Source organism: Parasteatoda tepidariorum, chromosome 7 (assembly GCF_982258835.1).
Source record: "Parasteatoda tepidariorum strain Cologne lab strain chromosome 7, Ptep-v5.0, whole genome shotgun sequence".
In the NCBI taxonomy this organism is placed as follows: domain Eukaryota; kingdom Metazoa; phylum Arthropoda; class Arachnida; order Araneae; family Theridiidae; genus Parasteatoda; species Parasteatoda tepidariorum.
In genome coordinates, this window is record NC_141761.1 from 23,915,900 (window position 1) to 23,987,988 (window position 72,089).

The 72,089-nt window shown below is 29.9% G+C and overlaps 2 protein-coding genes across 2 annotated transcripts; both read left to right on the forward strand.

The window, feature by feature from the left end:
• The first annotated feature begins 15,740 nt into the window (after positions 1-15,740).
• On the forward strand, positions 15,741-28,314 carry LOC147806955 (uncharacterized). Its single transcript, XM_087168714.1, has 5 exons — positions 15,741-16,093; positions 18,584-18,720; positions 22,401-22,564; positions 26,492-26,590; positions 28,183-28,314. Exons 1-5 carry the CDS (start codon positions 16,023-16,025, stop codon positions 28,312-28,314), a joined length of 603 nt encoding a protein of 200 aa, XP_087024840.1. The 5' UTR covers positions 15,741-16,022.
• A 1,191-nt stretch (positions 28,315-29,505) lies between these two features.
• Positions 29,506-58,611, forward strand: LOC107454508 (uncharacterized). Its single transcript, XM_043055570.3, has 17 exons — positions 29,506-29,584; positions 29,895-29,940; positions 32,167-32,222; positions 32,528-32,603; positions 34,576-34,704; positions 37,333-37,649; positions 38,949-39,066; positions 39,536-39,660; positions 41,912-42,090; positions 44,530-44,693; positions 45,837-45,923; positions 46,932-47,031; positions 52,516-52,579; positions 54,975-55,020; positions 56,262-56,317; positions 57,771-57,846; positions 58,157-58,611. Exons 3-17 carry the CDS (start codon positions 32,191-32,193, stop codon positions 58,313-58,315), a joined length of 1,728 nt encoding a protein of 575 aa, XP_042911504.3. The 5' UTR covers positions 29,506-29,584; positions 29,895-29,940; positions 32,167-32,190; the 3' UTR covers positions 58,316-58,611.
• The last annotated feature ends 13,478 nt before the right edge of the window (positions 58,612-72,089 follow it).

Here is a 72,089-nt window from a genome sequence, read left to right on the forward strand (position 1 = left end):
GGACTGATCGTTAAGACACGGTTCCCGGCAGATCACCGAAGTCAAGCATCACTGGCCACTGTCAGTGTGAGGGTGGGTGACCACTTGGATCAGCCTGCGTAGGGACCGAGGGTGTGCGGTATTGGTCCTCTTTAAACTGTTCTACCATAAAGTGCTCAACTTCGTGTGCAGGTCGCCGGGCTACCGAAGCGGGGGTGCCATCCCCTCTGCAGAGGATCAAAATTGTGATGGCATGTCTTCGGATCATCCTCAGGGATGTTTTCCAGACCGTCGCCAATTGCCCATTGTGCAGCTCTAGTGCGACGTAAATGAACAACAACAAGAACACAAAATATGTGGTTAGCGTTGAAAATTCTTTAAAGAGTTAATTGAAATTTTTTTATTCCCATTATAGATCCTCCTCCTGCAGTTATATGAATTCACTTTTGTAAACTTACTCTAATTTTATTTAAGAAAAGTATTTTTCACTTATTTATCTTGATATTTTTAATTACATTTAAGGAGCATCAAAATCTTGTAAGTGCTTAGGGCCTTTTAAAGCTCTTTATCCGGCCCTGTAGGTATTACTGGCATCGTGGTAATTGCTATAGTTTTAATAAGTACCACATATACTCTTATGTAGGTACAATGTATTTAAGGATATATTTGATGCTAATTAAAGCATAACCAATACTGTATATTTTTATGACGAATTTCTTACGGCTCCTCGGAGATATAAGTACAGGAGAAAATATCTAGACTGTGATAAATTCTTAATACAATGAGTTGCCTTGAACAACAGCCTTATGGATGGTGTTTTCTACACTAGGGAACGCTGCAAGCTCGGTACCGCCTAAATTTCCGGGTTACTGTTTCCGTTGTATTTTAAAGCCATTTGGCATCATCGTGTTTTGAGATTCTTGCAAACAATGTATTTAATTACTTATAACTTGTGTTTACAATGCTAAAAGTGTTAACACTAATGTAAGGTGGTGCACAGCTTGCAACAAGAACAAACAGTAATAAACTTATAGAAAGAGGCCATATCAAGACTGCCAAAAAAGCGATTTATTCAAAATTTAGCAACCATGTCACCTTTTTTAGCAATATATCTCTAAATAACTAAAACAAATTTTCACTTCAAACTCACCAGAATTACATAATAACATTAATATCTTATGAAATACGGCAGATTTGAGCTCAGAAATTATCTAATTTATTTCTTTTATTGAAAACAAAATTATCCGTTTGAAAATATCGCCTCGCAGAATAACCTGCAGTAAGTAGCTGCAAACTTTCTAACCGGAACTAGAGCAGGCATACAGCTCGAGATTCTTATTGTTTACATTTTTACTGAAAACACCATCCATATCACATAATACTAAAGGCAGTTAGCCTTAGATGGAAATCATTGCTAAAAATATGTTTTGCTTTATCTAATAACGTAAAGCCATGAAGAAAGGCTGCAAATAATAAATATCTATAATAAAATAAAGAATTTATGTGTGTCTGCTTACCGGATTGCGGGTATATCGCAAGTTGTAAGAATGGGAGATTAAAAATGAATCTAAATTAATTGTAAACATATTACGAAGTCGGAACTTTTTGTTCTTTTAAAAAACAACGCAGACTGTTGTATTTTTTTCATTGCGCATAAAAGCATTCATCACGCGAATAAATAAGAAACACTTAAAAAAAGCAGTAAATAATTTATCTTTATTTTTTGAAAAAATAATATGCTAAGTAAATAGCATCGAGTAATTTTAAAGCATGGGTTTCTTTCTTTTTTTTTCTTCTTTTTTTTTTTTAATTTCTAGCAAGTTTAATAATCTCGTAAGTTAACCTAAGCATCCGTTCATTCAGAACTTGATAATAATTTAAAAACGAAGGTTTAATTAAAAAGAAAACTTAAATTAAAATTCTAAAAAAATTGATTTAATATCTAATATATATAATTCTCTTACGTGGCTCCCAAATTTTGTCTGTATTTCTTTTCCTCCGGTGGCAACGTTTGCTTTGTGTTATTTACGTTACTATTTCTCTTACACGGCGACAAAAAAAGCCTCATTACAACTCCCCGAATGTCAACGCTAGAAAATCGACCAATGATTGCCGCTACAAATGTCACATGCCAAATATAGCTGAGATGGCTCAACATATAGCGCTTTTAAAAACGGAAACTGAAATAACCAGAGAGCATCAGCTGCGGCAATCTCATACTATTAAGCTAGGCAGAAGTGAGTAGTCTTTGTCGATAAATCTCTATTTTAGTATTTTGTCGACAGCGAATATATAAGGCAATTTATGTTTCTCTTTTCTATTTTATATTTTTTCTTAAATAAATGTTTATTTTCTAACATTAATTATGGTTAACTTTTTAAATTATCCAGTATAATATTACCTTGCGCACATCCATTTCGGGCCCATCCTTGGTAACTAACAAATCAATGCACAGCATAACAAATCACTTCAGCAATGCAGTAAGAACGGCACTTTAAATTCCTCTAGTTACACTCAATTTGCGCTTTTGTTTTTATATTTTGTTATGTGGCAATCTTGTTGCGAAAATATTTTTAAATGATTCTTGAAAAATTTCCCGTTCATGTAAGTACATCTGATTTCGCTACTCGCTTTATAGTTTTTGTTTTGTTTTACACTGTTTTTTCTTTTTCTTTTATTTTATTTTCTTGTTTTTGCGTGTTATTTTTACTTATTGTGTTCTATTTTATTTGTTGTAATTTTTGTAAAATTTTTTTTCGAGTGCTCCTTACACTATTGTATTAATATATTTTGCTTTGGCTATGTTGATACAGTATCAGAAAGCACTCTTTTTTGCGGATATAATCGTGTGGGTTGATGAAAAGATTATATCTTTTATTTTCCGTTTTTTTAAAAAAAATTTCATCCTTTTTTTTTTTTTTAAATCTGTTTGTTATTTTTTTCATTATTATTCCCCCCCTTTTGCATATGTCTATAAATTTCCTTTGTTTTATCTTCATTACACCACTCTCTTCTTATATATATATATATATATATATATATATATATATATATATATATATATATATATATATATATATATATATATATATATATATATATATATATATATATATATATTGTATATATATATATATATATATATATATATATATATATATATATATTCAGAGAAAGTACGTTTTTGTGTCTGATTTCGTAACCTAATTAATAATATTATATTATTAATATCATATTATAATATAATATAATTATTAATTGTATTATATAGCTAATCATAATTAGCTATAAATAATTAGCATATTTGAGGTCGACTTCAGTACCATTAAGATTGACACTTAGTACGCGAAAATTTGATCATTAGAACGAAAGTTATTCAGGGTGATATCTTTTGTTTTTTGCTCACTGTGCGTAAAAATGAATAAATAAAATAAATGAATGAAATGCCCTTAGTGACGAAACACCATATTTTCTCTGATTAAATAATGTATCTTTTTTCCCCCCGGCGGAATTGAATTCCTGATCCTCAAAATATAAGCTGTCATTTGAGAAATAGGGTCGCAACTTATTGCGACCCCATTTCTCAGCGCAACTTATTGCGACCCTATTTCGAGCGGTTGAATTCGAGCGGCTTGCACCTATTATTGTTGATTTTGCATTTTGCTATTTCTCTGGAAAAGTTTAAACCGAATTAATAAATTTTTGCACACAATTGTAAAAGTCATTCATAAAAGCATAATTTTATTCAAAAAAAATTTTTTTTTTATAATTATTTATTATTTTAAATGGAAATATTAAAAAAGAATTTAAATTGTTACGTAAGCAACTCATATCAGTTAGAGAATGTAATGTTTCAAGGCAAAAAAAAGAATTTGTCAAAAAAGTATCGGAGAAATCAAATTTGTTTCATATTTAAAATTTGACTTCTCAGGAACTATTTGACCGATTTCGTTCAAATTTTGTATTTTACCATATAAAATTGCATTCTTTACAATAGTGTAAAAAATGTATATCTTTACGAGTCAATTTCGTTTCAACTATTTTTAAATAAAATAATATAAAAAAATTTAAATAATTATTCAAAATTATTTGATGCGCAGAATAATTTTTAGATTAACGAATTGTATAATTGAGGGCAAAAAGTTTTCAATTCACTTAAAAAGTTTTCGAGATATAGGGAAATAAGCAAAAAGTAAAACTAACATTAAGGGGTGCAAAATTTGGATCACTCTCCTGACTGAGACCATTATTTCCAAATCCGTCGAAAAAGAGTTATGTTTATTAAAATAAAAAATGTTTTTGTGTTGGTTTGTCATTGAAAAAAAGAAGTTATTCAGGGTGTTTCTTTTATTTTTTGAGCGCTGTACTTGTCAAAATGATAAAATAAAAAAAAAAACTTTTAGCTTTTGTGAGAAAACAAAATTAAAAATCAGGTATGGAAATCATTTGTGATGACACATATCGTGAGTGCAGGGTATTATGATTATCATTGAAATAAAAGTTATTCAGGGTGTTTAGTTCATTTTTTAGTGTACTGTACTTATCGAAATGTTTTGAAAGAAACTTTTAGCTTTCGAGAGAGAAAAGAAGTACAATTATGTATAGAAATTGTTAATGTGAATGCAGTGTTTTATGATTGAAATTACAGTTTATAGATAGAAGAAAATTACTAATATTTGAGATTTAACGGGCATTCAATATCCATTACTATCTCCCCTACCACAAGTTTTATAGATCATTTCCATGTACTTTATTTCGAAATATCAAGTATTCAAGTTCCAGAATGGAGTTTAAAAGCTTTTTCAGGACAAAAGGAAATTATCCTGTTTTAAAATAAAAGCTGTTTTATTTCACAAATGATGATTGTATTATGAGTTTCGAGACTATTGCAGTGGATAACTGATATTGTCTTATACTGCGAAATTATGAAATAAACAAGTTTAATGCATTTTTCATTTCCAAATCAAATCATTGTTAAAATATGAAAATTTCAGTTTTATTTGGCTTTAGAAATCTATAGAATTTCCATCACTTTGAATGAAACTTGAATGATTCTTGCAAATTCATGGAACGGTTAAATTGAAGAGCAATTAACCTAATTGACTATGAATGATAAAAGAAAAACCTTTTAAAGGAAATGAAATTTATGAAACATTTCTACTAGATTCACCTTGCGATAGAAAGACACCGCTCATAAATGAGTGAAATGCCTACAGGTGGTAAATATTCGTTATATTAGTCTGTAATTAAAATATTATTAAGGGGTTTTAAATCCTGCTCGGTGTCGTTGACCATTCCCCACAATTTCTTGGCAACTACTTGTGTTTCTTATTGATAAACAGTTTTAAGTATTTATCGGTTATAGGGATCGTCTGTTGGCGACAGTTTTTCCGAGTTTTCTCCGACTTGAACATTGGTCTCAATTACCAGTAGCATCGAATTCTAATATCGTGATGCATAGTCCTAAATTTCGATGTTAAACGATATATTACGCTATTTTTCAAATTCACCTAATTTATATGATTTGTTACTAAGTCAATGTATTTGTCACCCCAAATAAAATATACCAAGACTCACAACAATATTGTATTCAATAATTCACGTTAGGTATAACATTTGTGATATTACTTTTTTGATATTTTACGTATTCAATAATGATTGCAATTTTTTGTATTATATAGTTATCAATATTGGTTGTGATATTATCCTATTCGGTACGCATTGCTGTCGTTAATGATCATTATATTGTATTTTATACACGTATGGGCATTATATGCATTATACATGTACAAACCAGAATCATTTCCTATGTGTTGGCGAACGCGGTTTCATGGTCCCAGTAACTTCAATTATTCAGATTAATGAATTAAAATTAAAAATTATTTAATTGAAACAACCCAAAATGTTTTATTCCATTATCACAGATTCGGTTCCACTGATTTAGCTTCCAATTCTATTGGAATAAAATTAAAAAATAATCATTTTGTTCGCTTTCCCTTGAAACTTCATTCACAAGTTTGTTTTTTAAATTTTTCTTTCTCTTTTGGCTCCTATAAAAACTCGTAAATAGTCAAGAAATAGAGCAAACAATAAAATTCCTTATATTTCGTTTAGATTTTACAAAAATGTTTTGTAATTATTATTTAGATTTCTGATGTTCATTGTTCTACAAAAAATTAAGTATATCATAATAGTTAATATAATTTATTTAACACTAATTCTAACTCTCTGCATTTTAATGGCAATTCAATATTTATCATAAAATAATATTTATTAAGATACACAGGATAACTTTTGTGATCCTTTGTCTGTAATACTTTATGTTGGATACAATCATCAAGTTTTTGTCTTTAATTTCGACTTTGAATAAAATAAATGATAAAATAGGTGATGAAATAATCCCTCTGATAAAATAAGTGAAATGTAAATAGTACAATAATTGAAAGTATTTAGAGATAATTTCAACTAATGCACTAGTAATAACTCTGCAATCAAAATTGGAAAAATAAAAATACTTTTAAAAAGTGATAGAATAATATACAGGTAAGTATTATTATTATTTTTATTATTTTTGTATATTTTTTGTATATATTTTGTATTTTATTTTTATTATATTTATTATTATTTTTGTATTGATGAACGAAAAAGCTTTCCGGATCTTTCCCGTTAAGAATCTCATTATATGATTTTTCTGCCCAAGAGAAATGCTCTCGACAATATTGAGATCGATTTTAAGCCATTAACTTTTCACATTTTAAAAATATAGAATGTGCACATGAAATAATGTGAGGTGTTTAGAGATTCATAAGATGTGATGTACGGATTAGATGATAAACAAACTAATACACATACTCAACAAAGTATAAGATTTTAATTCACGAAATTTTTTTTTCCAAAAATTTGCCTACAGGGGAAATTTAACACTTACTAATTAAGGAATTTGCATACTTTATTATAGAGAAGTTCGATTAAGCAATTATGTACTTACGATAAAAGGATAGGTTGTAAGAATTCGTATCATACTTATTCGAATTATCTATCATATTTATATTCCAGAATTGCACCAGAAAGAGTGTCTTAATTCAACCTCTTATACGCGACATGGTGCACCATGGCATATTAGGCGTCAATTGCACAGCACAATTTGAGACAGCGTTTTTCTTAGGAAATAATAATTAGTCTCGCTTTTCTCATGGCATGGCCACCGAAGTCATCTGATCTCAATCTGTGTGTTTTTCTGTGGGAATGTGTATGTGTTTTTCTGTGGGAATGTGTATCGCGAGAGGCATAACTTTTTAAGGACCCGTACTTGGCATTGCAACTTTAAAATATAGAATTACTCTGCTTGCCCGAGGAATAAACATATTGATATTCTGAGAGTTCCTGTTTAAAATGTCGTATACCATATGTAATTAGAACTTCAGAATAGTGGTCACATCAAACCTCATTTGTAAATTGTAAATAAATACTGTTTATTACTATTAAAAAGTTATTTACTGCTTCACTTGACAAATATGCATGAATTTATTACACATGTTATGCTCGAAGAGCCAAGTTTTTCTTATAAGGACTGATTTTTTTCTTTTAAAAATTAAAACTCACATTTTGTTGAGAATGTATGTAAATTTTTCTAATATTCAAATCAGAACATCACATGATATGACGCACAAAACTAGCAAATTCACGTTAATTTACATGTAACCTTCATTATATATCTATCTATATTTCTATATTATATTTATAACTAGCCGCCTAAGGCGGCCAGCTGTCCGCCACGCTGAAGGTTTTCACAAATAAAGTTTTTTAAAACATGGTAGGAAATCTGAAGATTAGTGGACAATTAAAGTGTTCCTGTCCAGCAATTTTGTCTTCATATCCAGTTCTGCTGCAGATGTGTTATAGCTCTTGAGGATGTTTGAAATTATATAGCTGCAACGCTTAAGGAAAAAAAGAACTAAAATGCTAAATACATGAAAAGAACACGAAAACGAATAAACTTTTTATGGTATCAATTTCTATTTCTATATAATTTTTTATGGTATCAAATTCTATTTCTATATCTGTTACGTCAAGCACTCAGGTATTATAATTTGATCTAGTTGTGCTTGTATGATTTTGATCTAGTTGCGCTTTCTACGTCATTTTGTTAACATCGTTTGGTTTGTTATTTCTAAGTTAACTTTCAAAAAATTGGCTGGCATCAACATTTTTATTCTTTAAGTTGTTTATTTTTTCTTTTGGAATTCGTTCCTTTTTAGCGAAATGTTTTTCAACCTAATCGAATTCTTTGCCGACTGTTCTCTGTATATATAAAGAAAATAAAGTAAATATTTTTAAAGTGTTGTGAAAAGAATTTTTAGTTGTACAAAATACTACAATATCGCTATAAAAATTATCGTCTTCGCTTAAGAAAAAAAAATAGAGCATGGAAAGAAGAAGAAAAACTTATTATAACAATTATGAACAGCGACAAATATATCAAAGCGAAGCGTTCTATTTACGTATCGAATATGTTGCCACATTTTTAATACAAAAGTTAAACTTTTCTCCACTTTAATAAATGTAAACTAATGCGAACTTTACAATTAAATTATTAATTCCTTCGTATATTATTGGTTTAAGTTGTCGAAAATTAATATTTCAATTGTGAGGTTCGCATTAGCATACATTTATAAGAGTGGGGAAAAGTATATGCATTTTTTAATAGTTTTTTGAATATGGCTCTTTGAAGACGAAAAGCATAGACTTACAAAATGACTGATAACTAAATAACTAATCAAAATTTTTGAAAAAGAAAAAAAATACTTCTTCATTATGTCAAAACACAATTATGGGCCGAGTTTCGTGCCCGGGCGAGGCTTCTGGGGCGATATATTGTGATTACAGACACACACACACACACACAGCCGCGTTTATTATTATGTATAGATGTATAGATATTGATAGCTTTTCTGTACAGTATTCCTGGATACACGTAAAAAATAAAATGTAATTTAGCCATGATTAAAGCCAATTAATTAATAATTAATCTGTATTAATCTTTTTATGTTATTTCTTTTCTGTAAAACGAGTCCTAATTAATTATTCCAAATCGAAACACCTTCTCATACTTTTAAAGTATGCATAATTAAAAGTAAAGACATTTTTCTCTTTGTGGGAATCGCGCGACCTTTTTCATAAACCAGTAGTAATTTCTGAGATATCTCTCTTTTCCGTAAATTGAGACATTTTCGGATTTTTTGCAAGGTTTTCCCAACCATCGTCGATGGAGTAAACTTCCTTTTTTCGCTCGTCATTCATTTGAAAATGATCAAATAAAATTATTTTGCCTTCATTAAAATCCCGTGCCTGTTTTTCTGCTCGGTCCAACTGCTACATTTCACACACACACACACACACACACACACACACACACACACACACACACACACACACACACACACACACACACACACACACACACACACACACACACACACACACACACACACACACACACACACACACACACACACACACACACACACACACACACACACACACACACACACACACACACACACACACACACACACACACACACACACACACACACACACACACACACACACACACACACACACACACACACACACACACACACACACACACACACACACACACACACACACACACACACACACACACACACACACACACACACACACACACACACACACACACACACACACACACACACACACACACACACACACACACACACACACACACACACACACACACACACACACACACACACACACACACACACACACACACACACACACACACACACACACACACACACACACACACACACACACACACACACACACACACACACACACACACACACACACACGCACGCACGCACGCACGCACGCACGCACGCACGCACGCACGCACGCACGCACGCACTGAAGAGCCAAAAAAAACTGGTATACCTGCCTAATATCGTGTAGGGCCACCGCGAGCACGCAGAAGTGCCGCAACACGACGTGGCATGGATTCGATCAATGTGTGAAGTAGTGCTGGAGATAATTGACACCACGAATCCTGCAGGACTGTCCATAAACCAGTGGGAGTAAGAGGGGGTGGGGATAACTTCTGAACATCACGTTGCAAAGCATTCCAAATATGTTCAATAATGTTCATGTCTGGGGATTTTGGTGGATTTCCGACAATCACGGTACACCCGTGCAATGGTCGTACCTGAAAATCCAAATTTCATTGCTATCTGGGAGATGTTATGTCCCATCTCTCGTGCGCCGACTATAACACCACGTTCAAACTCACTTAAATCTGTATAACCTGGCATTGTAGCAGCAGTAACCGATCTAAGAACTGTGCTAGACACTCGTTGTCTTATATAAGCGTTGTCGATCACATCGCTGTACTTTGATTGGCTCCATACCCCTTTATTTGCCTACTCATGCCTGTACCAGTTTTTTTTGGCTCTTCAGTGTATATATATATATACATCATGAGATAATAGGAGGTTTTTGTGGTTTGCCTGGTCGTGTAAAGAAAATGCTAGCTAATCTTGCCGATTGCTATTATTTTGTCTCATCATTCTGATCAAAAGTTCCCTAGTATTCTGTGTTAAGCTAAAATGTATAAAAGGAAAAAAACAGATTTGAATTTTAAGCACGGCAAAACTGCCACATCGATTCTCTGTCCTATGTCGCTTATAAAAATTAAAAAAAAATGCATTTAATCAAAGACAGCGCCATAGAGCGATTTTTATTCTTCATGTTCTGAAAATGAATTATCTAAATTTTTTTCAAGGATGATAAAATTGATGCAAAAAACATTTTATTAAAAAAATTACTTCTTATTGCTCTCGTGTCTTTTATTTCAGATATTTAATAATTTAAAAGAATCCATAAGCATGGCAACTTTGAAGGAAAAGGTGAAACATATGTTTACGAAGTCTTACATTCCAAGTTTCGCTGAAATAACCGAGACATCGTCAGCGATAAAAAGATTCGTCATATTTGTTATATTTGCATCATGTATATTTGGTTTCCTGTATCAAATGAACCAATTCTCAACACTTTATCTCTCATATGCCACTGATCAGACAGAACTATCTACAAATCCAAACTACGTGGAATTACCAGCGATATCGTTCTGCAACGTCAATTCGTAAGTGTTCGACCATCCTTTTCTGTCGGTTGTATAAGACACATTAATAAACGATACACTTTTGATCCTATATGATAAAATAACTTCACTTGATCGGATAAAATATCAATATGATAAAATAACTTCACTAACAAAGTGCTTAATTTTCGAAATAATTGAGGTTAATGGCTAGTCAAGTGTAGTAAAATGAAATTAGATCATGCAACCATAAAATCAATATAAAATGAATGTCCTTACGATACAAAAACATGCATAGTATCGTGATCAGTAAAAGTTTTAAAGCTTAAAATCATAGGAATCTAACTAAAGCAAAACTCAAACAAAAACTAAAATCAAAGGAATTTTTTAGAACTACATGTTTTTAAAAATCATTTAAATTTAAAGAGTCAATAAATTCAAATATAAACTTAAGAACTGGAGAGGTCTAAAACAATTTTACATTAGCCTTTAGCTATATTTTTGCATCATAAAGATTATATAACCTTTTCTAGCTGTTTCAATTTTTAGTATATTTTGTCATACAATGGTCATGAACTTTGATTTGTGGAAATAAATAAGATATTTTTAATAATGGTAATTAATAAATGTATGTTTATTAGTGATTTATCTTTAAAAATTGTACTGAACAGAAATGTAAAATACTAGAAAACAACAAATAAACAAAAAAGTTTAAGAGCCAAACATAAATTGCTGTATTTATTATACCGTAAACCGGGGCGAGTCTACCCATTTTTTCAGTGTGCTGTGGCTGAACATCGATGAGACATTCAGTGAGCTGTGAAATCGATTTTAGAAAATATTAACAGTTACGCTGTTACTGTATATTTTTATAGAACTGCTGACAAATCTCTCGTATGGGGCGAGTCTACCCATTCTACTAAAATGAATGTTAACATTGTAAATAATCAAATTTTACTAATAAATTGTTATGTTAGTTACTATATAGGATATTTATGAAGTAAAATTCATAACTTTATTATATATTCCATTTTTTTATTCATAAAATAACACAAATTGAGTATTTGATCGATTATCACATTTTGATCACAGTTTTGTTTTTATAATCATTAACATTATAAAATAACATTTTTTTCTGATTATTGTTGATAAAAATAAATTAAAATCAATATAAATTTACAATTAAATAATTAATAAATAATAATAATTAAAGATTATTAGCAAAATCGAAATTCAAACATTGGGAATCATGAAAAATCCTTTTCCCATTCCTTTGGGAGGTAATAATAATTTATAAATAATAATTTATTTAACTTGCATTAAATAAAAAAAGTTAATTTTGTAATATAAAAATTGAAAAAATAGGTAAAATAAACATATTTTATATTTACATTTATATTTAACCTATAAATTTTCTTATTAATGATAAATTTATCAATGCAGAATTAAAATAATATACTCTAATTCATTTAAAATGACTTAATTTTAATATAAACAAAGTTCTAAATTATATTATTATGCTTTATTAAAACTAAATACGAATGGGTAGACTCGCCCCGCGAATTCTGGCTTTTTGTTTACAACAGCAAAACTTACAATCTTTTTGTTTTTTTTTCATATAAAATTAATGTAATCTTAGTCTTAGATAAGTTTTTCACTTAACCAAAGCGAAATTAGTAATAATAATAATATACTTTCGGAGCACCAACTAAAAGTTTGCTGATTTTCAATACAAATCTCTCAAAAGACGTTTGAACAGGTCGGTTTAAAAGACGCCAAATAAATAAAAACGGATCAAACTACTACAGCGCCATCTTCCTTAGAGTCTGAACTAAGTCCTCCGTCGGTAAAATTTTTTTTATTTGCAATTTAAAATAGTGAAAGTTAAATAAAACTAAAATGGGTAGACTCGCCCCTGGATGGGTAAACTCGCCCCGGTTTACGGTATGTATCTTTTATAAAAAAGAAACTGAAATATCTGCCTGCCTGTTCTGAATATTTTTTGAGTTGATTGAATATTTTATTGAGTTGTTGTTTTCTACAATATTAAGATGAATGATATGTAAATGTAACTAAACTTAGGCTTCCAATACTTTCAGAATCTTAAACTTTTGTTTAACTACTTTAATTTTTTAAAGGTATCGACACAGTGAAATTTGCAAGATGAACGATAGCTATATTTACGGCCCTTTTGATTCATGCAAAAAATTTCCAAAACTTTGTGAAGAAGATAAAAAAAAATATAGGGAAGTAAGTCTTGGCGATTATATTCTTTTAGAATAAATTTCCTGAATGTAGGTAGAAAAGGTCTGGGTTAAAAAGGTACCACTGTAGAGAGAATATTAGACGCTCGGTTACAGAGTGGTAGTGCTTCGAGCTCTCGTGCCCCAGGTTCAGGGTTCTATGCTCGGGCTGGACAAGGTTGACTCAGCTTTTCATCCCTTCAACGGGTCAATACATCCAACCGGAACATCTGCTCCTGCAGCCCAAGATTAAGAATATTGATATAGGCACAGTAGGCCTTGGCCCTCTAGAGCTGTCACTCCACTAGGTTTTATAACTGGGTTTTTATTTATAGTAGAGAACATTGTGTAGGGGAAAATATTTAAAAAACAGTTGCTTTATTCAAAGTCTAGATTCTGTTGTTGCACTGACTCACCGGGTAAATTGTTTTCTAATTTCATGTTTCCTATTTATGATATTTATTCATTATAAATTTATTAAAATTGAATGAAAAAATACTTTTAACAAACCATTATCAAACTAATAAAATGTAAAAATTAAACGTTATAAGTAAAATTTATTTTTACAAATAAAAAAGCAACATATATTTAATAAAAAATAACATTTTAAATAAACCACCTTTTAATAAGCAAAGAAAAAACGTGTATCTCTTAAGAGTTTCATTACTTTACCTTAATTTGCTTATCTAAATATCAACTCCTTCTTCGAAAAAATTATCTAAAATAAAAAAATAACGTGTCTTCCATTAAAAAAAAAACATTTTTAATAAACCTCTCTTACAAAAAGGAAATACGAAATTTACCGACAGATTTTTTCCGTTGAGGTTCCTTATTTACTGGGACACTATACCACCGGTATCTTTTTCCCAGAAACCTTTTTATCGGACAATTTTTTCCAAACATCCTTCTTACCGGTACAGTTTTTTTTGGATCTTTTTTTTCTGAGACCTTTTTCGTCGTCTACCAAATTTCCATATCGAAATGACATGTCAAAGTAAACATTACAATTTTCTAAAAGCAAAACGATATTAAAACAGATAGCCAATATTTCGATTGATAAAATGCATGTAAAAATTTCTCAAATTTTGCCAAGAAGGAATATTAGTATTACGAGCAGGCCGAACCTTGAACTCTTGAAGGCTAGTTAAAACCATTTTTGAAGACTAGTTAAAACGACAGCAGCCACCGCAGCACAGCACCGAGGAGCTTGCAGACTCATCAGCATAAGGTTCCGAGACGCGTGAGTTCAAAAAACACAATCTAATCAATGAGCAAAACGTTACCAGGGAAGTGGGGGAAAATTAAGATATAATTCTTGGTAAGTGCATTAATTTAAAAAAAAAAAAGCTTGTTCCGCTTAGTAAATGCATTGATCACATGATAATGTAAACAAAATATATATACAATAAAAGTCTTTTGGTTACATGCTCTTAATTTTTATTCAAATCAGGTGAAAAATTGTCTAGTTTTAAGATTTTATAAAAATTTCCTTTTAAAAAAAGCTATTTATATGTTGAACGGTTTTGTTTTTACTATACAAAATATCCTGAATATACAGTTTTAAATTCATATGTTTAACTATAATGTACGAATTGTCAGCATTTTTTATAGTGCTGGGCGTATTAAAGCAAAATATGAAGCATGAAAAGTATTATCTAATTTACTTAAATAGTGTTTACCATGACAAGTGCTCTACAGGCAAAGTATAAACTGTAAAAATCAGAGGAAAAAAACAGCGAATTGCTTAATCTCTCTATTTTTTTTTTATCGAAAAAATATTATTGAGTTGATGACTAAAGAAAGCAATATTTTCTTAAGTAAATAAATCAGTTCTTTATAAACACAAATTTTACTTTAGCCATCATATTTGCTTTTAATCGAACGAATGAATCAGGCGATACATTAGAATAGCGATTTCGGAGCAATGCTCCTCTTCATTAGAAAAATATCATTGTTAAGTCTATGAGATTAGTGTAGGGAATACTCAGTTAGTGATACCGAGCAATAACCCACATATCTCGGCTCAACTACTATCTACATTTGAAATAAGTTTCAAACTATGCTGGTTTGTCATTTGATATTGTATACAATGCCTGAGCAATGTCGTTTCTTATTTTTACAGCCAATATATCAAAACCTGTATTTCCAAATTTACCGGCAACATCTATTCAATTTGAGTTTATGCTTTTAGAAAGATGTTCCCGAGTAGTTTTTTTCTTCAAATTTTCACATTTAGTGACCCTTCTAATGCTTAACAGTTGAAACTGTTCTAAAAAGTTTCGAAGATTGTAATATCTTAGTTAATTATTTGTTTTTATATACAACTCAACACATATGTACAACTCAACTCGTATGTTTACGACAACTCAGTTATGCTGTTTACTTGGTAACTTGGTGCACTTAAATTATATTGTAATCTTCAATAAACTTAATAAAATATAAATAAGTCTTATGAGAGTATTCTCAATATTGTAAATATATAAATACATCACGAAGATGACAACAGCCTCAATTTATTCAATATTTTATTGTCATTAAAGTTTTATAAAATTCATATTACAATGCTTCTTTTGCATATTTTCTTTCAAATAGACATGTGTATCTCCTGAACTAGCAGAAAAGATTAACACACAGGAGGTCTGGAACTTGGCTGAAATGCTTTCTCACACTGAGAGTATGTTTTATTCATGTATTGAAATCATTGGAAACGAAAGAAAAAGATGCGAGTAAGTAATATATTATGTTGCTAGAAATAAAGTGTTCCGAACCTTAAGTCGTCACTAACACTTGACAGTGAAACTTAGAACACTTGACTACAACTTACACACAGTTTACGTCATACATCGTAAAGTAGATCATTTTCAATGGAATGAAATATTCCAGAAAAACTATGAAGTAGCAAAAGTTTTGCGAAAACAAATAATCTTGTGGATAGAATTTTAGACAGTAACAGATACGTTTGTTTTTATTTTTTTCTATTAGCCTCTTCAAACCGAATAAAAGAACATTTTCAATAGTTAAGCTAGAGTTTCATAATCTTTATCATAAATTTTAATTTAGATCATAAGGTGTACCCTATTGGCATAAGGCCGCATTAGTTATTAAGCCGCAAATGTATACAAAGAAGAGCAATGAGAACGAAGCATGTATATTACGAATACTTATACGCAATAGCATATTTACGAGGAGCATTTCCTTTCCCGCCCCATTTAAATAAAAAAATTCATCGAATATACATTTTGTATGACCTTTTTGTATACCTTTGTTACTGGCCAATATATTCACCATCTTTGTACGTGAATAGAATTAAATTGCTCGTTTATTCTTAGCATTTAGTAATCCCTGGGGGAAAGTAGCATCAATATTATAACAAGATTGACAGTCTTCCAGCTAGCTAAAAACTGAAATTCTCTGCCTTTGGCATATACAGCCCTAAGATACAACTTCACATTTTCTTGTGCATTAAGATTAAAGAAGAAAAAAAAATGCAAGCTAATCCATGTCATAACCTTATTATCTAAAAAGAATCCGAGAAAAGAGTTTGCTACGTGAATGGCGGTATTACTTGCTAGATTATCCAATGTCGACCACCAATCATCTCTTCAAATGGCTGGTTACTAGAATTATGTATATATATTTTTTACTAATTAATAGACATCATGCGTCCTGTGTGAAAGGCCAGGTTAACCGATACAACGTTATGAACGGAATATTTCCAGATACTTTAAACATGCCAGGTCCGGAGATTATCGCTACCCATAAGCTTGAGCAATTGTGCCTTTTTGGATTCAACCCTTTTAATCCATTTTCTATAAAGAGGATACACCCAAATTCTCTTCTACTCTTCTTAGTTTGTGGATAGCTTTCAATGTGAGCTACTGTTTAATTCTTTAATATCGCTTATTGCATGAACGATATAAAAACGAAATAGTAGATGAGAAAAAAAGTTAAAATGTTCTCCAACATTGGCACATTAATGATATAAGAAGGTTTTGACTATTCAGTGACCTTAATGCGGCTTTTTACAAGGCCGCATGAGGGCTACAGAGAGCTAAAACAATTTACTGCCATTTTCAAATAGAATTAGTGAACCAAGTTCAATTTTCATTGGGGAACAACGCCTCCATTCCCATCTACCATTGAAAAAATTTCATGTTCAGGGTGTTTCGAAAATAAAATGCTCGTTTTGAAATGACCTGCCCTTTCCCAGATCTTATCCCCAAGTAAACTTAGGAAGATATCGTCCGTAGCTCTATTTTCATTAATGTCTGACAATTTCAGTATCTAACAGAAATGAAGGCTGCATGCATTGAAACTTAGAATTGATATTTCTGTCTCTCACGGATTAGCAAATGCTATGTAACATCTCATATTTTAAGTAATATAGCATATACACTGGCTATTAACAGAAGTAGCTTGTTTTGGTGGGATATTTTCTTTTTACATGCGTGATTTTTTTCCCTGCCCAGTTATTCCTGAAATCAGCTACACCTGGTTAAATTGAATTTTTACACTACCTCTCCTAATATTAATTATTAATCCTCCACTTTGCTCAAAAAAATAATATACAGTAAAATTTGTTTCCTAAACTAAATATGTTTATCAACTTTTGGGCCGTAGCATATTTATTTGATTCTAATTAGCTTCTTCGAACCAAAAGGAAAGCATTTCATACACTTAAAGCATAGGTTTTTGGGGAGTCATCATAAGTTTTAAATGAAATTATGAATTCTATTCGGGAGACATTTCAGAAAACGTACATTAACAGAAAGATTTAGAGAACAAAATTTTTTGTGAAACAAATTTTTGACGTGAGCAGACTTCATTGCCCATTTTGATTTTTATTATCAGAAAAAAATAGTTCTGAAATTGGATTTTATGATGGTCATAGTGAACTTAAAATTAGACTATTTTCGATAGATAATCTACATATACTGTTATTCCGAGATTTTTCTACGTCAAATGGTTTGGCAAACTTCATATCTAGCTGATCAGCTTTTAGATGGTAAAAAATCTACTTGTTTTTATTTAGTTTCTTCAGCTTGGTAAAAAGAGAAATTAGATCTGTTAGACATGGGATATAACAAAATCAAACATTCTGCAACAATTTTAATTTTTCGATTGAAAATATGCTTGGTAATTTGACAGAAGCAATGATTTGTTAAACTTAAGATGTTGTTGATCGGATTTTAACAGATCTATTCTTTTCTATTTAGCTTCTTCAAACCTGTAAAAAAAGCATTTCCGACCCTTAGACACGGAATAACAGAAATGAAACCCACACTCTGCTACACTTTCAATTCTGCGATTGGAAAACCTAAGTTTCGGAGTAAAAGTTTACCAAAATCAACGAGTAAGTACGAATTGCAAAAATGTATAACTGACGTTTTGAAAATTATCAAGGAAACTTAACTCATGAATAAAGCACTATTTTAATCAAAAAATAACTAACTTCAGATTTAATACTCTGCTTCGAATTGTAAAGGATGAGCAATTTCTTGAATATACACTAAATACGTAAAACCGATTACGTGACATTTATTTTTTTTTAATAATTTTTTTCTCTCAAAAAATTGCTTTATTTTAAGAAGTTTTCTTGCCTATATACAAGCACAAGTTAATTCTAGGTGTCTCAATTATTTTTAAAAAAATAATTAAGAAAATAAATGCAATGATATGGAAATATCGATTTGCTGCTTTCTGTTGAAGAAATAAGATTAACTATTTTTATTATTTTTAAATTATCAAATTAGGCCTTAATGTTGGAGAAATAATAAAGAGCAATATTTTCAATACAAAAACCATTTGCAAATGAATGGTTGACTGAATGTAAACAGTAATAAGCTTCTTAAAACCGGAAGAAATTTAGAAAACTTCCGGTGTCTGTTTCTGTTATACTTACGAGGCGTTGTCTGAACAAATTAGTTTAATATTGTAGGAAGTTTTATTATTCTGATTAGATTTACGCTTAATTTTACCATTCATAAGAGTTTTCTGTAATTAATAAATTATAACAGGTCGTGAGCCTGAAACGACTTTAACAAAATTAATATCACCACATAAAAGTGTGTAAGGGTACCCATGTTTTGAGTGTTATCCCTTATATGGCTATATTTGTGTAAAATAGCGCTGTTTGTTATTTTTTGGGTAGCAACATAGCAAGCTTGCAGTAGTTTTGCTAACTTCCAATGAAACCAAGAGCAAATGATTTCGGAAGATTTCTTCCGAATTTGCTGTTTTTTTCCATTGGATGGTCCATCTTATCAAAATTAATATCAATACATAAAAGTGTGCAAGGTTACCCATGTTTTGAGTGTTATCCCTTTTGTGGCTATATTTGTGTAAAGTAGCGCTGTTTGTTATTTTTTGGGTAGCAACATAGCAAGCTTGCAGTAGTTTTGCTAACTTCCAATGAAACCAAGAGCAAATGATTTCGGAAGATTTCTTCCGAATTTGCTGTTTTTTTCCATTGGATGGTCCATCTTATCAAAATTAATATCAATACATAAAAGTGTGCAAGGTTACCCATGTTTTGAGTGTTATCCCTTTTGTGGCTATATTTGTGTAAAGTAGCGCTGTTTGTTATTTTTTGGGTAGCAACATAGCAAGCTTGCAGTAGTTTTGCTAACTTCCAATGAAACCAAGAGCAAATGATTTCGGAAGACTTCTTCCGAATTCATTTGCTGTTTTTTTGAATTGAATGGTCCATTTTATCAAAATTAATATCACAACATAAAAGTGTGCAAGGTTACCCATGTTTTGAGTGTCATCCCTTTTGTGGCTATATTTGTGCAAAATAGCGCTGTTTGTTATTTTTTGGGTAGCAACATAGCAAGCTTGCAGTAGTTTTGCTAACTTCCAATGAAACCAAGAGCAAATGATTTCGGAAGATTTCTTCCGAATTCATTTGCTGTTTTTTTCCATTGGATGGTCCATTTTATCAAAATTAATATCACAACATAAAAGTGTGCAAGGTTACCCATGTTTTGAGTGTTATCCCTTTTGTGGCTATATTTGTGTAAAGTAGCTCTGTTTGTTATTTTTTGGGTAGCAACATAGCAAGCTTGCAGTAGTTTTGCTAACTTCCAATGAAACCAAGAGCAAATGATTTCGGAACATTTCTTCCGAATTCATTTGCTGTTTTTTTCCATTGGATGGTCCATTTTATCAAAATTAATATCACAACATAAAAGTGTGCAAGGTTACCCATGTTTTGAGTGTTATCCCTTTTGTGGCTATATTTGTGTAAAATAGCGCTGTTTGCTATTTTTGGGTAGCAACATAGCAAGCTTGCAGTAGTTTTGCTAACTTCCAATGAAACAAAGAGCAAATGATTTCGGAAGACTTCTTCCGAATTCATTTGTTATTTGTTTCATTGGAATCTTAGATTGCATTATATTAAAAACACAAGAAGAAGAATAACATTGGATGGTCCATTTTCCAAGTTTAGGCTTAAAAATCAGTCGGAAGAAGTAGGTTGGAAATCTTACGACGAATTTCCACCCCCAGCGCCATCTGCGCTTAGCTTTACACGGCCAACAATTCCATTACAATGTGTCGTAGTCTGAAGACAAAATTAACAGCTGTTCATGCAAATATTTTATTTTCCTACAGTTAACATTGTTTTATCGGTTTTCTGATGCTTCTCAGACAAATCATTGACTTGAAAGGCCAGATAAAACTAATCAAAGTCTATTTTACTGCCCGAGATAATTGAAAGGATTCAACCAAACATTATTTTTAATCGTCAACCAAGATATTATATTTTCAATCTAAGCATCAAGATTTCTGTTTTTGCCAGATTTTAATATAGTTCTTTATATTTGTTTTAATGTTAATTGGGAAATCCTAATACTTAGAGTTTTTGGTTTACATTTTTTCACAAATTTAAAAAAAATATATATATACATTGAGGGATATCATGTATACTGTTCCCTACAAAATTACAGCATCTTCAAATGTATGTAAAACATTTTGTGTCAGATAGAGAACTTAATTTTATAAAGTTTTTGAATTTTCATCAAAGGGGTACCTGAAGGTGACGTAGTGTAGGTATCTCTATCCTGATTTGTTCTTGAAACGTAGCATTTGTTTACGTTAGCAACTATTCTTTCCATTCTATTTCGAGTTCTCCAAGTCCGTCAAGTTTCAATTCTCTTTGGTGATATATATTCATAACACTCCAAACATTATTTCACAAATATTTCAATCATTTCACTAAATATTTCTTACTTAACACAAAGACTGACACGAAACCATGTAGAACATGAACTAATTATGCATGGAAGTTTCCAGGTTCCACAAAACAAAAAATATGCCACTGTTACAATAAAATATATAAACAAATGATAAATCTAGGTAAATATCGTAGACGAGAAAGAATTATGTTTTAACAATTTTCTATATGCAATACGCCGTTATATTTAATTAAGACGTTAATTAGTAGTAGTAGTTCATTTACGTCACACTAGAGCTGCACAATGGGCTATTGGCGACGGTCTGGGAAACATCCCTGAGGATGATCCGAAGACATGCCATCACAATTTTGATCCTCTGCAGAGGGGATGGCACCCCCGTTTCGGTAGCCCGACGACCTGCACGCGAAGTCGAACACTTTACGGTAGCACAGTTTAACGATGATCAATACCGCACACCCTCGGTCCCTACGCAGACTGATCCAAGTGGGTCACCCACACGCACAATGGCCGCAGCCAGTGATGCTTGACTTCGGTGATCTGCTGGGGAACCGTGTCTTAACGATCAGTCCACTGCGGGACAAGACGTTAATTAACAGTCTAACTTATGTGGTGAAACTTAGCTCGACTTTAACACTCCACCCTGTTTATAAGCTATCAGAGCTGCTGCTGAGGTTACAGGTCACGTGTCTGTGTATCAGATATCGTCTTTTTCTCTAGTTGCAAGTTGTACGCAATTGTGTACTTGCAACTAGATTCACCCTTCATTTATCAGATTCACCCTGTATATTCAATGAATCTCACATTTAAATACTCTACCATGTTACTTTTTATTCAGAGATAGAAATGATCCTTCTGACCGAATGCCGTGATTATGAGAATACTCTTTTGTCGCCAGGATTATTTATATCAGTTCATGATGGAAAGAAGATAGTTAATCCATTCTTTCATGGAGATATTATGTATGGTGGGAATAAGTATGAATATAATATCGGGAAAGAGGTAAGTAAAAAAGTTTTATTTTGCTTCAAAATAGTAGTTCAAGAAGTAATATCACAAAATATCTATCATTTACTATTATTTTTTTTTTTTGATACTTCGGCATTACAGAAAGAAAATTGTGAAAAAAAATTATTACGAATCATTTCTAAGTTGTATTTATTATTATTAAATTTATTATTAATAATTTAATAATAAATTTCGGTTTCTCCAACGTTAAATTTGCAAGGGTTGAGAATGCGAATGATAGCATGTCTTCAACTCTAACTATGCTTTTTAACTAGTTATTATGCCGAACATTATTTTCAAGAAGGCAACTTTTTCCTCGGAAATGAAATCGGCATTGGCGGTTTCTCCAACGTTAAATTTGCAAGGGTTGAAATTGCGAATGACAGCATTTATTAAATTTTAACTCTGCTTTTAAACAAGTTATTAAGCAGCACATTACTATCTTGAAGAAGGCAACTTTTTCTCGGAAAAGAAATCGGTATTAACGGGTTCTTCCCCTGGCGAAACTGAGGACTACAAAATACTGGATTCTTCACTAAATGCTAAAACGATTACCGCATCCTGCTAGCACTGATCACAGTGTTGATGTGAAATATTCTCAGTAGTAGACGGATCGTGGGTTAGAGTCCACTTGCCATCAGGTGAACCATGGGAGGTTTTCATGGTTTTCCTCTCCATGTAACACAAATGGGGGTCAGTTCCATAAAAAATGTCCTACACGAAGGCAAATGACTTCCAATACTTGATACAGGAGTTCCCTTGTCTTCTGGATTGTCTTGTTCTCCGGTATATTCTTACATCAAAAAGAAATATCCATTTTTATTTCAACTATTGCGTGCATTACATTTTGATAATTTAGAATGTATAAGTTGCAATCCGACTACTAAGAGCTCGAAGCGATCCGATATGACCTATGAAATTTTCTTCGGAGGGGGGGGGGGGAGAATGATCGAGAGTAAGGAATGGTGAACCTCTAATAATAAAAAGTTTGCGTGTGGGCATGTTTGCATTTGTATCTCTTTCATAACCCCAGAACCTAATGTGCTAGAGTTCTGAAATTTACATCTTCCAAGGTGATACATTAGCCTTCGGTTCTGAAATTTATTCAACAATTTAATTAATACTTTGGTATAGATGCGTGCTAAATACGATTTTTTTCTCATGCGTTTTCTCTATGGATTGTTTTAATATTCACATATTTTTAAGATGACATCAGTGATGTAGACTAAGTATCAGTTTTATTTAAATAGAAACGGGTGACAGTGGAAGTTTATTATACGCTCTTTAATAATTAATCATTATTTTTTTCGGCCAATAAGTAAGCTCAAATAAAACAATTTTGAATGGCATATGGAATTGCGATCTTACCGAACTAGTATTTCTAAGCTTGAGCGAAACCATGTGTTCATTTTTGTTGTAGTTGCGCCTCTGAAACTTGTTTATACAAAATTTAATAATGTAAAATCCACTGCAAAAGCGAATGGGGAATTAAAAGTACAGTGAAAATTATTTAGTTGTGATAAATGTGGCTGCGATCCATAATATCATTTTCTGGTCTGAATGATACTGTGTGTGGTTGATTAGTAAAACTTCGTTTTGATAAATTGAACTTCAAAAAACGTGTTTTGCTAAAATCTAATAACGTAAAATCACTAAGACGATGAACAAAAAATAGTTATAGTAAGCAATAGTAGTTATAATAGCCATAATAGTTATAATAAGCAAAAATAGTTATAATAGGGACTACAGTAGTTTCACTACAAGTAGTGAAACTACTGTAGTCACTACTTTTTTCGTAGTTTGTAGTGTGTGCAGTTTTTTAAAAATACAAGTAGTGCGATACAAAAAGAAACATTAGTTTGTAGCAATTCCAAGCTACTACTTTTCACTTTAGTTCAGTATACGAATAGGGTTCTGAGATAATTAATTTTTTTAATTTGATAGAGACAAATCTTCGCTGGTCTGTCAAAAGAACACCATTTTAAATGCTCCTGTGACTGCGAGTCAACAAGAATTGCTTATTTAGAGTTACGTATAACTAATATTTAAGAATATTTAATAATTTCTTACGATAAAAAATAATAAATAATTTATTTTTTTGGTCACACTGATGATATTTTTCAAAAACAAATTTTGGTCACACTGATGATTAAACATTGATGATATTTTTCAAAACCATTTTCAATATAATGTGTAAAATAAGAGAGACGACAAGTCCAAAGTAGTTCGTAGAATTTGCCTTCGTGGTGTACGATGGGGATATTCAAATAGATTGTTATAGATATAGACTTAATAACTACTCGTCCGTTTTTCAAGCAGAATTATGGGCGATTCTTCAGGCTATGTATTGAATAATTAGGAACAAATTAAACAGAAATGTTCATATTTTTTCGATTCCCTTTCGGGATTACAAGCACTAGCAAACACTGATGAAAATGATTACTTAATAAAAATGTTGAAAGACCAATATAAATCAAACATGATAATCCATTGGATTAAGGCTCACGTCGGACACCACGGCAAACGAGGAGGCTGACAGTCAGGCAAAATTGGGCTGCCAAAGACCCGAAATAGATCTCTTTGACTAGAAACCAAAAAGTTCAGTAAAGTTATCGATGTTCAAACGAAATATAAATCTTTGGCAAAATATGTGGGATGATGATCAAAACCAGGGCAGGCATACCCACCATCTAATCCCGAAGGTAAATTACCGTAAAATTTATGGAAATTTCTACTTGAATCAATTTATCACAAACCACGGCACCCAGGGAACATACCAATCCAAGTTTCACAATAAATCTCCCCTATGCAATAACTGCGAAGTTACAGATGACCTGGAACATATACTGATTCACTGCCCTCTATTTGATAACATAGGAAAAGCGAATTTCCCGGTAAACCTGACCTATAGCTCCCTCAAACAACACTGGAGGATACCAGCTATGCAAAAGGGCATAGAACGAATCATCGAAAGCCACTTTAGCGCTGGCTTGCCACCAGACACGTTATAATAACGAAAATGTCAAAACTGTTTTTCTCACGCACTGAAATTCAAAGATTTATCCAAACCCCATCAAACTTTTCGATTTGTTGTAAAGGTGGAAAGTTCCCTTTCCACCTACCCTGAGTTTTATAATTAAAATATAGGACATTTTGTGTATGGAATTAACATTTCACCTGTACTTACTTTCACATTTAAACTTGTTTTGATATGTGGACTGGGTCAGCTCTCCATCTGTTAAAATTAACGACTTTGTACACCGAATTAACTTTTCATCTGTTCAAACATCTGCTTTTTACATTTTTTGCATTTTTACATTTTTCGATACTTTGTTGATGATACTTTTCATCTGTTTTGCTATCTATATCTTGAATTCAAGTCACCCTTTCTATTCCTCATTGTAAATACTCATCTCCCCTTTGTTTTTCAAACTGGGAATCGTTTTTGTATATTTAGTTGATCAATAAAATTGCTCCCCGGATGCCCCCGATAGGGGGCGTGACGGGGTTAAGCGTTGCTGTAGTTCGTAGTCACAACATTTGAAAAAGACTAGTTGTAGTAGTAGTAAACTAAAAAAAAATTAATATTATGTTTTTCCAACCACTGATAATTAAATAGTTTTTTTTCTTCAAATTTTTTAATTGTGCGTCTATGTTTTACAGTTTTCTTTGTACAATCACAATAGTTATAAAATCGTTTTAAGAAATAGCAAATAAATTGCAAATAAAAAGAAAATTAGTGTGAATCTCAGATCTTCTGATAAAAACTCTGAAGTTTTTAGCCATGATATTGTCGTAAAAGGAAGGAACCAAGAACAAATAATTGATTGCTTGGTATATCTTAAGCTTTATCTTTTCCTTTTAAGTTTAAAAGTTAATTTTAAACCGGCAGTATAGATATTTCTTCTTATTTTTTCGAAGATTCAAACTAGCTTACTACCTGCTCCTTACGACACTAATTGCACCGATTACCTAGCTTCATGGATGCAGAATAATGGAACAGGCTCTCTTGATTTTCAGGTACATTTCATAGCTTTTCGTCATAAAATATTCTTAAGTATTTATTTTTCGTAATTTTATAAATGGATTTAAGGATTAATTTTCTGGTTAAATATGTAGTCAATTTTTTTATTTTCAAGTGTAAACTTAAATTTCTGGAATATCATTTTGTTTCATTCCTTAAACAGCCCTTCATTTTAGTTCTTTAAAAAGTAATATACTTGCATTCACACATATCTCAATAAGTCATAGTCTTCAAGGAAAACTTTTTCTTTTGAATTGTCCATATGTTTATATTTTACTTTGGTGCATACTACCAAATTTTATGAGCATTTCAATGTTTTGCTATGAAATCAAAATAATTTTCGATTAAATATTTTTAGTAGTTTTTAAGTTGCTTACGTGTCATATGAAAATTTACGGGTTTTAAATTTAAATTTTTTTTTATTTTTTATTTCTAAATCTAACAATACAGCAAGTCAAAGATAAATATATTTTTTCCTACCAATGCCCACCTGGAGAATGACCTAGGTTATACAGGTATCTGAAGGGCAGATTTGTTGACCACTCTTTCAGGGGCACCATTTTAGGAGGGTCAACGTTGCTCCCACAGTAAGACAGATAGTACAGAGAAGGAAAGAGCATCCATGCCTTGCCCAGGATTCGAACCCAGAACCTTTCTCATGAAGTATTACTCCAAGAGAAATAGTTTTTAGAAAGTTTTTCCATAGGTCAACATTATATTCGACTAGACGAATGCAAAAATAGCAATGAAAACTATCAGAATTTTAGGAAAATTTAATTTTTGTACATTCGTGGAAATTTAAGCGTTCTGGGGATTCAAAGAGATGCGGATAGAATTCCCCATAAAGTCAGAAGTGATTTTCGAAAAATGACTCCACATGCTCGAAAACGTCGTCGTGTACCTTAGTATCGTATGGTAAAATTTATGACAGCTTAGTAATCAATAGAGATGTCATAGTATAAGACATATCTATTTAAAGAGAATGTAAGAGATTATATCAATTCAGTAATAATTTTTATGTATATTTTAATTAATTGTTTTATGTTAAGAGACAAACATACATTCAATAACTTTTAATTTTTGCGTTTTTTTTTCATAATTTTGAAATTTTACCCCCAAGAATTAAATATTTTTTCATAATTATAATGTTAAATTTTTTTCAATAATTATTTATTTTGCACGGTTAGTTTAATTAAAATAGTTTTGAAATTGATATTTAAAGCAGTATAGCAATGTGCTTAGAAATTTTTTTGTATTTTTTAAAAGTTTATTTTGTTTTTAAATCATAATTAAATTTTATCATTATTGTATTTAAATAAACCATAATATATGCCTGTTTGTTCGTACTTTAGGTGCAATTTAACATTTGAAATATTCTTATTCTTTCACTTATGTTCTGAGGTCCACGTATGTGTATCTAAAAGTATTAGCCCCTGCCATTATTATTCTTATTATTTTCTTATTATTACTGATGGCCAGTAAAGTAGAAATTCGCAACTGTAAAAAATATTTTTTTGCTTTATTCCTTTATTCTTCAGTAGTGGAGAGGTTAATGCTAGTAATACAAATGTGTTTTCTTGTTTTACAGGATTGCTTTTACGACTGTATTTTGGATGAATTAAAACCTATTAATGTTTGCGTGCCAAATAACTTCCCATTACCTCACGATCAAAGAATGTGCAGATGTATAAGTATATTTAAATTTAGTTTAAGTAAATAGTTTAGTTGCTTTATAGTTTTCTAAAGCAATGCATAATTCTGAAACTAAACACAATTTCAAAAATTAATCTTTTTGATAGTTCTGATTTGTCATTGTAACGGATAATACGTCTTAATTAACTTCTTTTTGTAAAAGATGGTTGTTGTTGTTGACGTATGCCTGTTTTAGGCAGAGTGGGTGCGATAGTTCTTGTTTTCCAGTGGCGCCATCTATGGCCAAGAATTTGACTTCTGCCACACCATACGTCACACCCGTTTATAGGGCGGACCCATTCATAGATCGTAATGCTCACCTGAATCAGAGAACGACCGATCTCCAATCCAGTACCCCCAGAGGTATTGATTTGTTATGGGAACATTGAGGACTCGACAGATTGAACTTGCACCAGTCACTTTACTACACGAGGAGTCTTCGGCCGGAGGGGTTCGAACCCACGAACTCTCGAACATGGGCCCAGCTCCCTACCAACCAGGCTATCCCGGCCGTAAAAGATGGTAAATTAAGGTTTAAATTTTTTCCTTTAACGGTATCATAGCAACACTTTTAATTCACTCTGTTTTCCGAAACCAACTATAGAACAGTTTTAAAATAATGTCGTGCTCTGTAAAGCTGAGAGAAAAAAAGAATAAATAGTAAATATTAAGTTACCATTAAGAACAGGAAAATATCGATCAGTAAAAAGCGGCGTTTAAGAATAGAAACTATCATACATTGAGAGTTACTGTCACCAAGATGGCGTCGTGTCGCTACTTAGTCTGCGTATTCAAGGCTTTCTGGTCTTCTAATCCGAGTCTCTTGTGACTATCATAAGTTCTGCACTTAGTTCTTGCTTAAATGAGATTCGAAAATCTGCTCTTAAATGAGTAATGCCAAGAAAATTGTATTTCGCATACTGTTGGGACTTATTAAACTTAATTTAAATTTGTAATGAATTTTTATCTTCATCATCATAGTTGGCCAGACAGCCCAATGTGGGCCAATGCCTTCCTCTGAAGATTTCTCTATAATGACTTCCGATTTATCTTTGATCTCTGATTTGAATTTTTATATTATCATTAGAAAATTAGCTCTTTTTAAACTTTTTTTGAATATTGCTTTGAAAATAGTTTTGTATAAAATTGTTCAGAATACAATATTTTGAAAGTCGAAAATGGTTTAAAAATAACAGATCTGAGAATTGACTAATATATTATATTATTTTAGCTCCCGTTCGCAATTTGGAACAGTTTGAAGAATTTTGCAACAATCGTTGTGGTAGAAAACCTTGTTTGTAAGTAGATTTATTTCGCTATTACTTTTTGCTTTACATATTGAATAAAACTCAAGGTCTTAGCATGAAACTCATATTTGTTTTTTTTGACTATTAAAATTGGTATATTTTAGGATTTTCTTAAATTAATTTAATTGCAATTTGTGTAATTAAGAATTCTAATACTGACACGAAGAAATAATTTGTTTATTTTTTAAGAAGTCGCTTTTTTATAAAGTAATTATTTGAATTTTTCGAAGTAAGAATTGTATAGTTATAGAATTGAAATAAAATAAGGACATTTAGTTCAATGGTGAATTTTCATTTTCAGCGAAAGAACGTATGAAACGAACTTAGTAAAGAAAGGTCAAGTAACGGTATGTTATTATTATATGTTTATGAAATGTTAGTATTCGTTTTTAATGGTTTCACCACGAGAAGGCATAAAATAGTAAAAATGATTTTTCTCTAATTTTTGATTGACAGTTCTTCGTGATACACTGTCAAAAATTTGAAAATGATTTATCATTAAAAATAAACTGAAGTACCATAAAATTAAGGACAAGCAATGCAATTTAAATTGTGAAGCGATGCACCTCATTTATGCAATCTTAAAGGCGTAGTGGTAATTGCATAGATAGCATTTACTATGGCCTTTGTTAATCAGTATGAGTAAAGCTTCTGACGTAGAAAACACATTTGATTGCGCAAGAACAGACACAAGACTAACTATGTATGAAGCTACCCAAGCGCCCTCGCGTTTGCATAAATAAAGTTCAACGCTACACAATTTGCATACCCTTGTTTACCCCAAATTCAATGGTACTTCGATGTAATTTAGAAGTGTAATTTTCAGTCTAACTTCTTCGTACAAAACTTCTTCGCGAAAAAAGTCTTATAGCTATTAAACCAAATTAAAAATTTTTGAAAAACATGATTTTTAAATGCACTACAGAGGTTCCTTTTTTTTTGTCACTACTAAAAGGATAGGCGTAGGGTATGTCAAGTTTGAAGGATGAGGAAATTTTTGGTGATAAGAGTTTATTGCGAAAGTTTTCCTTCATATTTGAGAAAATGTAAGCAATTTTCTCCTTTTTAATTATTTAAAAAACAAAGATAAAATTTTTATTTTATTTTAATATTTTATTCTTATTTGTTTTATGTACGTTAGATAATTTTTTTAATTTAAAAGCGATTAAATTTTTGATTGGTCAAAAAAATAGAAATAAATTTTGATTTCAATTTCTAGGAAACAATTTTAGCTTTTATGCAACTCCAGTTAAAATTTAAGTGTTGAAACTTCTTGAGTGTTGAGTGTAATAGTGATCGAAATTTTGATTGACAATAATTCTGATTTTTAAATACAATTTGATTACAATAAGGTGATAACGCTTGAAACTCTACTAGAGCATCAGACACAACGCTCTAGTCTAGACTGTTCTATCTAGTTCATTCAATCTGTTCTATCTATTTGGCCAAATTCTTGATTCAAGATTCATTCTACAAAATAGATATAGCGAGTCCATGAAAACGTAGAGCTATAAATAACTTACTTTATCGTACTATTTCTGACATAAGTAAAATTTTATTTATCACGTAGCATTTTTGTTTCTTTAAACATTTTGAATAAGATTATTTTGTGACATTAAGATTCATTAAGTTTAATAATTTAAGTTTCATTAAGTTTAATTAACTGCGTTAAAACAGCAAGTATATAGAACTCATATTATAAGTTGAAACCAAAAAGAAAAAAAACGGAGAGAATTAAAAAAAAAGGAAAATTATTATGAAAAGTACTTAAAAATCTTTAAAATCCAGAAAAAATAACTAAAAGTTTAAAAATTTATAAAAAGCCAGAAAAAAAAAACAGCGAAAAGATATAATTTTGTCATCCTCTCACATGATTATATCCGCAAGTACTAATACTAATACTCTTAATACTATTTGTTTAAAATAAAATTTTTACTAATAAGTATAGGTTTTGTATATTTATTTACTAGGTCCTAATCGTAATTTTGTCTGTATGCTATAAATTTAAAATTGACGTTTATTTTTTATTTTTTTATTTTTAGAATTCGTTCAGACATGATTCAAAATATGTATATAAAAAATTAATATTTGACTAAGCTGTTTACAAAGATTTAAATTTTGTCCAAAGAAAGTACGCTTACGATTAAATAGCAAGTAGCAATATGATTAAAAATTCCGAAAACAAGGCGAGATTTTGATAAATGGAAGCAAACTCTGCAGAAAATATTTCAGAGAAAGGCAAGAGCGAAAACCCTAGAAAATGTTTGATTTTTGGTGGAATAGAAAAGGTTCGCACTTTTAGCACTTTCAAGTTACATCTGCAATGGTAATTCATCAAATATTGATACACATTTTATTTTTATCAGTTAAGCATTAATTCAAGATGCCTACTTTTTTTTACTTCATAATCAATGATCCTAAAAGTACGTAATAAGGGCAATGATTAAAAATCGTTAACCATATGAAATACTTGGAAATAAGTGTATCATTTCAACAATTTATAATTATTTCATTCAACCTAATTTTTCTGTTATTACCTATTTATAATGCTTAAATGAATTTTTCATTTTTAGTGCAATTCATCGACATTTGATGTGATGACAAGTAATCTGGAAGAACTGATTTGCATGTGAGTTCTATTTTTTAAAAGTTGTTTATTAATCAAAATAATTACTTGGGAAATGATGTTTAATGATTTAATGATGTTTCTGTAAATATAATTAGATTAAACTGCATTCAATATAACACTAAGATATTGTTTACGAAACATAATTTTATATTGAAAGTAAGCTGATTTAAACTCTCTCTGCTAAAAGAAATTATTTTCCTCTATTTACAGGGAGCCATTTTTTTATTACAATTCTTGTTTTGGCTTTGTTTACTAACACTGCGGAACAGATATTTCTTTTAAAAACTTTTTTTAAATTTTTGCAGGTATAACAACATATCGCTAACAATTACGTTTAACCAATTCTCGTTGACGAAAGTGGTTTCTGTTCCTAGAATACAGGTATGTCACATCACAAATTTTAATGAATATTTTTAACCCTTTTGCGGTCACACACATGTATCTTTTTTTCAATGAAAACCTATTTTTTGATGTTATTAGATAGAAACATTCATGGATCAACCATGGGTGAAAAGAAGTTATAGTTTGTTTTCGGCAGGCGCCATATAATAAATCAAATAATGAGTTTGTAAAGGGTTAAATGACTTCTTTTACATTTATTTACTGGAATTAACTAATCGCTATTGTTGCAGTAGTACTTTAACTACGTTGCATAAGCGCTGCACAATGGACTTTTGGAGTCGGACTGGTTAAAAATTCTTGAGGATGATCTAAAGTCATACCATCACAATTATAATCCTCTGATGACTCTCCTGTTTTGTTACCTGTCCAGGGAACTGTGTCAGTCCATTGTGGAAATAAAAGTGGTTGAGCGTGTATAGTTGTTATCATTTTCAGTGTTGAGATAAACTAATACTTTTTACAGAGCATGGTAATTACATTTGTTTGTTCATAATTTGCTTTTTCACTGCTGTAGTTTCATTTTCTATTTATACTTTTTTGTTTTGTTGTTTACTGACAACACATATTTTAATGCGCATTAAAATCAATTTCCTGGCTTCATTGTAAAAATATTTCGTTTAAGAAACAAACACATTTTAAGTAATATATTCGCTAAAATTCTTTCAAATAATTGTTATTTTGTCAATTCTTCTTATAGTTTCTGCGCGATAACTACAGATCTATTCTTAAAAATGTCTTTAGTTTACCTCAAAAGGAAAAATGGTAGCAACTATATAATAAAATTAATTCAGTGTAGTAATGTTATAATGTGGTAATGTAGTAATGTAATTTAGCGTAGTAATTTAATTTAGTATTGTAATGTATGAAATTATCTAATTTCTGCCACATTTTTTCCACGAGATTGAGATTTACTTTACATCGTTGAAGAAAAGACCGTCAAAAATTTGAACTAACTGTTGTTAATTTCGTATTGTTTGCATTTGGCCAGCCATTCGTTACATTAATTTCAAACCATTCGTGTTTTGTTTATGAATCCAATCAACCAAATTACCCTTGTAAAACTATCATAACAATTTCAAAATTGTGGGATTTTATGACTGGGAGATACTTGGGACCGCCTTCAATAATTTAAATCGTTTTGTCAATTGGGCATTGTCAAGTCCATTCATTATCCTTAACTCAAAAGTTAAAGTATTGGGAGATCATGTCTGAAATTGCCAAGTCAGCCTTAGTGTCGTTTTTGTCAATCGTCTAGATGGTAATCTTGAGTTATTGGCAATCCTAACAGACCATTATCACCGAATATACATTTGTTTTGCACTGAAGAGCCAAAAAACTGGTACAGACATGAGTATGTAAATAAAGGGGTATGGAGCCAATCAAAGTACACCGCTGCGATCGTCAACGCGTATATAAGACAACGAGTGTCTAGCACAGTTCTTAGATCGGTTACTGCTGCTACAATGCCAGGTTATACAGATTTAAGTGAGTTTGAATGTGGTGTTATAGTCGGCGCACGGGAGATGGGACATAGCATCTCTGAGATAGCAATGAAATTTGGATTTTCACGTACGACCATTTCACGAGTATACCGTGAGTATCGGAAATCCGGTAAAACATCAAATCTACGACATCGCTGCGGTCGGAAAAAGATCATGCAAGAACGGGATCAACGACGATTGACGAGAATCATTAAACGTGACAGACGTGCAACCCTTCCACAAATTGCAGCAGATTTCAATGCTGGGCCATCAACAAGTGTCAGCGTGCGAACCATTCAACGAAACATCATCGATGTGGGCTTTCGATACGGACTTTCCTACAAGTATACCAGTTTTTTTGGCTTTTCAGTGTATATCGATGTTGCATTAGGAACAGCTATAATTTAAGTTATATTAACATTAATCGCAATTTAAAGTTATTGTGATAAAGAATATTTTATTTTTAACAGTATCTTGAAATCGCAAGCAGAATAGGTGGCTACCTTGGATTGTGGACTGGTTTTTCACTTCTTGAATTAGTCGATTTTCTTGCTATTATCGCCTTAATTCTGTTTTATACTATCATCCATTTAATACAGGTAAACATTATTTCTTCTTTCTTAAATTATAATTAAACTGTACAGTGAGCAAAATAAAAAACAGACCACCCTAAATAACTTTTGGATATTGTGATGTTGCTACATGACACGTGCGTCGATGTTCATCTCCTCAATAGTTTTTTCAGTTTCCGTTCGCTTAACCGCAATAGCCTTTCCCTACATTTAACTTGATCAACTAATTTTTCTTATCGATTTTCCCCACCCTAACTTTAACCGTGTATCGCTTTGCTCCTTTCCGCGTGCCTTCTTGGCGGCAGTCGAGGAAGCCACCGTGAGAGAGAAGCATCGATCTCATTTTTTAATAACTTCAAGGCTCTTGCATTCCTGCTCAGCGATTGTTCTTTTTACAAGAAATAATTATGGAGACTCATTAAGTCAAAAATCTAATAAAATAATTTCAAGACACTATCACGTTCCATTAATATAAAAGATGAGGCTTGGCACGTGTTCCTGTCGCCAATGATTTGGTGCGATTTCTACAGCCAGGTTGTGCATGCGGCACAACTCAGATGACTTATTTTCTGAGAAATAGAATTCATCTTCTTTCGAAAGAAAAGTTTTTCTTGTCTAAGATTTTATCCTGGGGATCCCGTATGTGTTAACACCACCTGTCCGGAGCCACCTGCATCCAAGAACCCGTGATGAGAAGTAAAAATAAAGTTTCTTAAAATTTCCTAAAAGAATTCTCTTAAATTATTCATATCCAGTGTGCACCATTAGACCACATGATCCTGGAGATCCTTCTGGAACGAAGGATCAGGAAAATTCATTTGAACACTGTTTGTAAATATTACGATCACATTTTATGTTTTCACATTTATATTATACATTGCCATTAGTGCCTTAAATGCTTCCTATTATGATGTTAATACTTTAATTTAAAAATTGTAACTATTTATTTTATTCTAAAATTTATTTTGAATCGCAACAATACAACAGATATAATAATGCAATTTAAAATGGCAAAATACAAAATGTGATCGAAATCTGTCGAATAGTTCTGGTGGATCGAATTTGGAAATAGACGCGTTTTCAAAATTCTATTGTTTAGAACTATACAGCCGATTTCACTCAAATTTTCTATTCTGCCATTTAAATTTGCATGAAGCATGCATGATTTAATGATTTAAAATTGCCATTTAATTTTGCATTTATTTTCTGCCATTTAAATTCATGAATTAACCACATTTCAAAATGAGTTTAATTGATGATACTGAGTCTTTATGTAACGTCTTGTGGGACTACTTTGTGCAGCGAGGGTTACTTTGTGCAAATTCGAATTTGGCACTTTTCAAGTGCTGCTATTCAGTATTACGTTTTTTTCACGTTAAAAATGTGTGGAATTTGAAGATAGAAGTCTCCTCTATTACTACAAAATTTTTTTTCGAATTTTAAAACAATCTCAGAGTGTGTTTTGTTTATCCAATGTCAACAACTTTCCGAGAACGTCGGACATCGAAAAGTGTGCGTGGAAACTTTAGCTGTGAAATGCAAAGACGTTGATAAAACAATTGTAGTAAGTGCAAAATTCTTTATTTATGTATTAATAAACAATTATATCATGTTAGCGTTAAAATGTTTTGAAAATTAATAACAAATAAACGGAAAATGAAAAAAAATGCACTGTGGGGCTACTTCGTGCAAAGTTTCATTCGTTTTTTTTCGAGAGAAAAATGGTCAGACGTTATAAAAAAAATACCTGGAACGAGAAACTACCGTGATTACACTTTAGATAAGCTGCAACAATGTTTGCAAGCAGTTGCTGGTGGTATGTCGATTGCAGAAGTTTCTCGGAAGTACAAAATCCACTGAAATACTATCTCTAATAAAATTCACAAGAAGCGCGTGAAACGTGCTGGTAAACTAATATTTTTCTTCTACAAAGATTTTTCAATGAATTAATCAAACGATTTAACACACAAAAATATATTTTATAGGACATCAGAGGATTTTGACAGAAACTGAACAGCAAATTCTGTCATGTTCATTCAAGCATGTTATGTTCAAATTTATCAATATTATAAATGTTAATGAATATGTAATAATTATTATTTTTGAAATTTCATCCATTTCAATGTTCAAAAATGTATATGGTTTCCTTTTGTTTAAATTCAAATGTTTTGAAATAAACATTCTTTTTAAGAAAAAATTCTTTATAAAAAATGGTTTTTTAACGCTGAAAATTATTTTCAAACTAATATCTTTACCATATCTTGATGTTTTTGTTATTCAAAATGTCAACAATTAACTTTTTTAACAATTTTATATCACTATTTTACTAAATACATGATTATTAAACTGAATTCCTATCGCTGCCCAAAGTAGCCCCACTTGGGGACTACTTTGTGCAAGGTATGTTTTGACTTATTATTTGTAAATATTACATGCAAATAATGCCAATATTGATCAAATTCACTCGTCTGAGTCCAGTTATGAATATAATATCGATAAATTTTACTAAAGTTTGAATTTAACATAGTTTTTTTTACATGTCAAAGTTCAAAAACTGCGAAATCCTGCACAAACGGTAGCGTTTAGAAAGCATTTTATCTCGTTACAATATCTCCAAATTATATTAAAAATGGATATTTTCTTTTCCTTCTTTAGAAGAGAAAAGATACTATTCGTCCGTTTGGAGTTGAACAGAGTGGAAACGAAATAATTCTCGAAGCTGATGAAACGGCAATTGCAGTAAAAATATTCAAGAAGTCGTTCATTTCTTCTATAGCCGATGTCGCAGCGTCAAATTCCATGAAAGAAAAATTGATAAAGCTGATGATATTTCTTCTGAATTTATTTGGATTTCTGTATTTTACTTATGATTACGCGATACAATATCTTACTTACGAAACTACTTCAATGCAGATAATAGAAAGACCATTCACCATAGATCGGCCAGCAATAACTCTATGCGATGCAAATCGGTAAGTAATACATATGTTACGGTTAAAGTGATAAATCCGGTTATTATTAATACTAACCGGTAAAAATTAATAATAACCGTTTACTTTGGTCAAAGTGAGAATTAAAAAGGGGAGATATCTGTATCGTGATCTGTGACAGAATAATTGCCAACTCTTAGCAACTTCCGGGCAGGCAAGAGAAAGTAAAAAAAGAAAAAAAAAATCACAGAACGGGACTAGCTCGAGGGGTACAAATCGTAGCCAACCCAACTACATGTTTTTTTTAAATATTTTTTTTAATAATTTTTTTAACTTAGTTTTTCTAGTTTAAAATCAATTTGGCGCCATAGCGATTGCAGTTGGCGCAAAACATGTTGATGTTTACCAAAAGAAGCGGTTTCACTCAAATTTTGTAATTTTCCATGTAACAATAAAATTTTTAAAACTACAGAAAAAGTTTTATGCTTCACAATTAAATTTTCAATTATTAAATAAAATAATAAAAAATAATAAATATTTACCTAAATAATTTCTTTTTTTTTCTTCATAAAATTATCTTTGGAGAAACGAATTTTATAACCGTGAGTAAAAAATTTTCAATTCACTTAAAAACTTCCCAAGATAAGAGAAAGTACATAAAAAGTAAAATCAACGTTAGGAAATCCAAGCTTTGTATCATTCTCGTGACCAATCAATCGGGACTGTTTTTCCCAGATAGCGGCTACCCCCTATATTTTTGGGGTCGAAAATCTGAATCCATCGAAAAACAGACATGTTTATTCAGAGAAAGTGCGTTTTTATGTCTGATTTCGTAACTTAAAATATCGTCTGCTTTTATTAATTAACATATTTGAGATCTCCCCCTTGAACCATTAAGATTGAGTCAAAAGTCATTAGTTAGATCACTACATTAGATCAAAAGTATTCAGAGTGGTCCGTTTTTTATTTTGCTCACCGTACATATAGGTAATAGTCTGCTAAGTCATGCTAATCGACTGAAAGGAAAAGAAATTTCCGTAGATTTAACATCGACCAGGCATCTTTTGCCGGCAAAATTTCAAGTTTATGTGAAATCTTTCTTTTCAAATTAATTTTAAAACCAAGTTAACAGTTAACTATCTGGTAGTAGGCACTTTTATGACCGTTTTCTTGAAAATTAACCGATTGCCCGGACTTTACGGACACACCCGGACATATTCTCGATTGTTTTAGATCTTCTACATTATATGAATGGCTATGGTTCTAATTTGTAGAGATCAGTAAAATTCTTAGTTGTTAACTTTAACCTTTATAATGATAAATTCTTGACTTCCTTTGAAGGCGAAGTAGGAGACATGTTTGCACAGAACAGCCGCATAAGTGTGTTTTTCTCAATTCCGAAGAAGAGTTATGTAGCAAGCATGACAAATATTGCAACTTAGATGACATATACTTAGGCGTAAGTTTTACGCACGTATTTCTACTAAATAATGAATTTATATTGTAATTTATTATGTTTGATGCAAAAAGTAATTTTTAGCTCAATGCACCGCACATCATAAGTAAAAACAAGTGTAGAATTTACAGATTTATTGCTTTATATATGCAAGATGTTTAAGAGTACATAATTTCTTTTATTATTTTTTCATATCCCTTAATTACCGCATGGAAAAAAATGTTATTGTAAAGTACTAGTTGTAGTAAAATAAAATAAAAGAACAAGCAAACAAAAAATTCTCTTAGTGTTTCTTGTGAATACGAAAAAAACCATTGAAAGTATTTGATGGCTTTTGTTCATAGAGTATCACATTCATAGTTAATTACACCAAGATTTATTTATTCATATAATTTTTCACGAAACTATTGTAAATTTTATTATTTTTTGTCAAATAAAATAATATAAATAATGCTTCGTCATTTTATTTCAGGTTTTTAAAGATAATCCTGTATGCGACGATAGTTGTTATGATTGGCAAAGAACAATTACTGAATTTGAAGATTTTATAACTCATCTAAACGATAATAATATCTTGCACTTATTCGGGGATAAAAGGTACGTATAAATTAATGTGTGGAGGGTTTTAAAATATATTAAGAACCTAATGTGACAAAATGACGTGATGCATTAAAAAATAACCGACATCTGTGTCTTCCTTTTTTTTTTTCCTAATTTTTTTTTTGGAAAGAACTTAAATAGTGTGCAACTGCTGAAAAGCCTCATACGAAATGATTTTGTAGTTAGAAACTTTTACCAGCTGAAATAGCATCACTTACAGAATATTTCATTACTTATAAAGATAGCTTCAATAAAAAAAAATGCTCTTTTTAGATACCAGACTATTTTTTTACACTATTTTTATTAATTCGAAAAAACTAGGTTCGACTTCTAAAAATTTCATTTCTAAAAATTTAAATGCTTCACAAAAGATGTTTCATATACACTTCGCTTCTTTTTCAATCAACTTATAGTTACATTAGTCATTATTCACTGAAAAATATACAACAAAGATTCAAATTAAAAGATGAATTTCGAAACAAATTTCAAACAGCAATAAAAATCGAAACTAAATATTTCAATACTTAGCCAATTGAAATATTTCATTACTTATAAATATATCTTCATTAAAAAAAATATCTGCTTTTCAACATTCATGCGTTTTGAGAAACCGGGTCCGACTTCTAACAAAAGGCTGGATTATTCTGCTCTGTTGACGTTAAAATTAAAAACACATTGAACTGTGCTCAAATTGAATAGGAAGAAGATATTTAATGGCAATCACATATACTATTTACAATTAAAGAGAAAAATTAATACAAGATAAACTTCATTTCCTTTTTCTAAAGATTAAACAATATTCAAACTATCTTTTTCTCAGTAGTATGATTTGCTTTTAAGAAGGAAGCAATATGTACAATGATTAAGTTAAGCACGAATTTTCTAATATCCTAAGAACGTTTCTTGTAATTTGGAAAAATAATGCAGTTTAGGAAAAAACATCATATTTTTAATGGCAAAAATACAGGTTGAGTATGCTTAATTTTTTATACTCGTATGGGGAGTTTTCAAAATCACCGAAAATATGTCACATTTGAAAGGTACTTTAACTCAAGAGAAAGCTTTTATTTCCTACTATTTTTAAAGTAAGATGTAAATGGAATTATGGACACATATTTCTATTTACATTGTTTGATTTTTACTTACATCGTTTGATATTGATATTGTTATTGTTTTATTTATTTTGATCAAATTTATCAGGTTGAGTAAGAATATCAGTAAACAATTAAACAATTAAAAAAAACAGGAAATATATATATATATATATATATATATATATATATATATATATATATATATATTATATATATATATATATATATATATATATATATATATATATATATATATATATATATATATATATATATATATATATATATATATATATATATATATATATATATATATATATATATATATTATATATATATATTATATATTATATATATTATATATTATATATTATATATTATATATAACACCGAAATCTGGAGAATGTCAACATTCACGTAGTCACTTGGTATATGTCCGAAATATTTGCTAAATACCTTTATTTCTGACTCTCACCGGTGAATGTCAACAATCACATAGTCGCTTTGGTGAATGTCCGAAATATTTGCTATATCCAATTTTATATTAATTTGTTGGTTAATATTATTATATTTATTTGATATATTTATATTTATTCTATATTTTAATACTTACTGACGATAGATTAGAAGAAACATCAGTGTTTGGAGTATCGGGTAAATGTATACCGGGCAGTGGCGCTTAACCTTAAAAAAACATCAGTGTAGGGTATACCGGGCAGTGGCACTTAACCTTAAAAAAACATCAGTGTAGGGTTAAAATATCGAATAAATGTAATTATATCCACGAATAAATTCATATCAAATCGAATGTAATAAATATTTCGAACATTCACCAAAGCATATCTGTGATTGTCGACATACACCGGTGAGGGTCCGAATGTACAAGAATATAATGAAATATTCAATCTTTCACTGACGTATTTGGTGTTTGTCGGTGAAAGTCAACAACCACCGATATCGATCTCGCCGTGACATAAATATATATATATATATATATATATATATATATATATATATATATATATATATATATATATATATATATATATATATATATATATATATATATATATATATATATATATATATATATATATATATCATGTACTCTTAGATATACTAGAGCTATTTCATTTATTTTTGTACGATTGAAGAACATACAAGCTTCACCTGGTACCATTTACCGACAATGATGGAGAATCTGCAATTTGTCTATCCTATGGACTGAAATCTGATGTCGAAGTTGTTACAAAATTCTACAATAGAGCAGTTGTTCGCAGAGATTTAAATAAGGATAATTGGCAAAATGAGACTAAAGTTGTAACTACGAAAGGTAAGTAAACAGATGCTCCGTATAAATTATGTAAGTGAAAGCCGATTAAATTAACGTTGTTTTAACTTATTCCCAGCTGACTTTTCTTTCGCTTGTTAGCAAGTTCCATTATCTTTGGGAAATAAATCCCTGAAATGTGCTTTATAACGTTTGGAACACAGTATGTTCGTTTACATAATCGAGTGCAAAGGTTACTGTTTTTATTTTAAAAGGGGAAACACTTTTAGCTCCTTTTCTAAACCATTATTCCATTCTAAATTGGTAATCTAAACTGTGCAATAATTTGAATTAAAGTAATGTACGTACCAAGTAAAACAAAAATATTCCGTAGCGGGATTCTCTTGTCCCCGTAAGATTGTCCGAAAACCGTTTTTTTAAAGAGGTAATACTCTTATCTCATTTTTTAAAACATTATTTCAACTCTGAATTGATAAATCTTACATGTATAATCATTCGAATTAAAGTGATGAGTCTAGTAATAATAATATTCAAAACTGATTCTCACTACCTGCAAGCTTGCCTGAAGACGGTTTTTCTTAAAGGTGTAACACTTTATACTTAGCTTATTTTCTTATGCACTATTCAACTCTTAATTTATTGATCTAACCTGTGCAATCATTCGAATTTAAGTATTGAGTCAAGTAAAACAAAAATATTTAAAGATATAATTTATATTGAACTAGGCATGTAAAAATTTCTAGCTAAAGTCCTCAATAAATTATGTTGATAAAATTTTGAGTGTATCTTAAAACACCAAAAATGGTGGCACGTAAGTCAAAGTTTCAATTCGCAAAAGCGGTAAATTAAAACAACATCAATAACTTCTTGGTACTTCATAACAACAGGAGAATGCTCTTTTGGTGCAAAGTTGCAGCCACTATTCTTTGTATTCAGTAAAACTAAAACAAATTCTTTGATAGTAACATAAGATACACATACGAATCAATAAAGTTAATTTTACGATGCAATTTAAAGCCAGAATTAACTTAAGATTAATGTGTACATATTTAATATATCTTAAAATAAAATTAGCTTGTTAAACAAACGTAAGCGTTGCACAAGGAGAATATTAAGATGAATTCAAACTAGGCTTATTAAAACCGATGTGGATAGAAATTATTCGTTATAAAATCATTTAATAAAGTTCATAAAAAGTTAAAAATTAAAACATAATTATCCCTATTAAACAAATAAAAACATAATCCATATTTTATAGGTGAACTTTTTCTGTAGGTGTATAGCAACTTAGAAGGCAACAACAAACTATCGCAAACTCGCATTCAAATTTCTACAAGCATGCACAGTGGGCCAGCATCCAAGGTTTCGTGGCCAAAATGAATATCTCGATAAAATTTATTTCAAAATTTTGGGAGGGGGGGGGGTTATTTAGGGGTGTTTATGTGCAGATCAATTGAATTCATAGTTGAAATTTCGAAATACACTAATAATACCCAAAAAAACAAAATGTCGGCTGAAATATGGCGAGCAAAAACAAAAATAATAATATAGTAAGTTTAAATAATTAAATATAGCAATGAAAATATAATAATTTTCGTAATTTCATATTAAAAATTTAAAGCAAATTATATTTCCGAAGTAATATTTCAAAATTACGCAAATTAATTACAAAATAAAGCGAAAACATGAAACAAAAAAACATAATTTTTGTTTTTCGGTATATTTAGTCCACCTTTGCAACACGGGCAAAATGGGGCAGGTTTTTTCGAAAGAAGAAACATCAAAGAAGGCAACAAAAAAAAGTTTAGCTAATTACCACGTGGAACTTTTTGGAACTAAGTTTCGAAAGTGATTTATACATTGTAAAATGCGAAATGATAAGATATAAACTATAAGTTTGTCAAGAGTATTAGCTAATCGAACAAATTGAAAAATTGTACTATGATTTCAGACTAATTTCTCTGATAAAAATGTAACAGTAAGGTGAAATTCCTGTATATATTTCTGAAATAAAAATTTAAAAGTTACATTTAAAATTTTTTTTTTAACATATTTTTCATTACATTGTACTCTTGTCGGTCCAAAAAGTAAATAATAACGTTTAGAATGATTATGAATACTTAATTTGGGCTATATTAAAACTGCCCACACATATTTTAGTTGAAAATTTAATTTTTGACTTGAGGCCAAAGATCATGGTCTTCTGGCCTACGGTGCATGCGCATGGTGTGAATGCACGTGAGACAGGTGTAAGCACTTTAGGTGTTTAGATTTAAATGACACATTTTAAATTGCATATGAGAACTTGATTTGGTATTAGCCTGAAATATAGTGTTCTTTCCCCCAATTTTTTAGTTGTACAACATTGTACTCAGAGAGATATTACACAACAGCTTTTACTTACTTATCCTGTAAGACTTCTAAATTGAATATGCAGCAAATGGTATGAAATCTAAAATGGAAATGTTCTTTCTTTCTCAGATATTGTTTTCGTCTTACATATAAAGCTGGATGAATACATTGATCCTTTGGCCAAGCCGGCCATTTATCTTACAATACACGATTCTAGAAAGCTTGTGAATCCTTTTAGGCATGGTTTAAGGCTTGGATTACCGGGATATCATCTTCTTCAAATAACTGAATATGTGAGTATGATTTACAAAGTACAATCTCCAAACTATGGTTTTATAATTTTTAGAATGATGAAAATTGGAGTTTTTCTATAATTTTTACAGTACTTTAAATTAAGTCTACTTTTTTTAATAATGGCCACATCAGTTAATGCATCAGCTCCAATTAAAAAAAACACCTTTAAAGAATTAAAGAAGTTTTAAATATCATTTTCACCCAGTACCGCACTGTTAGAAAGTTTTCAGAAAAAATGGTTAAAGGACAATTTATTTAGTGGTTATTTTAGCATATTCAAACGAAACATCAAATAACTATTGATAAGATAATATTTTAACTGTAAATTGTTAGAAAAACAATTTATTAATTGCTTTCACCTAATACTGTTAAGCAAACAGAATTTTATCGCATCAAATAGGACTACCTAGTGAAGCAAATTTTTGATCCTTGCAGCGGAGAACATATTATAACCAATCTGGCAATCTCATAATCTACAGAATCGGGGTTCAAGTCCTATCGTTCTCACCACAATATTTCCTCCATTCTCTTCAACACATGAAGAATTTCCAATGCCTGTTATCTAACTCTAATGCCCATTACCTAACGAAAAGCTTAGCTCCAATTTCCTGTTAAATGTTTTTTGTATGGATGTGAAATCAGGGAAGTTGCAAATAGTTAAAAAACTGTACTGTTTTGTATTCATAGTTTTTTAACCATACTAGTTGTAAACAGTTTGAAAATCGTAACTGTGTAAGATGTTCTTAACCGTTAACTTTAAGATCAAATGTATGGACAAACAGCTGTTGGTTATTTTATCGTAATTTTAGAATAAAAATTCCAACAGCGAGCAAAAGAATCGCAGCTTCCCATCTAAATATCTTTTATAATCTAGATCTTGTCAAAAATTATACCTAATTTTAATTCAAATGATATATTTTGTTATAAGATTTGTATTAAATGTATCTTATGTCACAAAATATTTTACAATATTATATGAGGGGAACAGAAATGTCAAATAGATTTTGCTTTTGGTGAAGCAAAATGCTTCCTGAATAGAATAAAAAGATCTAGGTGTAGCATATTTCTATTTTTACATTAACGTATATAACTCACAACTTTTGACTATTACCATCAAATTGCTAACCAAATTTTTTAATTAGATCGAGCAACATCTCTTACCCGACCCTTATGATACAAATTGCTCAGTGTTGAATAAAGGAACTTCAGATGAATTTTTTGATATCATGGTAAGTTCCTGTTTTATTGCTGTTATTGCATGACGTGATTTATTGTAAAGTATCAAGTACTCCGATTCGACCTATCAGTAAAAAAATATCAATTTCAAAGAAAAAGGAGATAGAATTATACAGTTTATTGCTCTGTTTTGGAATCAGATTTTCTTCTTCAGATTTCAAAATTAGTTGAAATATAAATTAATATAATTAAACTATTATTAAATGTTTTTCTGCACGTAATCCATTCGAAACAAATCTACACGTGTGACAATAGCTTTTTTTTCTGTTGGTGGCTCATTGTTCGTGAAAAATGTTAATTTGAAATTATATTTTGTTTTTGTTCCTATCAGTGCAACCTATTGACGAGCAATAAAATTAAATCTTAAGTTTATGTTAAGATTTAATGATGGTGAGTTAAGATGTATTTAAATTACCTGGTTTGCGAAGCAGAACCCAGTAATTGTACAATGCTCAAAAAAGATATCTCTCTGATTAACTTCCGATCCTAATGATCAGATTTTTCCGTACTAAGAGTCAATCTTAAGGGTTCCTGGGGTTGACTTCAAATATGCTAATTAATTAGTGCCAACAATTAATTAAGTTACAAATTCAGACAAAAAACGTGCTTTCTCTAAATAAGCATATATTGTTTTACATATTTGGATTACATATTACAGACAAAATTTCGAAAGGATTTGGTCATAAATTAAGGGGCTAAGAAGCTATACGTGTTTGGCGATAAAAAACAACCTAGCAAAATATAATCAAATTTCATAGTGAATGGCTTATTTTTGGGTCAGTTATCTCTACTTTTGTAGTTTTTCCTTAATTCATGATTGCCAGTGTACTATTAGTAGACTTTTTTAGTTATGTGTTTGTTATTACGGAATTTTTCTGCACTCACGATGCAACGAGCTTACGCTGTAGTGTCTATTTTTGTCCGGATGTCAGGAATCGTTCTAAAAAGTTGACTATATAACATTTCTTTCATTGATGTTTTATCATGTATATTTTATTTAGGATTGCATAGAGAGTTGCAACTTTAATCTTCATATGGAGCAGTACGGATGTGCACCTCGTTCAATAAGCATAAGTCATATGGCGAAATTGTGCAAGAAATGTAAGATTCAATATTTTGCGAAATGTGTCTATGATACCATATTTATATTAGCACCCTCTACCGTATAAACATGGCTTATTCAAAATCTGTACAATTTTCACTTCCCTTTAACAAAACCGTTCAATGTAAAATGCTCCAAGCAAACTGTTTATTAAATCTATGAAATAACTACTATTTTTATTCTTTGAGAATTTCTAGTAAAACTTTAGGTTTAATGCTATATATGGGCTGACACGATTTAATGGGAAAAATAATGTAAAATATTATAACTGTAGAAAATACAATTAGTGAGGAATGAGTATTCAGTCATTGTCAGAAATTGAACCCGGGAAACCTGATCTCCAGGTCAATTTGCTACGCTATTTTTACGGCTTTTTAGCTGTGTTTTAACCTTTTTATACCCGCAAACGATTTTAAAATCAGATTAAAAATGCTGAGACAACCTAAGAATAAGGAATCAATTTTTGCAAATTATTTGGAAGTTCGTATTTTAACAAAAATCACGTGATTTCGTGATAAAATGACTGTAAACAATAACGAATTACATTTTTGAAGCACAATGAATGTGAAATTCATTTTTATGAATTCGTTAAGTCAATAAGTATTAAGAGAAGAAGGGAAAAAATGGAAGCGTTACGTGATATTTAAGGAAAATTTCGTCAAATAATTCAAGATTCAGAGAAAATTTTATGAATTTCCTATTTATTGTGGATAACTGAGAATAGTTTGATTGTATTTTTTTCTCATAGTTTTAGAGCAACGGTTTGTGTAAACGTATTGCTACCAGTAGCCTCAGAGTTGTGTAACAAAAATATTTCTAAACCATTTTTTCTGTTTTGTCTTTCGTATGCAAGATTTCATTACAGGAGCCACAATTATTGATTATAAGCTACATAAAAATAATATTATAATATACAATATCAAAATTTCTTCTTGTAGAGTGACAATATTTTACTCATGTGTAAATGTTGTTTGGCAAACTTAACTCAAACTTGATTTTGTAATAATTCAGAAGTATTTACGTACCACCTATTGAAAAAACTACTGATTTTAAGTAAACATTTACCTTCACTTTGAAGATAATCTTCCCTTTTCAAACAAATGACATTTTTTGCTTTCAAAATTTTTTGGTGTTCAATTTAACAAGGGAAGGATAATATTTTGGTCGCAATGCTACATTGAACTACAACACTATTAATTTTTTTTAACTGTCGAATATTAGTAAAGTATTTAAGTTGCTTAATATCTACTCGTAATACATTTCTTTAAACATATATTGATATTTATTTTGTTACCAAACTCAAACTTTATGTTTCTTAATTTGAGTAATTAGCACTTACTGAAAGATGCTATATATCTATTTGTATTTATCTTTTCGAATAGACTTTTGGCAATCTAAGAGATTCGTTGTTTTCAACTTATTTATAAATTCTGCACTATAATAAAGGGTTTCTCAAATTTGAGCAAAAATGTGTCAAAATTGTTTCGGAACAAATAATAGTCGAATTCGAAAATCGTACGTAACCATATGATCATTTTTGTGCAGAATGCATAGATTAAAATATGATGTGGAGGAAGAAATGTGTTAGAGAGATTGATGTTTGTCGGTTGACCAAGATTCGTTCGTCGAACCCAGGACCACCGGGTTCGTTGTAGGATGCTCTAACCAACAGACCTGGTTAAAATAGGAAGCTTTATACGAGGGTTGCAAATTAAATAGTGGTAACTGAACCTTGAAACTCACAGAAGGGCGGACATGCGCAAATGGGATATGGGAGGGGTGAGGTGGCGCTGTTGTCTATGCATAGAGTACAAAAAACAGTCGATCTGCTTAGAAGGGTAGTTGTGAGGCGTTAAAGTGAAGAGTTTCGTTTCCATCGCTCTAAAGCATGTTTTCAAAAGGTGATCAGCGGTCGTGGCTCAAAATCGAGGTTGCCCGTGGCAAAAAGGAAACAGAATGCTCTCGAGGATTAGTGGAAGCCTGTGGAGCAAATGCTTTACCGTATAGGACATTAGCACGATGGGTTCAAGCATCTCGTCTTTTTTCGTCATTAAGACTTTTGAAAACATGCTTTAGAGCGATGGAAACGAAACTCCTCACTTTAACGCCACACAACAACTACCCTTCTAAGCATATTGACTGTTTTTTGCACTCTACACATCGACAACAGCGCCACCTTACCACTTCTATATCCTGTTTGCGCATGCCCGCCCTTCTGTGAGTTTCAATGTTAAGTTGCCACTATTTAATTTACAACCCTCGTATAATGACAGCCGCAATGACACATCATATCATATTTTCCATTCATTTAAATGTTTTTTTTAAAGATATAGCGAAATAAGCAAAGAATAAAATTAAAATTACCGATTTCCTGAAAGCTATAGGGACAATATTTTTGAAATTGCAACTCTTTGTATCTTTGAAATTGGAAATACAGCGCTACGATACGTCATTGCGGTGGCCACTATATAAAGCTTCTAATTCTCCCTGAACTGGGGTGCACAACTATGGTATTTAGAGCAACCTACTACGAACCCTGATGAGCCCTGTCCATGGTTCAAATCAAGCTCACCACCAACGGACATCTCTCTCTCACGCATTTTCTCATTCACAAAACTTTTGAAACAATGCATTTTGCTGAAAATATTGAGTATATGCTGCTTCAATTTCGAATACTGTTACATGGAGCTTTCAAATTCGACTATTATTTGTTTGGAAGCTTTTTTTTTGCACATTTTAGCTCAATTTTGAGAAATCCTTTCTTACAGTGGGGCTCTATTACGTGCTGATGAAACGGATTTCAATTTCGGAATGATGTCCTTAAACTATTCAAAAGTCCTGGGAGCTTATGAACTATTCTGCGTTTAAAAACCAATATGGATGCACTTGAATCTCTATTAATTATTATAATATCATATTTTCAACACAATGATGCTCCTCAAAATGTCAAAAGATACACAAGCTGAAAAACAGCAATTTAACATTATCTGTCTATATTAAAAAAGAAAAGCAAAACAAAAAAAAAACAATTATATTATATCATTTGTAAACACTTATCACCAGTAAAGCGTTTTAACAAACTTATTTTGACCAACATTTCGGTAATAAAAGTTAAAACTAAAAATATTATCTGCAAAATAAATCCAGAGTTATCGTTTTAGAGCAAAGCTTGTTCATTTTTTATTCAGAAATATGTCGTTTATTTTACGGAAAAAATAAGTTTTTTTTCTAAATAAAAAAAAAACTTTGATGTTTGCTGTGAAGTCTAAATGCATAACTTTTGTTGCACTCATTCTTAGACTGCTAGTTGTTCTCTTAGGCTATTTGTCAATACTGGTAAGCCTATTTTAAGGGAGAGAGATGAGCTTTTTGTTCCTACAATGACGCTATCTATGGCTGAGAATTCGACTTCCACCACAGACATACATCACAACCTGCTTTAAAAGGAGGACACAGTCACTCATCATCCATCTATCCGCAGATCGTAATTTTTGAACTCAACTAGAGCACGATCAATCTCCGATCCAGTATCCCCAGAGGTCAGGACTCGAAAAGGGCCGCCCGTCCTCGGCGGTCAAAAATTCCACGCGGACAACGAATTTCTCGAATCCGACGTCCGCGCGGACGGCCATTGATGTTCGTTAATGTTCGTGATACATTTTCAATTTTTGTTATCTTACAAGAGTCTAGCTCCTCACTTCTAAAATGACCCTATAATATAGAAATACAGCAACATACTGCGCATGGTGGAATTGATGTTTTTTTTTTTTTGCCTGGGAGTACTGAAGCGGTTGAAAAAGGTTTTTCAGCAATGAACTTAAAAAAAAAAAAAAAAAAACCTCACACATTACGTACTGGTCTTAAACAAGAAGCGTTAAACGCAATTATGAACATCTACCTAAATGGAAAACACCTTTCAGATTTCTGTGCCGAAACCTCTGTAAATCATTGACTTGATTGTGGAACTGGCAAACGTCATATTTAATTCATTTAAAAAACGCAGTACCCTCGGATAAATTGACATTCCAGATAACTTGACCTTTGTCATTTAAATTATTTCATAAAAGAAATACTAGGTTACTATTAGTAACCTAGTATTTCTTTTATTACTGTATAATGTAATCCTAGTATTTGTAATCCTAGTAACTACTAATTCATTGTGCAATTTAGATAAATGTTTGTGATAAGTAAGAGAAAATTATATTTTTATTTATTTAGAAGCGACGCGTTAGTTTCAAAGGAGGACGGATACATTGTTGGACAAGCCGTCCTCTGGGACGGTTAAAATTTCTGAGTTTTTTCGAGCCCTGCCAGAGGTATTCATTTGTTATGGGAACTCGGAGAACTTTGTCACCCCGGCAGATTTATAGTGCATCAGTCATCATTTTGTACACAGGGAGTTTGGCCGGCAGGGATCGAAATCACGTTTTCCAATATAATCACGTAACTCCCTTACATTGCTACGTTTATATCAAGCTGTTCCTACATGCAAAAAAAAAAAAAACAAAACAAACAAACTTTGTTTTTATGATCATTTTAGAGTTCATCGGATGTTTTGGCATTATGCTGATTTAGTGTATCTGAACTGTATTTTTTTCTAAAAACAAATATCATCATCACTATGAATAAATTGTGATAATCATAAATAATCAAAAATAAATTCTTTATAATCATAAAGTTGTAAATAATAATCACCCTATATTTATGTATGGCATTTTTTTAAAATATATTTCCTCTCTTATTTGGTACTTTGCTTTGTTATTGTTGTTAATTTACGTCGCACTAGAGCTGCACAATGGGCTATTGGCGACGGTCTGGGAAACATCCCGGAGGATGATCGGAAGACATGCCATCACAATTTTGATCCTCTGCGGAGGGGATGACACACCTGCTTCGGTAGCCCGACGACCTGCGCGCGAAGTCGAGCACTTTACGGTAGCACAGAGGACCAATACCGCACACCCTCGGTCCCTACGCAGACTGATCCAAGTGGTCACCCACACGCGCACTGACCGTAGCCAGTGATGCTTGACTTCGGTGATCTGCTGGGAACCGTGTCTTAATGATCAGTCCACTGCGGGACTGGCACTTTGCATAATTTATTGTCTTTTAAACTTTTCGAGATTCAAAATTTTCCTACAGTTTTCCTGAAAATATTTTTCACTGTTGTAAGGAGTAAAATAAATAGAAAGGTTAATTACTCCCATTTTAATTGTTAATTTACTTTAACTCGCGAAGCTAAAATGTGGCATAAACTAATAATTTTGAAAACTATATTTTCTAAAAATGAGTAAACATTTTAACATCTCGCATTGCTTACATATTAGCCATCTTACAAACATTTAGCATCGAAGTAAATAAACATGTAAGCATTTAATTTTTAATAAATTGAGCGTGCAATTTTAAGATTTCAATAGACAAGCATTTAAAGCACATTCTCTTTAATACTACTACTGTAATGTAATTTTTAATACTTTGTTTAGCTGAAAGACTCTTAGAACGAAATCGAAATATTTGCTTGAGAAAGTGCAGCAATAATCCATGCGTGTGAGTAATTTTCATATTGAATATTTTTCTAATTTAGAAAAAAAATCTCTGCTTGAAAGACTGGTAAAAATGAAAGTTTGACTTGGATTTTATGATGTAATTTTTAAGTCAGATATAACTTCTGATTAAGAAAAGAGTGTGAAAATCCGGACATATTATTCTTTCACGATATGTAAATGCAGCATAACCGATTATGGTTGTGCAATTAACTCCTATCTTTCTGTCTATCTCCAATTAAACTTGTGTTTCCAAAGCAAGTTAAGTTCAATATGAATTGTAAAAAATTCTGGATCAAATTAAGCTATTAAGTATTGGAACTTTGGCGTCATCATCCGTAAAGTTCATTTTACCGAAGAAGAAATTATTTTCCTTAAATTATTATACAGTAATATTTGATTGACAGTGGTTTTATTGTAATTATTACTGCAAACATTACGGTATAACAGACGTTTTGTGCAGTAACATGTGCCCGTAAAAATATCGATTTTATGGTAAAAAGTACCGGCACCCTGAGTGCCGGTATTTTTTATAGTAATTTGATCCGGGATTTTTTTATGGGGTGTTTTATGCATTTTAAATTAATGTATGATTTATAAATAGAAAAGAAGTTGAAAAAAACATAAAAATGAAGTTTTAATAGCCAAATTATTGCGTCTTCTGCAGTCACAGCCACCAGACTTTTCGAAATAGATTATATTGAAAAAACTCTGTGGAATTTTACGAACTTTAGAATGTCTAATAATCGTTAGTAGCGATAAATTGCCTTAAAACAGACGGTAAAATCAATAAAATTTGATAGCTGTTTGATTTAATTTTTGAGGTCGCAACTTTCATCTAATAGTCACTCCATAATCCGTACAAAAACTTAAAAATAACAATGCATTTATAATTTAAGGAACACATTTAAAATTTGTGAAAAATTCTTGTTCATAATGTGTTAAATAAATATATATATATAAATTAAATTGAAATAATAATATTTTTAGAAAAGAAATAAAACTTTTAAACAATATGCACTGTCTTTGGGATGTGTTTTAAAATGTTGTTATATTATTTTAAAAGAGATTTTTGTGCAAACATTTTATAGTGTCAGCTCCTGATTTTCTTACAGTGCATAATTTTATTCTGAAAAAATTTAACCAACAGATAAAAATAATGAAAAAAATAATCCAAGAAACGATAAAGTAGAAAAGAAGTGAAGCCACACCCTTCAAGGAAATCATCAGATTTTGTGGTCCAAGATCAAGATCAAACTATCATAATTGAATGAGTCATTTTTAATCATAATCATAAAATTGAACAATTTAAATAATGTATTGTTACGCAACAAACAGTTCGATACATTTTTAACTCAAACCATTCTCTTTAAAGCGTAATAAATTTTAATTTCTCTTTTAGTTTGATTAGATGTAGTAAATGGCTTAAGAGCATTACTACGTTTTTTCAGCATCAATTTCATACTTGTTCAACAGTTCGATCATATTTTTTTTCCTTTTCAAACCTAGACTCACAATTTCACGTGCTTCACAAATATACTAAATTGATTTTAATATACTTTTTACACAAAACTTTGATGTCAATTTAATTTTGTGCATATATTTGTCATATCTAAAACGAAAATTCAATTTATTCTCAAAAACTCACGATTTATTTTTTTTTATAAAACTATTGTTTGATGAAAGATAACGAGTTTATTGAAGGATTTTTAGATTTTATTAAAAACAGATATTGAAACAGATATCTGATATTAAAGTTGCCTTGATAACTCCTATCCAAAATTGTTAAATCACAAACTCGTATTTCAATTTCCGTGTTAGTAAATAAACTTGAAAATTTAAAATAAAAATATGTATTAGTAAAATTCTTTACAATCTCAATGAACATATCTACTCTGTAATAATAAATTAAAAAAAAAGTGTCATAAAATTTTGTTTTAAAAATCTACATTTGATGCGAAAGATTTTTTTCTGTGAATGTATTTTTTATGTATATTCTTCATTATACAAAGTTTTTAAGTTTAGGCATAATAAATGGTATTAATAAATAAACTTAAAAATTTAGAAATAAAAAATATGTATTAATCCTTTATAATCTCAATAAACATATTGACTCTGTGATAATAAATGTTAAAAAAATGTAATAAAAAAGTTAAAAAAAACAAATAATCTACGTTTATTTGATACGAAATATTTCTATTCAGCGAATAATTTTTTGAAAAATATATTCCTCATTATACAAAGTGTTTAATTCAATATACATATATATATATTTTTTATTGTCTCGACATTAGTGTATCAAAACTAGAAATGTTGTGGCTGGAGAGCGGAAATTTACTGTTAGCATTTTAATTTTTGTGTCAAATTTTTTAAATAAAATTTCAAAAATTATTTTACAGGTCTCGATCGTTCAAATACAAGCACTTAGAGAATATAAATGATGAAGTAAGCTATTTCATTCTGACTCAGTTAATAAGTATTATTCATATCATAAGTATTAAAAATACACTGCTGGCAACACCCTGAAGGAAGCATGCAAATAACATGCTTGCAACAGGCATTAGCGGAGGTGAGATATGCAAATGATTAGAATTTCAGCGCCGACGCACATTACGCGCACCTGTGGCTCCACTTCAAAGCGCTATTTAAGGCTTGGAGATTTCGACGATTTCAAGTTCGTCAATTGTGTTTTTCTTGTGGCTTTTTCAAAAAACGATCAATTATGCCTCGTAGAAAACAGCGATCATCTTTTGATCAAGTATCCGAGTTCGACAGAGGAAGGATAGTGGCCTACCGAGATTGTGGAATATCTTTCAGGGAAATCAGTAGTCGTGTTGGACGAAACCAAACAACTGTAATGCGGATATGTGATCGTCGGATGCAGGAGGGTACGACGGACCGACGTGTTCGATTGCATCCACCTCAGTGCATCACTTCACGTGATGACAGGCGAATTGTGCGCATGGCAGTGACTGATCGCTTAGTCACATCACTAACCATAGCACAGCACATTCAGTCTGTAACGCATCATCCAGTGTCTGCTCGTACCACACGACCCTCGACGCAGAACCATAGACGTCTCCGCCGCGAATTCTCCCTCTTAAGAATTAAAAATATGTAAAAACAATTAATAAAAATTTGCTACGGAGTTGAGATTTTTTGACAAATCCCACTTGCAAACTGCTGATATTATTTTGAAGAAAAAAATTAAGATACTATAACAAAAATGAGAATCCTTCATTCAGTTTCAAAACAAAAAAATCTTTAGGAGAATATATTAAGGAAGATCAAAGTCCGGATAACAAAGTTCTAACAAACAAACTAACTTAGATTAGAAATTTTGCTGAGTCTTTGAGAGATGAGTTGAGAACGTAATATTAAATATTACAACCATTAACACATGATTATTGTTTTCTTTGACGTTAGAACATGTTTTCCGATTGTTTTTTTTCTATAATTAGCTCAAAAATGCTATTAAAGTACAAATAAAAAAATAATGATATACTAATAATGTAAGTTATATTATGATCTGATATATATAGATGCGAGAAATTAAATAGAATCACTTTAGCTGAAACCATTTCACAGTTAATTCATTTTACAATCATAAGTCTATTGAGAGAAATGCAATTTTGTATTTCCATTTTGTTGCATGCAAAATTAATTTTCCATATTAAATATTTTAGGACTCTTTTGTTGATTATCATGAAAGAAAATTTTTGTACCCTGGATTATATAATGTGTAAGTTTTCCCGAAGTTTATAAAAATGTATTTATAATTCCATTGTTCAAAGCTTTACATTTGTTTTTATAATCAGTTCAACATCCATTTAATATATTATTTATTTTGAAAGTAAATAAAAAAATTCGCAGATGTTGGTTATGAAGTTTTCTGCAAACATAAGAGGAACACAAAATTACAAGCATAACATCTTTGTATTTAATAAACATCTAAAGGTAAAGCGAAAAAAATTATAAAAAAAAAATATACAATTTTCAAAGTATAAAATATTTAAATTTTTATGCTATTTCATTTTTTATGTCACTTCTTTAATTTAATTTATTGTCAAGTGACACTTAGCTCTTCTTAAAAAACATTAAAATTTTTTTTTATTTAGTTTAATAATATTTAAAGTCATTCCTTAATTATGTAAGAGAATTTTTATAAATAATTACGATGGAAACAAGTACTAATGTTGCATGGAATTTTTAAGAAAATATTAGAACTTTTGTATCCTTAATGGGTGGCCTACATATATTGCCTTTTTACCAAACATTTTGAAGCGTAGAGGTAGTGGGCTTCAATAATTCTCTGTTACTCTGCGGATGTATGTTTGTACCGTACCATTCTTAGTTGTGTAAGCTGTTCTTCTGTACGTGGCGTCTTATCTTTAGGCTGGTAAGACAGCTTTGTATTGAGCATACAAGCCCATGTGTAGTTCAGCCGAGTAATATGCAATGATAAAACAATTATATATTAAATCTAATTCAGAAATAGAACTTACATCGAACGTGCAATCAGTTAAAACTTTTCCAACATAGTAAGTAAATCGAGTGGTTAAATTTTCTCAGAAAATGTAATGATGTGTCTCTAATGTCATGAGAAACTGATCAGTTTCACGTTACTAGGATCTTTTAATATTTAAATATATTGTCTTAGATATATTAGCCGATATAAACCCCCCAAGGTCAATTTTTTTTCTTCTCAATCTAGCAGACGTCGTGTAGATCAGTGATCTCCAATGTGCGGGCTGCAGACCTATACTGGTGAGTGGTTCAGATGGTGAAGGGTCGCACAATGAACATTAAATTATTTCTATTTTATTTATTGTGACGGATTACTCTCGGGTTTGTACAACTTTCCATGAACGAGAGATAAACCGGAGAGGTGTCTTCTAAAGCCGCACCAATACCGCGCATGTTATTGTATTTTACTTTGAGGCATGTTTTAACACAATTAAATATAAAATTATTAGATCAGAGTAGTCTAACATATAAACAATCAATGCTTACTCCCCCCTCCCTCTCAACAAGGTCATGTAAAAATTATGAAAGGTTGACCGGTCCGCGGCTGTAGGTTGAGGAATACTGATGCAATTCTTTGCATTAATCCTTAGCTTTACTGCTCTGTTTATATATTTTGGAAGAACCATTTCAATATTCACTTTCTAAATTCAATATATTTCTTTTTCTAGTACTCGATTCGTATATATAGCAGTATCATTCAAGCGTGCAAAGGCCAGAATTATCACCTTTGTTCCAAAAATGGAGGTAAGTGAAATTTATTTTAAATATAAAATTTAGTTATGCATAAAAAATTTAATTTATAATTGAATTATTAATTATTAACTCATTTAGTTATTAATTATTAAGTAAATTAATTATTAATAATTTAGTAATTTAATTATTAATTATTAAGTAATTTAAGTATTAATAATTTAGTTATTTAATTATTAATTATTTAGTAATTTAACTACTAATTATTAATTATTAAAGATCACTGACAACATCATTTACTGTCTACTATAATATGAATGCATATAATTATTTTTATATATATTTATTTTCTAAATATTTTCAGCCTATCGACTTGTTTAGCAACATTGGTGGATTCTTGGGAATTTGGATTGGTTCCTCTATCATATCCGTGTCCGATTTCTTATATAAACTGTCTGAATATGTCTACATTTACACTATAAAGCTTGTTAAAAGATTGAAAGCAAGAATTGAGCAGCCATAACAGCATGCAAAACTGATCAGGTGAATTATTTTTACCACTTTTGATTGACTATGTTCAAACAATCAAATAGTTTCGATAATAACAGTATTTCTTGCCACTATTAAGCATTATTAAGTAGTTTAAGCTTATTTTTACTAGCATAACAAATGTCTTATGCTTTAAGAAATTTTTTTTTTAAATGCCTTTCCATAATAGCATTTTTTTTGCCTTCAAGGAAATATTTTTTATTTGAATTGCAGCATTATTTTTTACACTGAAACTATAGTTAGAAAAATAAAGAAAATAAGCGATAGTCATACCCTCTTTAAATTCAATCAAAATATTTTGTTTTGTTTTTCTTCCTAATTTGTTCCAATTCGTTGTTTTTTTGTTAAAATATGTATAGAATTATTATTATCTTCACTTATTATTTTGAAAGATCCAAACTGCTATATTACAGCAATTAAACGTTTGACATTAGGCGACAGAAATAGAAAAATACATTATACAGCGATGAAATCCATGAAATGTTCTTCATGATATTTATGACTTCAGCACAAAGTTAATTAAAACTACAGGTAAATTTATATATTATCGTTTGGTGATTTCATTATTTTGGTCTGTTTTATATTATTATAATTTGATATTTATTATTTTAAAGCAAGTTTTTTAAAATACTTTTGGTTTATGATGTAATGTATATTACATTTGTCAATAAACTTTGAAGCAAATTATGATTAATTAGTTAAGGCAATTTTTCTATCTGTATTTATTAAACATTGCATATTTCAAATACTATGTATGTGTATTGATGTAGCGCTCAAATTAAAAAGCAAAGAACACATTTTTCGGGATATTTAGGTCTGAAAATATTGCGGGGGGCGTCGCAATCTGGAAATTCGGGTCCAATTAGTTCATGTAGGAAAAGAGCCGAAAGCTTAAACCTTTTAATATTAATTTTTTTGCGTAATTCGGGAAGTTTTTAAGTGAATCAAAAAAAATTTGCGTTTAAAAATATAAAATCTGCTTATCCAAATTATTTATAAAATTATTCATTAATTTAAAAATTTCGAATTGTAATTGAAAAGATTTAATGAATATGTATACAATAGAAATTTAAATAAACACAAACACTGCTGCTTAAAAAACAATATGTTAATTTGCGTTTTAATTAATATAAAAACAGATCAACTTAAGAATGCACAGCAGAAAACTGCTTACAAAGCGTTTTTTGTGACAAAACATTCATTTCATGCGTTTACAGTCAAGTCACAACATGATTTTAAATTTAAAACAAATAGAATTTTTTTAACTAATCAACAATTAAATATATTGTGTCACCTAAATTTTTATTCCAGAATTTGCTTCAAAATATTTAAACAGTTAAAATGCTGTATTTTTTAATTTTTTAATTTTTCAATTTTTTAATGCTGTAATGCTCTAGCAATTCCAATATGAAACTTGATATTGTATGAGTAATAAGCAATACTCAGTTTTTACTAATTTGTTTGAGGGAAAAAAAATGTTAGATTTTTTGCTTGTGATATATATTCTATAAGGAAGTAGATCCAATTTATGTAATTATAATTTTTGTATAAGAGCTATCATGCAAAGAGAGTGAAAAATCATGCAAATCAACATTCATTCCTTTAACACTAACCAAATATCTTATTAACCTTAAATAGGTATATATTTAATTAATTACAATAAAAGTTGAAGAATTTAAGGTTAAGTCTGTTGTGATGGCCATGTACTATTACAGTTTAACTGCTACGAATACAGTAATGCAATAATTAATATTTCTACACAAATTTAATGTTTGGTGTGCAATCAATATTTTTCATTATTTTCGAACTTGTAAGGATTGTTTTTTTTTGCAAACCAGATTTAGTAGCTGAAACCTTAACTGGCTACTTTTTTCCCGAGCTAAAGATCTAGTCCAGCTAGTAAAACTTTTCTAGCTTGCAAAAGATTTAATTTATTATTTGATTCTATTTATTAATTTCTATTTTAGGTTTATTTGTTTAAAAAATTATAAAATAACAGTGATGTGACCTGAAAGTTTGCTGATAAAAAAACAATTTTCTGCTTTTTTTCTTATTTTGTGCAATGTAATTGTTTTTCCATTATTTAAAAGGAAATCTATCCATAAGTATTGAAAAAAAATCACCTTTTTTATTACAGACTCTAAATTTATTTATTCAAGATTTCCAGTCACTATTCAATGAAAATTAAGGCCATGTCGCGTATAATTGTATTTAATGTATTAGGAACTCTGCTTTATGATCTCTCTCTGCTTACAAACCCATGCAATTGATAGTCTTTTCTTTCCTTTTTTAATGATAAACATGTAATTGATAGTCTTTCCTTTTTTTATTTTTATAATAAACACGCAATTGATAGTCTTTCTTCTTTTATTTTTTATAATAAGCCCGCAATTGATAGTCTTTTCTTTCTTTTTTTTAATGATAAACCGGTCTTTGCATCTAAATTTTTCTATAACTATTATTATGTAACTTAATAAATATTTAATAATTGTTAAATGATTTTTACGATACCGTTTTAAATACTGTAGAAGATCGTTATTATGCAAACCCTGAAACTTGGGCCTTTGTGTTTTATGAGTTATGTGTTGTATAGATCATTTCACTAATCTCTAAACTTACCTACTAAATATGGCAAATTTAGTCTGGAACCAATCACTTTTAAAATACTTAAAAAATAATTTTTAAATTCAAATCTTTAAAAACACAAAACATGTACGTAACTATTTATTATTTAAGGAAACAATGTGAATTTTTCTGCAGTTTTAGAACTAGTAACAAAGAAATTAATCAATTTTGGTTTGCTTAGCTTTTGATATTTTAATTAGCAGATAATTAGACAAATATAATATAAAAAGTTATTGTTTGTTATCGAAATGTCTTAATTGCAAATTTAATTGTTTACACCCACTAAGCTAGTGTGGTTTATAGAAAATTTTGTTTATAGAATTGTAATATATAAATCTTCTATTGTATGTTTAGCATAAAATGTTGCATAATAAAGTAATCTGTGATTACTTTATCCTAATGAAAAAACACAATTTTAAATATAAACTTCTTGCTTGGAGCAATCAGAATGAAAAATTTATTAGTAGCTTTGAAAGATTTAAGTTCTTAATGAAATATAGTTGAGACTATTGGTTTTAGATACTTTGAGCACAACTGTGCTAAGTATAAGTCTCTTAACATTTTTTTAAGAAAAAATTGTTTAACGTCACAATATTATTAATTAATGTATAAAATCTCTTAATGTAAATGTTTGTGAAATAAAAATCCTCATTTTGAATTTTTTTTAAAGCTTGTAATTTGGTATAATCATACGTATTAATTTCTAAGTACTGTGCAATAATTTATAATTTTAACTTGCATAATCATAATGTATGGGAGTTATAAATATAAAATAACCCTATTTTGATATTGTTCTTTGCTAAAAAAGAACACTGCTAAGATCTCAAAACATTCGTCATCGAAGATGACACTTCGCACTACGTTGAGCACACATGTGTTTATTTATCATTGATTTTTAGATGAATTACAGAGCATTTATTAGTGTTCAAATTTCTGTTACTTGTAAACTAAAGATACTGTTAACCAGTTGCGACAATTAAAAAACACTCCCTAATAATAAGATCCTTGACTAATTCAGATAAGACTGAGTCAGTCTTTATTGTTTTATCTAGTTATGATATAAATTATAGTTATAACTGAAATAAGTTTTTATTTTTTAATGATCAGAAAAAATATAGATTGTTTGTTGCCTTTTGTATATTTAATGTCTGAAAATGTAGAGGCAAGTGATTTAAATTGTGAATACATGCTTTATATATGTATATAGGTCATGAATTCATTTTTTTTTCAAATTAAAATTTCAATTATAAAACTTGCCAAAATCATTATTTATGTTTTAAAAGTTTGTAAAAAAGATACCATAACATAGAGATTCTTAATTTCTTTATATTGCTTTTCATTAATCCTATTATATGGTTAGTTGTTAAAAATTTAGTACTACACTTACGATGAATCTGTTCATTGTGAAAATGATTCTGTTAAACATGTGTGTTGTATTGAGAAAAACTTTTTCACATTGCAATAATGAATGCAAATATTATGCAAAGTAAATGTGTTTATTTAGAAGCATATAACTATGAATCAGATGTATTAAAACAGATTTAATATGGTTTTGTATATTTTTTTCAAAGACAACCAAAATCATATTTTTTTTTTCCATTTGAGCTTGAACTGTAACTCAAGGATAATTTTTGACTTTAGAAACTAATTTTAATGAATTTAATATTTTTTTTCGAAAAGTAAAATTCTTTTTATTAATTAATAAATTTTACTGAGCTGTAACTTCAAAGTACCTTTTTTCGTTTAAGATCTTAGAAACTGTTAATTAATCTTGCTATCATAATTTTTCCTCTTCCTTTTAGAATAGATTCTTTATTATATGCTTTTCAAGTATCCAAAAACTTGATACAACTATTGACAAGAAAACTTTCTCGATTGCTGTTCTACAAAAAGCTCAACAGACTAAATATGGTTTAACAATTTTTTGTAAATAATTCATAAACAAAACTGCTGTTACTGGTTAAAAAAATATTTGATTTTATGTGAGATTCAAGAAATATTCAATAAAAAGTTATACTCCCCATGCCTAAAACCAAGTTATGAAATTAAATTTTTAATATTTTATTATATTATTAATTATAATATATTTAATATATTATAATTAATATTATAATTATACTAGTAATTTTTAATATATTATTAAGAAGATTGATTAAGGTTTATAATTCTAGTAAATATAAATGAATTTTGCTTGCCTAAAACTTTAAATTATTTGAGCTGAATTATTGGTACTTGCGTATTATCGCAACCAGGTTGGCGCGATTTGTACGTTTGAGTAAGAAAGTATGAATAGAAAGAAAATGTACATTTATTAATTACAGATAATTTTTAATACAGTTTTTTGTATTTTGTTTTAAAATTATTTACAACAAAATTATTATTATTAAAACAAATTATTATTAAAACAAAATTATTATTATTAAAACAAATTATTATTATTAAAGCAAAATTATTATTAATTATTATTAAAATTATCAAATTATTATTAAAACAAAATTATTTATTATTATTTTGTTTCTTTACGAAAAACCACATATAACACGTAGGATTGCCGTAAGTAGGGTCGCCAAATTTGCCGAATTATGCAAATTTTGGCCTGGTTGCTTTAATACGTAAGTACTGAATTATTTAAGTGTACAATTTCAAAACAAAATCTTTTACTTTACGCTATTTAGTAAACTACTTTGAATCTGCGTGATTTCTCGCATATCAAATTTGCATTTTTTTGTCATTTTTGATTTATATATTTCGAATATATATGGGTCATTCTCACAAAAACAGTCATTTTCATGTCCCCAGTATATTTTATGTTTGTTTTACAGCTTACGAAAAAAAAAAATTCTGGGAAAGTGTCCTTCAGAATGCAAGCTAACAAAAGAATAAAAATAAAATTATCAATTTTTATTTTTTATTTATTTTAGGTAATTAAAACATACCAATATGTCATTCCCTCACTTGTCCCCACTGCTGATTTAAAAAATTAAAAAAATTGTTTCTGAAAAAAATTTTTTTTTTTACAAATTCGTGTTTTTTATTTCAGAATACTTAAATATAGAATTCAGAAAATTAATTTTAAATTTAATTTCTGACAAAAATATTAACACAGCACTATTTTAAACTTTGTCCCCAGTGTTTCGCGTCATTCCCTCACAACAATGTTTTTATCACCTGCAATCTTCTTAGAATAAAAATATTTTAATAAAAACTTCAGAAATTAACAACTGGCATCATAGAACAAAATTGCAGTATGTTTCCATCCTCAAATTAAAGAAGCTTTGCTGTGGAATAAATTTGAATGAATCAAACCAGGTAAAATTTTTTACATTTGTCATTCCCTCATGTCATTTTTTAGAGTAAAATAAAATACAACTTCATCGAGAAAGTGGATAATTATATGTTGCTTTCTTGTATGAATATAATTGTATGTGATGGACTTCAGAAATTAATTAGGCCTAACTGTTATTTTCAAATTTTATCGAATTCGTCATTCCCTCACTAGTGTATAAAGTGAGGGAATGACGCTGAAGTGAGGGAATGATTCAAGATGAGTATATTATTAAATATTTTTTTGTTCAATCGTGCCAGCCAATTTTATTTCCCAAACCTGTAAAAACTATTAAATATATAAGAATAAATTATAATAAATATTAGATATACTTAGTATGTTATCATTTTCAAACTTTAGGTAGATGCAACTTAGATAAAAACATGTATTAAAATAAAATATCATTCCCTCACTATTAGTGTCATTTCCTCACTTTTTAAATAGTGAAAATAATTAATTTACTTATTAATTAATTTGAAAAATAAACTAAAGAATTAATGAATTAATTTATTAAATTAATTAATTTATTGATTAAATTAATTAATTAATTATTAAAAATTAATTAATTATCAATTAATTATTTAAAATATTAATTAATTTAAATATTAAGTATAATTTATAGGATATATACTTTCTTTATAATGCCATTACATATTTCTATTAATATAAAAAGTTTCAGAGCTTTTTATTCGCTTTTCTTTTTTGGGATTTTATGAGCTGAAAAATGACAGTTTTTGTGAGAATAACCCATATATATGTATTTTAAATTTGCTCATTAAACTCGTTATTTTTTATATGGGTATAATATGATGTATGTATTTCTGGTAAATAGTATTAAATTAGGACTTTTTTTCCCATATTGACTAGTACTATAGTAGCATATTAACTAGCATAGTAGCAGTAAAATTTATTTGGTTTTTAACTTCTGCATATGAACTCATTCAGTTTTTTTAAATTTTTTTATTGAATCTTCTCTTATGTATGCATTAATTGTTTTCCTTTAGAAATGACAAATATTTCTGTTAAAAGAAAATAACTTGTATATTAAATGTTTAAACGTTTTTATTTCTTAATTTATTTTTATTTAACTATTTATTTAATATTGATATGGAATCTTTCTTTATAACTAGTGTTCTTGCATTGTGTCACTTCCTAATGCTTTCATTCAAAAACATCATTCACATATCCTAAAAATAGGATTTGATTTTTTTTTTGCATTTTGTATTAAAGAAATTTTTATGTTATGTCTAATTACATTTAATTTCCTTTTTTATTTTTATTAAATTTATTATACTTGCAATATACTTCCTTTTGTAGTTGAAATGGTATTTTTGTACCAAATAACTTAATAAAATTGTATCATTTTCAAAAAAAAATAAAAAAATAAAAATAAAATCTGCAACCGGATTTTATTTTTATTTCTAATCTGCAACCGGGATGCTTACTCTTAAATACTGTAAGTACTGTACTCTGATTTCAGTTTTCAAATTATTATGGAATAGTTATAACTAATTTGTAGAAATGTTTTATTTTTCTGAAATTGTCTCCTATTTTCTGATATGTAATATTTGAGAATATTTGAGAATATTGTACAGTGCGTTAAAAAAAAAAAAAAAAAAAAAAAAAAAAAAAAAAAAAAAAAAAAAAAGCTCAATTACTTTTGACATAATCAGATTTTCCAGTAGGACTTAATAGTTAATTTGAGATGGTGACTTCAAATTTGCTAATTAATTAGACCAGACGATATTTTAGATTACAACATCAGACAAAAACGTAATGTCTAATAAGCACATCTCTGAATAAGCGCTTCTTTTTTTCGACGCAGTTGGATTCCTGACCCTCAAAATATGGTTCTAATAGTTAAGTCAGAAAAGCAGTCGTAAGTTTGGATTTCTTTTAAGCTAATTGAAAAATTTTTGCTTACTATCATAAAATTCATTTATAAAAAGACATTTTCTTTCAAAAAATAATTTTTTATAATTATTTATTATTTTGTATGGTAATATTAAAAAAAAAAATCTGAAGTGTAAGTTGAGCAAATTTTTACATCATTTTAGAGATTGTAATGTTTCATGACAAAAACAAAGGAACAAAATCTCAAATAATTCCTGAAAAAATTGCATTTTATAAATGTTGTTTACCTAAAATTCGATTTCTATGGACCTTTTCGACTGATTTTGTTCTAATTTTTTATTATAATACCATATAAATTTACGTTCTTTAAAACATTGTGCCTTACAAATCAAATTTTAGTCAACTATTTTATACATAAAATAATTATTTAAAAATTATTTTTTCTATGAAATTACGTTTTGATAAATGAATTTTATAAATTGTGTGCACAATTGGTTTCTACTCTCATAAAACTTTCTCGGATTGTTGCAAAAAGAACAATTAACATTGAGGAGTCATAACTTTCGACCGCTCTCTTGTCCAAAATATTGGGAAAATATTTCCAAGATTGTTGCTACCCCCTATATTTTGTGTCTGATTTCATAACTTAAAATATAGTCTGCATCAATTAATTAGCCTATTTGAGGTCCTAATACGTAAAAATCCATTACAAAGCTTTTCATTATAATTCTTTTTTTTTTTGCGCACTGTACATGATGTTGCAAAATCATTGAATATTTTAATATATATTTTCAATCTTTGTTAATACGTTTTTTTTCCTTATAGGAAATCGTTTTTATTGGTTATAACTTCTTATCTCATTCTATATTATTTTCTTAGCTGCTAAATCTGAATATTTTTATTACTTGTTGCTATGCTGAATGCCAATTATTATTTATACAGTTTAATTTTGTTGAACAACTACTTGTCAAATTGTTTATTTTGTTATCAAATAAAAATCAATTATTGCTTCTGATTTTATTTATATTTTACTTCCATGCTACTTTTTTTACTCCGATTTTGAGAGTATTTCTTTAAATATATTATCACTTTTTTATTTTTAAGTGTGTCAATTATTTAAAGATATTTATTCAATTATTTAAGATATAAGTCATTTAGATTAATGGTAATGTGGTATAATTTCATGAATTTCTAACAGTATCGCATTTATAAATAATTACTCGTGCTACAGAAGGAACATGTTTAATACTTTTTTTATTACTAGCTGAATACTCGTACTTCCCTCAGTGTGAATAAAAAAAAAGTAGTTATTGAAGTTATACTTTCTTATGAGACTTCCAACAAGGTTGCGTTAAACGTTTAACGCTACATTTTTATTGGCCGGGAAATCACGTGGTAGGATCCAGTTTTCCCTCATTCATTTCCTTATTGTTTTGGTTCTCACTAGCATAAAAATAATAAAAGTATTGTTTTTCTATAAATATTTTTTTAGTTTGTTTTGATACACATATAATTTAATAGGGTAGTATTTTTTATTTTCAAATTTAGTGGATAACAATTGTAAAAAATGAGTGAAAACAATCCCACGGACAATGCGACGGATTTAAGGTAATGTCAAGGTACGTCTCTTGTGAATATCAATTGATTGTTAGGTTTTCTCTTTTGAAATTACATTATGACGCATTCACATACATTATCAATACAAATACATTTTCCAGGGCGAGACGATGAGGCAACCACAAGCATTTCCACTGGTTCAAGAGGTCCACGAGGGAAAAATGCACAATATTACCGTTATTACAGAGCACGGAAGCGAGCGGAGCAGGAAAAAGAGTCGTTGAATAGAACTAGTCATCCTTCGACGACTGCTGATTCATCTACAATTTACGTCGCAGGTTACGAAGTTTAACTTCTTCCGCGTGGAGGGACTCCACGCACTATTTTAGTATGGCTGCATGAATTTTATTTCAAATTAGCAGTGGTATATAAGGTAAAGCAAACATCTATTAGTTGCGCCTTCTAATAAATTGGTTATAAAATAGTTCGGATAAAAAATTTAAAAACAATTTCGTTCTGAAAATGTCACTTGCTTTTTCAACTAATTTAGCTGAAATAATGTAATTTTTTTAAAAAAATTAATATTATTTGTTGCCCTTTTCAGTGGCCTTATGTTTTTGAAGTATAGTAGGCAAAACTCGCTTTTGTGGTTCATCCCATTAAAATAAAGAATTTAGCATCACTTGGCATGATGCTATTGCTCACTGTTAACTCATATTAGTCAAAATTTGCCACTATTAAGTACGGTACATATCCCTTTCAGGGGCCGTAAAACACTTATTTCTAAAGTATCGGTATGGAAACTGCTTAGTAATGTATATTCTCACATTATATATGGTATATATATGTATATCTAGTATCTCGCATATATTCTTTGGTATAGGGGCCTTAGTTATGCCTGGTTATTTGAATGATCAACGATATAGCATAAGCGGACTACATCACCAGATTAATATTTTTAAGGTTGTCTGAAACCACGGGTTTATTAAGGGAGAAATGGTACTAATTCGTTGAAGAGAAACGTAATAAAACGCCAATATGTTATCAACGTCAATGATAATTTTGGTAATAGTTATAAGTTGAAGCAAAAAATAAGCTATGTTTTCTTGTTAATGTTTGAAAATCGTTAACATTTTGATTGTCAATAAAACGGAGATAAATTTTGTTTTACAATCTTTAGGAAACAAATGTAACTTTGAATTGTCATCAGACACAGAGTTTAGGTTTCAGATACAATTGAAATTTGTAGATTCTACTCATGAAGCGAAGAAACGACACGACAAAAATTCTCTTAACGAAAAAAATTCTCTTTAGTGATAAAATGACGATAAACTTAGCTTTCAGTGGCCCGGAAGCAATCGTAACTGGTTTTGTCAATAGAATGCTGGTAGAATTTGGAGCACTTTGGCTACTTAAGTGATTAAAATATCTATTTGTGATACGTCCTATTTGCCGATATAGTGTTAATAAACCCTATTTGTTGTGGTCAGGAAAAGACTTAAATTCTCAATAAGCAGCTCAAGTACAGATTTGAGTACTGTAGCTAATCGGAAAGTAGTAGATATTTCAATTGCATGTTACCATCGTTATAAATACGAAAGTGAGTTAATTCAGTTAATAATAATAAATGTTGTAGATAATAAGAACAATTCTATAAACTCACAGAGAATTATCACAGGTGTCCCAACACTTTCGGAGATAAAAGAAAAATTAATTGTAAATTTTATTGATTATTAACTCAATTTTGATACAGTATAAAGCTTTTGCAAATTTCTTTATTCGTTAATGGTCGATAATTTTTTTACATGAATATTAATTTGAGATCCATAGTAAAAAAATTTCACTTATTTGTTAGAAAAAATTTAAAAAGCATATTAAACGATATTACGGAACACCCGGAAAGTTTGAAATAAAAACTTATGTTATTTTTCATAAAATTAAAATGAAAAAAAAAAAAAATAGCGTGTGGGACACGGAATTTTTAAAAAAATAAAACATCAGAATTTTCCAAAATAATTTTATTTCGGCTCTAAGATCACAAAATATGTGGTTAGCGTTGAAAACTCTTCAAAGAGTTAATCGAAATTTTTTTTATTCCCATTATAGATCTTGCAGTTATATAAATTCACTTTTGTAAACTTACTCTAATTTTATTTAAGAAAAGTATTTTTCAGTTATTTATCCTGATATTTTTAATTACATTTAAGGAGCATCAAAATCTTGTAAGTGCTTAGAGCCTTTTAGGCTCTTAATCCGGCCCTGTAGGTATTATTGGCATCGTGGTAATTGCTTTGGTGGTAGTAGTTTTAATAAGTACCACATACTGTATATTTTTATGACGAATTTCTTACGGCTCCTCGGAGATATAAGTACAGGAGAAAATATCTAGACTGATAAATTCTTAATAGAATGAGTTGCCTTGAACAACAGCCTTATATCAGATAATACTAAGGCAGTTAGCCTTAGATGGAAATCATTGCTAAAATGTGTTTTGCTTTATCTAATAACGTAAAGCCATGAAGAAAGGCTGCAAATAATAAATATCTATAATAAAATAAAGAATTTGTGCGTGTCTGTATACCGGATTGGTCCCGCAGTGCACTGATCGTTAAGACACGGTTCCCAGCAGATCACCGAAGTCAAGCATCACTGACTGCGGCCAGTGTGCGGGTGGGTGACCACTTGGATCAGTCTGCGTAGGGACAGAGGGTGTGCGGTATTGGTCCTCGTTAAACTGTTCTACCGTAAAGTGCTCGACTTCGCGTGCAGGTCGTCGGGCTACCGAAGCGGGGGTGCCATCCTCTCTGCAGAGGATCAAAATTGTGATGGCATGTCTTCGGATCATCCTCAGGGATGTTTCCCAGACCGTCGCCAATAGCCCATTGTGCATTGTCTCGTGCGACGTAAATGAACAAATCAATCAATCAATCAAAGCATACCGGATTGCGGGTATACCGTAAGTAAGAATGCGAGATTCAAAATGAATCTAAATTAATTGTAAACATATTACGAAGCCGGAATTTTTTGTCTTTTTAAAAAACAACGCACACTGTTGTATTTTTTTCATTGTGCATATAAGCATTCATCGCGCGAATAAATAAGAAACACTAAAAAAAAGCTGTAAATAATTTATCTTCATTTTTTGAAAAAATAATATGCTACGTAAATAGCATCGAGTAATTTTAAAGCATAAGTTTCTTTTTTTTTATTTTTAGAATTTCTAGCAAGTTTAATCATCTCGTAAGTTAACATAAGCATCCGTTCATTAAGAACTTGATAATAATTTAAAAACGAAGGTTTAATTAAAAAGAAAACTTAAATTGAAATACTAAAAAAATAGATTTAATATCTAATATATATAATTCTCTTACGTGACTCTCAAATTTTGTCTGTATTTCTTTTCCGCCGGTGGCAACGTTTGCTTTGTGTTATCTACGTTACTATTTCTCTTACACGGCGACAAAAAAAGCCTCATTACAACTCCCCGAATGTCAACGCTAGAAAATCGACCAAAGATTGCCGCTAAAAATGTCACATGCCAAATATAGCTGAGATGGCTCAACATATAGCGCTTTTAAAAACGGAAACTGAAATAACCAGAGAGCATCAGCTGCGGCAATCTCATACTATTAAGCTAGGTAGAAGTGAGTAGTCCTTGTCGATAAATCTCTATTTTAGTATTCTGTCGACAGCGAATATACAAGGCAATTTATGTTTCTCTTTTCTATTTTATATTTTTTCTTAAATAAATATTTATTTTCTAACATTATTTATGGTTAACTTTTTAAATTATCCAGTATAATATTACCTTGCGCACATTCATTTCGGGCCCATCCTTGGTAACTAACAAATTAATGCACAGCATAACAAATCACTTCAGCAATGCAGTAAGAACGGCACTTTAAATTCCTCTAGTTACACTCAATTTGCGCTTTTGTTTTTATATTTTGTAATCTGGCAATCTTGTTGCGAAAATATTTTTAAATGATTCTTGAAAAATTTCTCGTTCATGTAAGTACATCTGATTTCGCTACTCGCTTTATAGTTTTTGATTTGTTTTACACTGTTTTTTCTTTTTATTTTATTTTATTTTCTTGTTTTTGCGTGTTATTTTTACTCATTGTGTTCTATTTTATTTGTTGTAATTTTTGTAAAACTTTTTTTTTGAGTGCTCCTTACACTATTGTATTAATATATTTTGCTTTGGCTATGTTGATACAATATCAGAAAGCACTCTTTATATATATATATATATATAGCACTATAAATAGCACTATATATATATATATATATATATATATATATATATATATTCAGAGAAAGTACGTTTTTGTGTCTGATTTCGTAACTTAATTAGTAATATTATATTATTAATATCATATTATAT

What these genes read in the sequence shown, in the direction of transcription:
- LOC147806955 (XM_087168714.1), top strand. Translation starts at nt 16,023, where the DNA reads ATGCTTTCTCACACTGAGAGTATGTTTTATTCATGTATTGAAATCATT. An exon ending in AACGAAAGAAAAAGATGCGA is followed by an intron (nt 16,094 to 18,583) that starts GTAAGTAATATA and finishes TTTTCTATTTAG; the next exon opens with CTTCTTCAAACCTGTAAAAA. An exon ending in CAGGCTCTCTTGATTTTCAG is followed by an intron (nt 26,591 to 28,182) that starts GTACATTTCATA and finishes CTTGTTTTACAG; the next exon opens with GATTGCTTTTACGACTGTAT.
- LOC107454508 (XM_043055570.3), top strand. Translation starts at nt 32,191, where the DNA reads ATGACAAGTAATCTGGAAGAACTGATTTGCAT. An exon ending in TTCTTCAAATAACTGAATAT is followed by an intron (nt 44,694 to 45,836) that starts GTGAGTATGATT and finishes TTTTTTAATTAG; the next exon opens with ATCGAGCAACATCTCTTACC. An exon ending in TGCAGCAATAATCCATGCGT is followed by an intron (nt 52,580 to 54,974) that starts GTGAGTAATTTT and finishes ATTATTTTACAG; the next exon opens with GTCTCGATCGTTCAAATACA.